The sequence below is a fragment of the Nicotiana tabacum genome, chromosome 24 (assembly GCF_000715075.1).
Source record: "Nicotiana tabacum cultivar K326 chromosome 24, ASM71507v2, whole genome shotgun sequence".
Taxonomy (NCBI): Eukaryota; Viridiplantae; Streptophyta; class Magnoliopsida; order Solanales; family Solanaceae; genus Nicotiana; species Nicotiana tabacum.
In genome coordinates, this window is record NC_134103.1 from 30,628,942 (window position 1) to 30,701,030 (window position 72,089).

Genomic DNA, 72,089 nt, shown 5'->3' on the forward strand with positions numbered 1-72,089 from the left:
CCCGCATGCTTTAACCCGACAACAACGCAGAAGTACTCGTCACCTCACATATACGTTGTACCCAACATCTAAACATATAGCAAATAGACAAACAAGTCCTAATCCCTCAAGTCAAAGTTAACCACGACACTTACCTCGCTCCAAAGGTCCACTCAAAGCTCAATCACAACTTTGCCTTTCAAACAAGCCTCCGAACCAATAAAATCTAGCAAATTACCAACCAAACGATTCAAATTAAGTCTTAGGAACTACCCACGATTGCAAAGGATTCAATTTAGGTCATTATTGAAAAAGTCAACAAAAGTCAACTCCCGGGCCCGCTTGGTCCAATCCCAAAATTCCGACCAAAACCCGATAACCCATTCACCCCCGAGCCTGGTTATGTAATTTGTTTTGGAATCCGGCCTCAATTTGAGGTCTAAATCCCAATTTATAAAAATCCCTAATTCTACCCAAACCCCTAATTTCCACCATGAAAATACTAGATTTTAGGTTGAAATCTTAGGAAAATTAGTGGAAGATTGAAAGAAAATGGATTAGAATCACTTACCAATGATTTGAGGAAGAAGAGTTCTTTGAAAAATCGCCTCTAGGGTTTCTTGTTTTGAAAATTTGAGAGAATGAACCAAAATCCCGTCTAAGTCCCATTTTGATCAGTTGCAGATGTCGCATTTATGACCTTGGGTTCGCAAATGCGAAGAAACCATCGCAAATGCGAAGTCCTTCCCATCTCTGCTTTCATTGTAAATGCGATGACTTGTTCGCAATTGTGAACATTGATCTTCCGCATTTGCGACCAAATTGATCGCAAATGGGACAAAGCCTGCTCCGGCCCCACTTCGCAAATGTGAAGTATTGTTCGCAAATGCGAACTCTGGCCTCCCTGCAATTGCGACCTCTTGATCGCAAATGCGAACTTATGCTGACTCGAGTACTCTTCGCAAATGCAAAGAATTTGCTCGAAAATGCGTGCCGTCAGGATTGGGGAATGTTCGCAAATGCGAACACTGATCTCGCAATTGCGAGATCAAACACCAGTCACCAGAAATTGCAAAACCAGTTGAGTTTTCTAAGTTCAAACCACTATGTAGCCTATCCGAAGCTCACCCGAGCCCTCGGGGCTCTATATCAATTATGCACACAAGTCTAAAAACATCATACGAACTTGCTCGCACGATCAAATTGCCAAAATAACACCTAGAACTACGAAATTAGCATCAAATCAAAGGAAATTTTCAAGAAAACTCATGAACTTCTAATTCCACAACCGGACGTCCGAATCACGTCAAACCAACTTCGTTTCTCACCAAATTTGACAGACAAGTCATAAATATAGTATTAGACCTATACTGGGTTCCGGAACCAAAATACGAAACTGATATCAATAAAGTCAAATATTGGTCAAACATTTCTTAGTCATTAAGCCTTTAACTTCTAAATTTCAATAAAGTGCGATAACTCAGGCTAGGGGCTTCCGAATTCGATTTCGGGCATACGTCCAAGTCCCAAATAACGATACGAACCCACTGGGACTATCAAAAGACAAATCTGGGTCCGTTTGCTTAAAACATTGACCGAAGTCAACTCAAATGGATTTTTAAGGCAAAACATTTCATATTTTCTCAGTTTTTCACATAAAAGCTTTTCGAAAAAATACTCGGACTACGCACGCAAATCTAGAAAGGCTAAAATGAGGTATTTAAGGATTCAAAGTGCAGAATTAGGTTCTAAAATATAAGATGACCTATTGGGTCATCACAATTTACTTTAATACCGAACATAAAACTCCTTGGGGAATTCGACCCCGACTCAAGTTGGTATTATAATTACAACGACCGTTTTCTACTTATTATTAAGATTGATCAACAAAGAGCAATTCAATATTTAGAGAAAAATAAAAACTTTTCACAACCGATAAGGGATACTTTATCTTTCACAAAAGCAAAAAAGTAAAGAAGAAAAGTAACCACAAAAGAACAGCAAAAGGGACCACAAAAGAATCTTTGACTTTGCATTACAATAATACCAATAATTCCCCACTAATGCAAAGACAAAAAATAATATAAGAATAATTTGTGGGCAAAAGAAGGAACATGTACTTAAGTGTCAATATCTTTCGATTTGAATTGACACGTAGTGAAATGAAGCAACAATTAACATCCATAAAGTGAAGTACTCTTAAACTGAATGGATATGAGTTGAGACTCCTACAACACATACTATATCCTTAATTTTATTCAAACTTCGCGTTACTAACAAAGTGCTTTTATGGTCATGCACACACCTTGGGTCTCATGAGTGCTCTAGAAATATATCCCAAGTCTTTCATAAAAGGCGACTGCACCTTTACACTCACGAAGGTGAATTCATCAAGTCTAGCTACACATAGAACACCTTAAGGTTATGGAATCATTAAGAGTAAAAATAAGCTCAACCTTATAAAGCACTACCACACGCCATAGGGATAGGAAATGTAGTGCATATTGAGGTCTCATATGGCTTCGTTTGACCACAAATGGGTATCCACCATACTTCCTCAATCCATGGACTTTAGTCTCATCCCCCTCGACGTTTCAAGGATAACTCTCCTTGCCAAACCCTTGGTTAAAGGATCCGTCAAATTTCTTTCGGATCTTACATATTCCAAAAGAAATAACACTATATTTCAATAAATATTTTACTGCACTATGTCTAATACGGATATGTATTCTTTTTCTATTTTACACACTATTTTTGGCAATTCCAATTGCCGCATGTGAGTCACAATGTAGAGAAACTAGTGAAGCTTATCTTCCCTATAAAGTCACGTCTGCCACCCTATCACACTTCCCTTGCCGATTGAAGAAAGCCTTATATGGCTTCAAACAAGCGAGAAAGGCCCTTTCTATCTTAAGTTTTTCGACCACTCGACTTCTTGCCCTGACAACTCAAGAGCAATGAATTCAGACTCCATAGTAGATCGTGCTATACAAGTCTATTTTGAAGACTTACACAAAATAGCACCTGCATGTCACACCCCGACCTTAGGGAGCGCGACCGGCGCTCAACCAAAATATCCCAGTCAAGTAAGCCTACTCGATGCCTTCTACCCGACCTTACCCATGAATAAAGTAAAGATGAATATCATGAATTAGACAATAAGAGGATGACCCGTACGACACCAATTTCGTTACTATTACTTACTTTATTACGATTTCCCAAAATACATTACATATTCGTGGTTTAGAAGTGGAAACATGTGTTACATGAATAACATTTCTAGTTTAACTTACCCAAATCAAAATACAACCCACACTATATCTACAGAACCTCTAATTGATATAAAAGAGTAATATGATGGTGCCGGCAATAAGGCCCGGCTATACCTCAAAACACCATACATAAGGAACAAAAGATACAAGATTCCGATATGAAGTGAGGCTCACCAAGTCAGCTGAGAAGAGGGTGTACCGCTATCACTGATCGATGCCACCTGTTGTGGAGCCACCTGCATCCATTAAAGATGCAGCGCCCCTGACAAAAGGGATGTTAGTACATCTGAAATAGTACTAGTATGTAAGACTAAACACCCTCTCAATGAATCGATAAACAGTACAAGGAGAAAGAAATATGGAATCAATGAGAGCCTGAAATAACATTAAAGCGTCAAGTTAAGTTTAAAGTAAATATCAATATTTTTAGGTTGGGAGCTCTTTAGTACCGATACACCACCGTGCTTTTAGCACGGAGTCTGATCTCGACCCGATCGGCTAAGCCGTCTCACCCTAAGACATCAAATCACAACAACACCATGTGCTCGGCATGGCATCCGATCTCAGCCCGATCGGCTAAGCCGTCTCACCACAATTCCTTGTGGGTCGACATCACCTTCCGCTAGCAATCATCTCATCCCAATTAAGGGGAATAATCTCAACACGTCAATCTCATCCCATTTAAGGGGAGTAATCTCAACACATCAATTGGGGGATTTACCCCTCAATCACTCCTACACTGGTACATGTAGTTTCAGGGTTAGGTTATTTTAACCTACCCTTCCTCGGTGACTAAACGATACTCTCAACACATTTATTATAAAGGATTTAAGCTCGTTTCATAATCTTTCACACATTATTTCATTTCATTGGCACTATTGGCCGCAAGTGTAATTTTCATTCTTGGCACGATGGCTGCATTTTATATCTCATACTCACTTCTTTCGCTTTCAAGAATCATCATAGATTCTCAGCAATAAGACCTTTTGAAATCAAGACTTTAAATATGTACATGAGCAATAGAAATCTTAAACACATTGAGTTTTCCTTCCAAGAATAAGGCATAATAAATCTTGCATTTGGAACATGAATTAAAGTCATAACAGTTTGATACATAAACCATACTTGAATATATTCCCGAATGAGAGCATAATATGATAGACCCTCCGAACTCAATTCTGCAGTCGCAGAGTGGACCGCAGAATAGGTATGCGGTCCGCATATGGGACTACGAATTCATCCCTCAAACATGGGTTGATCGGGTCAGGTCTGCGATGCAAAAGTCTCCCTCCATAATTTTTTCATGTTGAATCTGCGATGGATGTGCGACCCACGAAATAATTATGCGGTCGCATAGTTGACCGCAAAACGACCTCCAAAAATTGACTTTTTCTTCTACTCCACTCTGCGGCGGATCTGTGGTCCGCAGAGTAGTTCTGCGGTTGCATAATGGACTACTGAAACGTCATGTTCTGCAACAATTTTCCTTTCAACTTCCCAATGCATTGCACAACCCAAAAAGTCTGTACCGTGAACCTTCAAACACATTAGCCTACCTCGGCACCACGAACCCCGGGTTCTAGGTAAAATTTACGGGGCCTTAAACTGCACCCAAAGTAAACACATAGCCACTAGTGGAACTAACTTTATCATTATCAGTAACCCATTTTGCATCACAAAATCCTTATAAAACAGTAGGAAAGTCACTAATATGCAAATACCAACCCATATTACCTCTCAAATACCTTAGGAAATGATGAAGAGCATTTCGGTGTTCACTACTGGGGTTGTGAGTATATGTACTCAATCTACTAACAACATAAGTAATATCATATCGTGTATAATTCATGAGAAATATTATACTACCAATTATCTTAGCATATTTAGTTTGAGAAATACTAGATTCTTTATTCTTTCTCAAGTGTCTGCTAGGATCATAAGGAGTTCTTACATGAGCTACATCAAAACAATTAAACCTTCCCAATATTTACTCAATATAATGAGAGTGAGACAATGAAAAATCATTAGAAGTTCTTTTGATTTTAATCCCTAAAATCATATCTGCTTCTCCAAGATCTTTCATTTCAAATTTAGAAGACAAGAAATTATTGGTCTCATTAACAACATTCACATTGGGGCCATACAGATATATAATTACGCAATCGGATCATATCATCTTGGAATAAACACAAGTATCAGATGCAATAACAACAAAATCATTATCCACTAATGTGCTACTAAACTTGTCATGCCATCGCTTAGGTGCCTGCTTTAGACCATACAGATTTCATACAGAGACTTTCTCAGTTTGCATACTTTATTCTCTTGTCCTTGGATCACAAACCCCTCAGGTTGAGTCATATAGAACTCTTCCTCTAAATCACCATTTAGGAAAGACGTTTTAATATCCATTTGATGTATCACTAAATTATGAATACCGGCTAAAGCAACAAGAGTTTTAATAGTCGCTATCTTAGTCACAGGCGAATAAGTGTCAAAGTAATCAATGCCATTCTTTTGGTTAAAACACATAATAACAAGTCTAGGCTTATATTTCTCAATTGTGCAATCAGGTCTCAATTTCTTCTTATATAATCACTTACTACTTACGAGTTTACATCTTTTAGGCAAATTAGACAAGTCCCAAGTGTGATTAGAAACTATAGTCTAATTCACTTTTAATGGCTTCTTTCGATAAATTAGCATCTATTGACCTTATTGCTTCATCATAAGTCTTAGGGTCTTCTCCTATTAAATATATAGATACTAATTCATCATTCAAAATATCAAGAATAAGATTTTCAGTCGAGAAAGTAGTGATAAAGTCAGGACCAAAGCTAGCTTCAATTCTATATCTCTTACTCCTTCTAAGTTTATTTTCATGCTCATTAGTAGTAACACTAGAAGAATGCACAATATGAGAATTAACATACATAGATGTAGAAGCATTATTAGACATATCACTAGACACATTATTTTCAATGGAAAAATATGCTAAAAAAACTCTACATCTCTAGATTCACAAATAGAATTATCATTCAAAGACATAAATCTATACGCAACACTTTTTTAAAAAAATAACCAATAAAAATAGCATTACAAGTCTTGGGTCCAACAATTACTTGTTTAAAATCAGGTAGATTAACCTTAGCCAAACACCCCCACACTTTCAGAATTTTTAAGTTAGGGGTGACCCCTTTCCATAACTCATACGAGGTTTAATCTAACTTTTTATGAGAAATTTAATTAAGAACATAGAATGCAGATAAAACAGCTACCCCTACCACATATCATCTGATAAACTCGAACTCAAAAGCATAAAATTCATTATTTCCTTAAGGGTTCGTTTTTTCGTTCGGCTATACCATTTTGTTGTGGAGTATAAGGAGCACTAACCTCATGTATACTACCATTTTTCTCACAAAAGACTTCTAGAGTATTAGTACAATATTCACCACCCTTGTCAGACCTAAGTCTGTCTAATTGGTTTTCTACTTCTGCTTTGTATTTCAAAAACATACTTTCACCCTCATCTTTTGACTTAAGAAGATATACATTAGTGTATCTAGAAAATTCATATACAAAAGTGATGTAGTATTTCTTTTCACTATTCTTAACAGTGTTCTTGAAATCAGCTAAGCCTGAATGCACTAGTACAAGCAATTCAGTCTTTCTACTAGCTACATTCTTAAAAGGCTTTTTAGTATGTTTTACTTCCACACAAACATGAAACTTAGAAAAATTATCAATATTAACTGCATGAACTAATCCATTGTTCTGGGTCTTTTAATAGAAGCAATATTAATATGACCTAGTCTACCATGCCACAAATCAAAAGACTCAGCAATATAAGCAGAACTGGAAGTACTATCGTTATTAGTAGTCTCTTGAATGATGTTCAGTACAAATAAACCTACACTGAGGTAACACTTCCCAACAAAGTCTCCCCCACGAGAAATAATAATTTTATCAGTTTCAAAAACAAGTTTAAGACCTGCTTTGTTGAGAAGTGCACCAGAAACTAAGTTTATAGAATATTATTCAAGGCTAAGGTTTTTCCAAAAGTTAACTTAAGAAGAATTTTTCCTTTACCCATAACTCCAACAGTAGTGGAGACACTCGCCATCAGCAGATTCCTCAAAGTCGTGAACAACTCATTGTTGGCGCAAAGGTGCCTTGAAGCGCCCGTGTCTAGTATTTAGTTAGTCTTGTTAGCCACCATGTTTGCTTCAACGACCACAACAACAATGGCATCACCACCCTCAGTAAGGGTAGCTTGGACTGGAGATTTTCTTCCATACTTTGAGCTTTGTCCCTGTCTCTGATTATACTGGAAAGTCTTGTGACCAATTTTCCCGCAGACATAGAAATGTCCTTTTGATTTTTGAATTTAGCCCTCCGGCTTATTGAAGTAATTCTGCTTCACATGTGTTTTCTTCTGGCCTTTATTCGGTTTGCCTTTAAACCTGTCTTTCATAAAAGTACTAGAAGATTCCACAAGGTTAGCTTTAGAAAAATTAGTCAATATACATAATATGAAGCTGCTTAGGGCTTTATGCCGCCGGACAAGACTTAAAATTTCAAAACGACCGATCGGGTCGTTACAAATACACTAGTCCACTCCCTTGTCTCTCTAATGAAATTATACAAGCAAAAAGAAAAGAGGTTTTTACATGATAGATCTTTTTTAAAGAGTTATTAATATAAATGGTATTACTTTTCCTTTATTCCAAAAATAGCAAAATCATTTACAATTGTGGCATATTTTAAAATCTCATACCTTTTATTGCCTACATATTTTAAAAGATTTATTAATTAAAGAATCACTAATTAAGGTATGGATCATTAACTTATTCTCCTTTATCCCCTCCAAACCTAATCTCGTTTTCTTTTCCCTTCACACAGACGACTCCATTCACTCTCTCCCTTCTCATCTTCCATCTGTATGTTTTTCAACTTGACCATAATGGCTCCTTCATTATTTCATAAATATATTATGAATAATATGTTATGTATTTTTATATATTCCATAAATATACCAAGAATATGCTCTAGCTAAAATAAATCTGCGCAAACACATATAGATTATATCATTGTTGTATTATTTATATAATTAAATATTCTAATTAGATATGCTATATACCAGAAATTATTTCATAAATATATAATGAATATATTATATACTATATATATTTATAGTATAATTAATAATATTTTTTAGATCTCGTTTGTTGTATAAATCATAATTATTGCTCATATATATATACCACGTATTTTTTGTGAATTATAGAATTTGGTATTTTTAATTTATATTTATCTTGGTTCACACTTAAATACACATACCATAATCATACAATGTATAACCATCAGAATATCGCTTTTGCTTGTGATAGTATACGATTATTATAAAAATAAATTGTTACACTAAGCAAGAGGCATATTTTGGAAGGAAAAAAAGAAAAAAATGAAAGAAAAAATGGAGCTATTCTCATATGAAAGGGGGACGGAACAAATTTGAATAGCATTTGCTTATGTTTAGTAGTATAGTATCCCTAAAAATGTGCAAAATGAATGGAAAATGGTGATGATTAATGGGTAATTAATTAGTATTAATGGGTGTGGATCAGTTTTCTGCTATAGAATCTGCTATCCATATAATTATGGATTTTCTGCTATAAATTTATAATAATTTATTAAATCTTGTCTAGTAATAAAAGTTGCCCAAAAGAAAATCCTTTAGGGATACAAACTAAAATATACAAATAAAAAGTAAAAATATTTTAGTACTTTTTAATTAAACTCACATAAAAATGCGCAAATAAATTCAAATAAAAACAACTAAAAATAGCTAAAATCGCTATTATTATTATTATTATTATTATTATTATTATTATTATTATTATTATTATTATTATTATTATTATTATTTGGAAAAAGTGTGCAAAAATTAGGTATTCACGTTGGTGATGTGTAATTTATACTCCTATCAAATTTAAAAACAATATTGAATTTAAAGAAGCGAGCTCTATATATCATATAGAAAGTTGAAATTTTTACATACCTATATACTATTGGAAACTTTATTACCTTCCCTACTCAAGTTTCAATTTAATTACATCATATATACAAATTTATCAATTATATACACTTTAGAAATTAAATGAGTATCCTTTTATATTAGGAATCAATTATTTCTCATCCTTATTCTCTCTCCCTCATGCTCTCTCTCTCTCATGTGCTCTCTCTCTCTCTCTCTAGGTATTTCTCTATCTCTCAATTCCTAATTCCAGTAATGTACAGCAAAGGAAAAGAGAGCTGCAATTCCACTATTGACAGCCATTAAAAAGCTTTGAAGCTTTGAATTCGAATTTGGGTTTTCAAAAAAATATTATTTGTTTGAATTGGGTATTATTGCAAATAATTGGAAATTCTCTCTACGTCTCTCTCTATCTCACAACCTCTTGGTTGGAAGTGGAGAGTGCTCACCACTAGAGCAACCCACTCTTGTCAAAATTTTATTATCATTTTTTAATTTCTTTTTAGTAGCATCATCAACAGAAAATTAGCAATAGTATTAGAACTATCAGAAACAACAATGTTATTAGAAACAACATCAGCAGGAGGTTCGTTAAAAAAAAAAAACACAATCAACTTCTGATTGTTCAAAGAAAATTAAAAGTTTCTAGGACCAACGTTTATAATTGTTTCTATCTAAAGGCTTAAACTTTGATAGATCGGCAAGAGTTTTATTCAAAGTGGTAGCCATTAATCAATATTATATGTAAAAGTTATCTTCAAATTGTAAGAAAAATATTTGATAATATTGACCTAGAACAAGAAGAAATTAGAAAGAACTTATTGAACAACAACTGTGTCGTGGCAAGTCACTGCCTTGAAAGCGATTTCGGCCCAACTGGGTGTAAATCGCTAAGATCGGTCGCGTTCCAAGGCACCACAACACTTCCAAACATGTGCACTCGTAACTGGAAGTTTGGAGTTTGCACAAAATAATTGCCCACAAACTGACTAAAGAAGAAGAGATAGCGTTGGTATTTTCTGTGTTTGAAAACTTCACAACACAGCTCCTTATATAGATAAGATGCTAGAGTTGTTATAAGAGGGTGAATTAATTTGGGGGTTATAAAAATAAAAGAGTTGTTACAGAATTCAAGTAGTAGTTACAACAATTTAAAGCATAGTTGCTATAAAGTAGTAAATTGACATGTTTTGCCTTCAAAACCAACTTCTCATGTGCGCAAGTCCACTCCCTGTTACTAGCTCTTTACAAACCCAATAAAAAATAATTCAATATAAAGAGAAGAAAGAAACTTTCTATCAACTGATGAGAGACACTTTCTCTTTTACAAAAGACAAAAAAGTAAAGAAGGAAGGAGACCACAAATTTTTTTTGACTTTGCATTAACAAGTATAAATAATATCAACAAGTTTGAATTGTTGTTATTTTAGAACGCTAATCAATGTTGAGAAGATAGTTGAAAATATTGAGAATACCTAATTTACTCCAAAAGTCAATAATATTCGGGCAGCCCTATTTCAAAAAGAACAAAAATTGTCAATATTGATCCCTATTGGAATTAGTCCATTATGGTAAGCATAACTAGAGGAAGTGCTTGATTTCATTGGGAGCTATGGAGGTGAAGTTGTTCAAATTGTATTTGGTTATAAAATTTTAACTAGCCTCATATCTCAATTATGTGATAGGCAGATTTCGTAAAGAAGGTATTCATTTGAGTTGGTTAGCGACAACAGAAGGCGCAGCCAACCCCTCGTTTGGTGGCTCCAAAAAATTTCTAGTTCAAAGAATATAGAGCTGAATAATAATAATAATAATAAAAGATCTATTTAGTACATCATTGGGTACTATAATTAGTACTAGTTACTACTACTATCATATATATGTATGTCTGCGTGAGAAAAATCAAAGTGTTTTTATAATTGACAGAAAATTGAAGTTCAGTTATTCTAATAAATGTATTACTAGTTATTTGTATAATAGGAGTAATATTTACTTCAAACTAAATTAAGTGGATTTAAAATTTATAACCTCACCCATTTTTCAAAATATTGAATACCACAGAGAACAACTTATGAGACATTGGAAGTTTTAGTTGAAATGAAAAACGAAAAAAGAAAAAGAAAATCGCTTTAGAATTAACAGAAAACAACTTATGGGACATTCGAATAGTCAGATCCCTTTTTTTTCCACCAACAGTCAGATTCTTTTTTTTTTTTCCTATAAAAAATCCTCCTTTAAATTAAAGTATTTAAATAAATGCCACTTGCTCTCAAACAAAATTTTCATTTTCCTCCTCTCCATTTAGCACTCGCCAAACGCTCTCTCCAGATTCTCTCGTACAAAGATCGAAGATGGCGCTATCCACAGGCCGAAGAACCGTCAATCATCTCTTGAAACCTTTAACGGCGGCGGTATCCGCCACGCGCCACGTATCATCGGATTCGACCGCCACAATCACGGTAGAAACCAGCCTCCCATTCACCGGCCACAAGATCGATCCTCCATCCCGCACCGTTGAGACAAGCGCTAACGAACTCATGACTTTTTTCAAGGACATGGCGGAGATGCGGCGGATGGAGATCGCCGCGGATTCGCTCTACAAAGCAAAACTCATCCGTGGATTCTGCCATCTCTACGACGGACAAGAAGCCGTCGCTATTGGCATGGAAGCCGCAATTACCAAAAAGGATTGTATAATTACAGCTTACAGAGACCATTGCATCTTCCTTGCCCGCGGCGGAGGGTTATATGAGTCATTTGCGGAACTTATGGGAAGGAAAGATGGAAGTTCGAAAGGTAAAGGAGGATCCATGCATTTTTATAAGAAGGATAGTGGATTTTATGGAGGTCATGGTATTGTTGGTGCTCAAGTTCCTTTAGGGATTGGATTGGCATTTGCACAAAAGTATTCGAAAGAGGAGCATGTAACTTTTGCCATGTATGGTGATGGTGCCGCTAATCAAGGGCAGTTGTTTGAGGCTTTGAATATGGCTGCTTTGTGGGATCTTCCTGCTATTCTAGTTTGTGAGAATAATCACTGTAAGATACTCAACTCAATCCACCATTTTCACTAGATTTCCAACTAATGCCTTTGAAAGATTTGCTAAACTATTACACACCGTCAATCCGTAGAACTTAAACTCATACTTTGTGGACGTTTGGACTAATTAGAGATTACCATTGTAATTACCTAATAAGTGACCTAATTTGTGTAAATAATTAGACACCATCAGTCCATGGAACTTAAACTCATACTTAAAAACTTCCTTTTTAAAATTCTTCTAAGTAGCAATACACATTTGATTGATAAGTAGACTTGTCTTGATATCTTTTTGCATTCATTGTTCAATATCATGCATTTCTCTGTGTTGCAAGTGATTTTCTTTTGTAAATGTATGTGTTTTTCCGTAATATTTTGATGAGTAGTATGCTTGCAAAACTATAGACTTACAAATTATTGACTGTAATTGGCATTGATGCTGAAAAGTAAGTTTCTTTTGCCTATTATTAAGTATGTAATGCGTTGTTCACTTCAAATGCGCGTGATTGCTTTTCTGATGCAGATGGAATGGGGACAGCAGAATGGAGAGCTGCAAAGAGTCCAGCTTATTACAAAAGAGGAGATTATGTTCCTGGTCTGAAGGTACAGTGAATTACAACTTGCAACTCCTTTTTGTTAAATGATTTTGCTTTGTTTTCTCTTTTATTTTTGGGAGCTGATAGTGATGTGCTAGTAGCCTAGTAATACTCAACTAAACATTTCTCATTAAATCTTGAATAAACTAAAATCTGTTAACTTTTGAATTGATTTTACTTATCAAAAAGCAGTTGAAGATTTCTCTTCAATTTGAAGCCAGAATCTAGGCTTTCATATGAGCTCTGATCTTTTTATGTTAACTGAATTAAGTGAAACTAGCCTTACAAATATTATGACAAGAGTGGGTTGCTCTAGCGGTGAGCACCCTCCACTTCCAACCAAGAGGTTGTGAGTTCGAGTCACCCCAAGAGCAAGGTGGGAGTTCTTGGAGGGAGGGAGCCGAGGGTCTATCGGAAACAGCCTCTCTACCCCAGGGTAGGGGTAAGGTCTGCGTACAAACTACCCTACCCAGACCCCACTAGTGGGATTATACGTTGGTGTTGTTGTTGTTGTTGTAGCCTTACAAATATTGAAGAAAGTTAAAGTTTGATGTGTGTCATTTTGAGGAATGTCCCCTAAAACTAGTGTCTAGGAGTTGTCTTGACTATCAAAAAGGGGAAAAAAGAAGAAGGATCCTTTACTTTGGTAAGTTATTTGTGGGACTGTGGATGTAGTGCATGAGCATGGCTCACATGTGTGAGAACTAGGATGATTGTGCAGGTACGCTGTTGTTTGGAAGCTTGGTGTATGGTTCAAATGCTATAATTACCTATATACTCTTTCTACTGGGATCTCTGTAGTCCTAGATTATGTAGAAAGCTGTATTTGTTTTACGGGGCAGGCCTAACAATAAAAGGGGGAAAGGAAGAAAAAAGAAAAAAGAGAAAGCTTTTTCCTGCCACAACAATGGAGAAGAAGGACCAATTATTAAGTTTCAATGGGTGATGTAGGAAATATTGACGTTTTGCGACTCTTGTGTTCTTTTTTATGTTAAACAGGTAGATGGTATGGATGCCCTTGCTGTTAAACAAGCATGCAAATTTGCTAAGGAGCATGCCCTCAAGAATGGACCAATTGTAAGCACTTATCATGCCTTCTTTTTATAAGGCACATATCATGCCTTTTTCTAGTTTAATTTTCGGTTGTGATTGGCAAGAGTTCTTTCTGTTATATAATTTCCTATATGTATATACCTGTATGCTGTTGAAAACAATAATGTTTTAGATGCCTCGTGTCATGTACTCTAATAATTTTATAGGAACTGTAAAAAAGAAATAGCAAGCTTTGGGCCAAGTATTATTGACAGAAGGAAAGAAAAGGAGAAGAAATAAAAAAGAGATACTAAAATCAAATTGATACAATTGCTGTTGTAGCAGTAATATAATTTTTTCCTTTGGGTTTAATCCTTGTGTTTTCGAGGTCAGAGAGCCCCTTCTGGAAGCATAAACTTCATTGTTTATTTGTTTATTCAGGATAAAGAGAACTCATGAGCCCTTTAATACTTCCTAAAGTGTCAATGAAGCCATTCAACTGTTTTCGACCCGAGCTGCATCTAATGTCTTGATGTCACACTTGGGTAACCTCAACGTTTTTTCCTGAGAAAGAGGGTAACCTCAACATTATTCTGTTAAGAATTCGTGACGAACTGTCAATCTGAAAGGCAAAAAAGACATCTTGCATTATTTCACTGAGAGTGGCAACATTTCCGTCCAGGAATGTAACCCCTGTTTTTCGTAAGATAAACTGGGAAAGGGAAGGCGATAAGCACCAGTTTTCTAGGAAATTTAGTTCGCCTTTGAGTTTGGAGTTATTGGTCACAACAACCAGACTATTAACTGATTCAACTATTTTCTGCAGCTAACAACTGCTGCACTTCATCAAATTCCCTGGCCGACTTATTTTTCTTATGCTATCACGAGACGTCCCACTATCTTGTCCTCCAGATTAAAAAGAATAAAACGAAGTAGTCAAAAGGAAAAAAGGCAAGTAGGTTATTAATAAATTCATTGCCTCTCATATGGGGATCATGAACTTAGCCGTAGTCAACATTGATTTTATGTATGATCTCTCTAGACACTTGTGTTATATCCCTTAATAAAGACCCTGTTTGTAGTGGACTAATTATTAAGATCAGTTCAGTAAGGTAACCCGCTCAGGCAAGTATTTCTCTGCCATTGAAATTAGAAGAGGAGGATGCATGGGCTGAGAAATGCATAGCAGTTGAGATGATAACTTAAATAATTGAAATATACCATTTATTAAAGATGGTCTCTCTTCTACTTGGGTCTGTTTTATAAAATTTTACTTGACTAGAATAGATCATATGAACACCTATCGCTGGTGGTTTATGCTGATGTTTCTACTTAGAATCCTTGATGGAAGGACTTGGATTACCAAATGCAATATTAAAATGTTAGTAGAGTATTTTCTAGGTGATGGGCTTACTTTGTGAATTTTGGAAAAGTTAAATGGAGCCACATTGTCGGTGATGATTCATATAGTTGACCCCAACTTGTTTGGGCTTGAGGTGTTGTTGTTGTTCTAACCATTTTTCCTTATTTATCTTTTATTTTATTGGTCAATAGAATCCATAAGCTCATTGCTAATGAATTTTTCTACATAAGACAAATTTCAGGAATTAGTAATTGGTAGCAATTATGCTAACGCTTCTTAGTACTGTACCTTCCATTTACGGTGTCACATATGATGCACATTAATAATTTGCGCTAAATGTGCTTTAGTTGATCATTCTTTTTGGGCTGCACATGTTTTTTAGTTTTCTTTTTTCTTTTATTTGTGAAAGGAACAATAGGGTGATGGTTAAAACGAAGTTTGGAAAACGCTAAGATTAATACATGGAAACAGGCTCTTTTTCAAAAAATGGAACGGTCTAGACGTAGGACATGTCTTGCATTGAGGCTTATGCTATGTGTTTTGGGGGTTGTATTATTTAATTTCTTGCTGAATTCAATGTCAGTTATGTTCATACATTAGTATTCTTTCCTTTACTTCATTTTGAGCATATTATAGCATGTTGACGTTTCTTTCAATTTTGTTCAGATTCTTGAAATGGACACCTATAGGTACCATGGTCACTCTATGTCTGATCCTGGGAGCACTTACCGAACTCGTGATGAGATTAGTGGTGTTAGACAGGTCAATACATTCCTTTAGAGTATCTGATATATCTCAGCCCGTAAACGCCTCGTATAAAATCATAACAAGATTATCTTTAATTTTGCAGGAACGTGATCCTATTGAAAGAATCAGGAAACTCATATTAGCTCATGATATAGCCACAGAGAAGGAGCTGAAGGTAAAGACAACTTTCTAAAGCTTGTAGGAAACCACGTATTATTTCACCTCGATCTTGAAAGGACCTCTAACTGTTTTGTGGGTTTCTGTTCCTTCTCTCCAGGATATCGAGAAAGAAAAGAGAAAAATTGTAGATGAAGCCATTGCTAAAGCAAAGGTGAGGGTGGTGATTTTTATCTTCTATTCTTTAGCGATTCTAAATATGGTAGTTACCTTTTAAAAAACAATAAAAATAGTAGCTGACTATTAACTGCTTATACTGTATTCCAGGAGAGTCCCATGCCTGACCCTTCTGAGCTCTTTACCAATGTATATGTGAAAGGGTTTGGAGTTGAGGTATGCACTTGTTCTAATTCATTAGTTTATCCCTTTATTATATACTGAAGACTGTAGTATCTATAAATCAAGTGATAATTGAAGACTTTTCATTGAAGATAATCTGCAACTGATTTTACCCCCAATCTCCAAATACTAACGAAGTAGCACATTACTTTGTGAAGAATATTATGATATGGAAATCCATCCTTGAAATAAACTTCAGCAAACAAAGTCTGTGCCTAGTAATCTACTAAGAGCACTTTGACAAGAGATAAACACCTATATTCATATAACCATAGTTGCTATGGGCTTAAGTACCCTGTTCTTGTTGTTATTATTATCTCGTGCCTCTTTTATAATTGTTTTAACAAGGAGCTAGGGTGACCGGCAGTTTCACACAATTGTCCCTTTTATAAGAATGGCCTATGGAGTTAAGTTGGCGGGTTTGCTGCTGTAAGCTGACCATTGAATATAGAGAGAACCTTGGTAAAAACTTTTGAGTATTTTTCTTCTAGTTCCCGCCTCCCGGGACCAAGGAAGATTTACTTCACAAGTTTTATGGAGACTGGCTCATGCAAAGGGATCACTTTTTGTGTCAATAGTGGTTATTGGCCTTACTTTCCGTTTGACATATATTTGAGAAGGGATAAACTTTTGGTAACCAGAGTAGCATGCTGGGCTTAATATTTTTTTATCACTGGTTCTTGCCTGGTATTCTACTGAGAGTACTTTAACAAGTGATAAACACATTATTCATATAGGTATCCATAGTGGCCATCTGCTAAATTAGCCTGTTGTTGTCAATTTGCGATTGTATTGTACCTCTTTTGTAATTATATACAAAAGGAGCTACAGTGACTGGGAGTTTGACTCGATCTTCTCTTTTATAAGAGTGGCTCATGGAGTTAAGTTGATGATGGGTTTGATGCTGTAATCTGACCATTGAATGTAGAGGGGACTTTAAAAAAATGGTTCCTCAAACCAAGGATGAATTACTTCGAGCTTTATCGAAACTTGCCTGTTTAATTCAGTTTGTGTCAATAGTGGTTATTGACCTTGCTTCCACTTGACAATATATTGAGAAGGGATAAACTCTTGGCAATCGTAGTAGCATGCTTTGGGCTTGACTTTTTTAAATCACTGTTGTATGTTGTGATAGAGTCAATAGGAATGTGGTCAGATTATTCTCATTGCTTTCCATTTGTTTGGTATTTTTTTTTTTTTTTTTTGTGTGTGTGTTTCTGTGGGGAATGTTAATGGCGTGAAGGGTATGCTGGGACGAAGAAGAATCACAGATATTTGGGACTGCTATTCTAGGTCTTATGGAATGGGAGATAGGAGATGCTTCAAGCTTGAAGCTCTCTCTATGTTTATGTGGATTATCCATCTAAGTTTTACTGGGAGTCCCACAGAAAATGTGCTGTTCATAGCTCTTTATGGATCTGTTTGGTGCTTTATTTGTAATGTTATCCGTGTATAAGTTAGACAGATGCAGATAAGACAATGTTCAACTAAACAGGTGCCAAATGGATTTTTGTCTTGAACAGCAAGAGATATTTGGAATTTTGTTAAGAGATTTCTTCCACAGAGGACCTGGATCAAATCATGTGGCTGGATCCCTCCATTACACTCTTTTCACTAGATATAGATATGGTGGTTGTTGCTCTGAACTGAGTTTAATTATTACTTACAAAAGCAGATGAGTGGATGTTATATAGTATTTTATCATGAGAGAAGTGCAAAGAAAATCTGGTCCAGGGTTATCTAATAATTAAGTCATAGAAGCCTTTGCTATTATTAATCAATCTATTAACTAACAGAAGGCTTCTGAACTTTTTATTTAGAGAACTAACCTAGCCAAGCGTAAATAGCAGCAGGTTCGACTCCACTATGCTTTATTTGGTCAGTCTAAGATGTTGGCTCAGTGTTCTGTAACTCCTTAACCTTTGTTATTTGCAGTAGCATGTGTTGAATGAGCCGTTAAGTGATTTCTTCTGAGCTTTTTGCTGTATTGCCTTAAAATGAATTGGAAGTGTTTGTATGATAGCTTTAGGATATGAGCCTGGATGTTGAACTGTGGCAATGAGTAGTTAATTACTTAACCTGGGCGAGGTAACTTAGTTCTTGGCAGTTCTGATTTTATAGGGAGTTATTGATTGTTATTACTACATAATATGTAACTTGAAACAATATAATGGTAAGCACCCTCCACTTCCAACCAAGAGGTTGTGAGTTCGAGTCACCCCAAGAGCAAGGTGGGGAGTTCTTGGAGTGAAGGATGCCGAGGGTCTATTGGAAACAGTCTCTCTACCCCAGGGTAGGGGTAAGGTCTGCGTACACACTACCTTCCCCAGACCCCACTAGTGGGATTATATTGGGTTGTTGTTGTTGTTGTAAACAATATAATTATTCAAATAATGAATGGGACAACTACCTACAACATAAATGTCTCGTTAAGGAGCAATTCTTTTCTGGGCGAAGTACACTGGTATAGAATGTTTTGGGTGACGTCAACTTATCAGTGTTTGTTCTTTTCCCAGGCATGTGGAGCAGATAGGAAAGAAGTCAGAGCTACACTTCCATGAGGGCTGCGTTTGCATATTTTTTGATCGCCTTCTCATATGCACAAGGGATAAAGCTATAACTACAGCAAATAATTGTAATAGTAAAATCATTGGGCTTCATCATGCATAGTAACTGAAATGGTTTTATCTTAAATGTAGGAAATTGCTTTTCTTTGTTAATGTTTTCTTTCTCTAACTGTAATCATTGGGCTGGTGTATCTTTTCTACACGTTCCATCTTAGATGGTAATAAATTTGAGTATAGCACCATTGAACGGTGTTTTCAGCTTGAATTTTTTCCCCTAGCTTGACTTGTTTTCACTCTTAGACATTCCAACCACCATTTTACGTCATTGTTCCCTAGTTCATCTCATTGTTCAGTTGTCGTCCTATCTTGGTACTCGGTAGAGCTTCACATTGGCAGGGTATGGTACCATTGAACTACTGTATAACTGGTTCTGAACAGGCAAATTGATTGGTAAGGAGATAAAGGAAGCAAGAGGAAAAGAGTTCTATAATTCTTTTAATATAGACAGCAATGAGTTGATATGTCTCCTTCGTACACATACACAAGGATGTTTTACTTTGTAGACTGTGAACCATTAGGGAGCAGGTGCAGGTATGCTTGTTTCTGGGTTGTATGCATTTTCCCTAAACTTCATCAAGCCTATTTCTGTATTTATTTCAAAATAGAGTTCATAATTTTAAAATTGAGCTTTTAGTATAGAGTGTGGTGAGATGTTCCATGCCTACTGTTTTCGCCAATATTAAAGGCAGCAGTTGCAGGTATGCTTGTTTAGGGGGTGTATGGCATTTTCAAAAGTACGAATACGGGATTAGCAGACAAAAAGGTTAGCTGAATGCTACTATGGATAGAGTATCGAGAGCTCTTTTCCCCCTCACTGTAGTCTCTTTTTACAACTACGATAACAAACCGGGTAATGTGTACGCAGAAAGAGAGGCTAAACAAACAGTTACCTTGGCTCAAGAACAGTGAAAATGACACAATAAACAAACAGTGACCACGGTAGTCTCCTTTTCTTTTAAGTATTTCAATATTTATTCCCCTTAGTGGCAGCATACTAAAATGCTCGTAAAAGGATGCAGCCAAACAACACCGTCTGAACTCTGACAATAAATAACTATAGTATTTCCTTCAATTTAAAACATCATTGCATCAGCATTTTTGATCATTTTATTCAAAACCTGTGGCTTTTCACAATGGATATAGGAGGATTGTTTTTTCACAGCTGTGTTTTTCAGAGTTTGCAAAGGCCAATGTCCCATTTACACTTGCTCAGAGAATCCAATGTACTGCCACCTTGCCCACTCACTATACTACAACTGACCAAGTATTATACTAATACGATCTATTCAATCACAACTACTCTTCTCCAAACCCCCAACTCACCTCACCGGCCAATTCTTTTCCTTTTTTGTTTGTTTGATCTAATACAGCACGGGGTTATATATAGTTTATAAAGGCATATGATTATAGGCGGAATAAGATTTTAAGTTTATGAGTTTTTAATTTTAGAAAAAATAGTTTATTGGGTTCTGAAAAAATTATATATGCATATCAAGTAGATTTTTAATACAAATACAGAGTTTGAGCTGAAGCTGCTAAATCCATATTCAGAATGGTAGCTCCCCTCGGTTATGACCATCTTATGCATTACCTTAAATTTTTGAGTGTGAACGTATTTTTAAATTCAGTGGAAATATTTAATAAATTCAAACTCACAGTCTTGAATGTGTATTCAAGTTCATATCATCGTGTGCGCTTCAAATCATGTAACGCGAAGGGAAAGAAGAATGTACCACAATAGCTATATTACGTTACATGTATGACTTACGTTGTATAATCGGATATATGAGGGCATATAAAGAGGTCTAGAAAGACTTTGTATCTATTCATTGTTATGAATTGGATGTTATATAACCCTTTACAACAAACAAGGTCGTAGTATGAAAATTTGAATTTTATTGAGGCTGTGTTACCAGAAAAAACTCATACTTTCTAACAACAATGTATAACATTATATATCACTACTTATTTGTGGAGATATTTTGAATTATTTCATCCCAACTATTCTGAAAATCGTTCTTTCTTAGTTAGAACTTCTTTGACTTATACTCCATATATTACTTGGCTAAAGCCTTTTGTCCAAGTTCTGCCGGTTGCCACTGAAATTTAGCGTTGCTATCAGGACCATATATATCAATTCTGTATATTTAATTCATTTTTATGTAATGGATTATTGTTTTTCCACAATCTTAAAGTCTACATTCGAGTTAATTCTATTATTATAGTACGGTATTTTATTATTTGAAATGCGTTTTCCTCACTCGTTTACGTAACATACGTACGTTATGGGGGAAAGTAAGATATTGGAAGTGATTCTTAATTACATTTTCAGATGATAGTTCACAGTTTTAGCTAGATTAACAAAGGCAATAATTAGCTAGTTTATGGATGCATGCATTTACAATCAATAAACAAATAAACCATTAGGAATTAGCATAGTAAGAAAAGAAAAGGTCGAGTTATGCAAAAACAACGGGGATATAACAAGCAAGCAACAAGATTTACAACAAGTTGGCAATTTTAATAGAAACAAATCTATTCTATTTGCTTGTAATCCTATATATACCAAAATTGTCATAGAGGGAAAAAACAAAAAAAGAAAAAAAAAAAAAAGAAAAGAAAAGACTAGTAAGTGAGTGTCCCTTTTCTTTCTTTATTCCTTTTTTTTTTTTTTTTAGAGTGGGCAAGGGTAATCTAGAATTTGAAGTTTATGTGTTCCACAACAAACTCAAATTAATATAGAATAATAACCGAGTTTATAATAATTATTTATAAATATTTAACGAATTGTTAATATATATAAAAGGTCTTGACAAAATTTATTAAATTTACTAATACGTGCAGCAAATAACCACGGCAGAGTCTTGCCAAATTTCGGAAGAGTGGAGTTTCTAACTTTCATGTGCAGCATGTTGTTTACTACTATGCTTAGTTAATAAATAGTTCGTCAAACGATGTCTGGGACATAACAAATCTTGTAAAAAGTAGTGATTATTATATCTAATAACAAGTTGGTACCCAGAATCTGAAGCAACCCATTTAAATATTATTATACCTTCACTGTAATTCCAACTATTATTTAATATACATAATCGTGCAGTGAAATTTTCTGCCTGTTGAAGACAATAAAATATTCCTCTTCACTACAGCTTTTCTTCACCTTATAAGGGCCTGATGTTTTTTCTTATTTTCAATATAGAAAGAAAAAAAAAAGCTAAAAAGAAAAATATAAAGACAGAGGGAGTCAATTAGATTTAGCGGTTGGCATGTCTCTTTAAATAGAAAAAAAATGAAAAAAGGATCCACCTAACAAAACATCAGGTGTGCCTAATGTGTCATGAGGGTTTGAATAATTACCCAATATATGTTAATGTGCTACATATACAATTTTGGTCCAACTCATAATTAACACGCATTTAAATATGTTATTTTTAATTTTAACTTTTAATATACTATCATTTTATCATTAGTAATACAAATATCATGGCATATCTAAGACACAAATTTCAAAAGTCTGAACTTTTTATTAACTCCGTACACTTAATCAATTAGTTTCAGATAAATTAAATTTGAGGTAATAGTAATTGTTAATACTTAATAAGTGTTTAGACATAGATTTGTTTGAAACTTGAAAAAATGAGTTTTTAAAGATGAGAAGAAAAATAATTTTTGAAAATTGAAATTGTGTTTGGACATGCATTTCACTTGAAAACACTACCATCCAAATGCCCATTTCCTACATCATATATAATATTTTAAAGATGGTATACCACCAAATTAACATAAAATGAAAAGAAGAAAAACTTTATACTCCAGGTGAAAATTACTACAGCTTTCAAAGGCCTCGTTTGTCCATAAAAAAAAAAATTGGTTCAAAAATGTATTTGTCTATGAAATTTTACAAGTTTTTAAAAATTTTTTAAAAATGAGTTTTTCAAAAACCAAAAAGTGGTTTTGACCACTTTTCAGAAAAACTTTTTTTCCACTCAAAAAACTGTAATATTTTTTTCCAAATATAATTTCAAGTATCAGTTTTCAACTCAACTCCAAATATTATTTTTTTCAAAAATTATAATTTTTATGTTGAAACGCCTACTAATATGAAGAGAAAATATGGAAAGAATTAGAAGGGTAGGAAAGGAAAAAAAAAAAAGAGCACGTGATCTCACGTGGCATAAGTATAGCCTTTAGCTGGACTATATATATAGTGTTAGGGAAGGTGGCTAATTTCTACATCAATCACAGCTCGCTTATATTCCCACTCCCCAGCTGTCACCCACTTGGCCTCTTCAAAGTTAGGCATATTCCTTTCCGATCAAAATGTATTTTCAGCTTCTATTTTATAAAGTCAATAAATATATAATAGTAATATTTTTAATGCAAAATTATTAATTAATTATGATAAATAATTTGTATTTTTTATTTAATTCTTAATTATTATGGTTAAAATATTTAATTTTGTGTAGATCAAATATGAATAACTATTTACTCCCTCCATTTGACCCGTCAACTCCTTTAGTTCCTTACCTAAAACCCTGTGCTCCAGGATTTCAAGTTTTGCATTAATATTATATAACTTTCTTGTACAATCAGATTAAGTTGATTTATTACTACACATTTTTTAGTGTAAGTTTGATATGATGATTAAAAAATTAAATAACAACAATATAATGGGTTCAATCTTTTAGTAACAAAATAAGTTAATTTAGATTCTTAATTCAATAAAGTATTTACCATCAGTTATCAAATTAAATTATCAAATGATGCTTTGAATGATCAATTGATTACGAAATCAATTAGTCGTCTTAGAAATGTTCGGTGTGAGCTACATTCTTTTTATTTTATTTCTAGTTTTTTTCATTTGTGTTATCTGATGTAAAAGAACTTCTGACTTCTCAATGGTTATTATATAAATAAATATTAGCACATACATGAATCACATTATAGAGTCGATAAAAAATGTCTAATACGAGAATATTCTGTTAAATTTCCTTGTCAATTTGGAATAGTTCAAGGATATACATATTAGTCGTTCGCCTGTTCAGATTTAGATATTTCAATATACGTTTTAATTTTGTAAAACCTAAGAATATTATGACGCATTTAAATTACTTCTTCCGTTTCAATTTATGTGAATCTATTTTTTTTTAGTTCGTACAAAAAAAGAATGACTCATTTCTATATTTTGAAATATTTTGCCTTTATGCAATCATTTATAACTATACAAAATAGGGGTGTACATAGATCGGGTTGGTTCGGATTTTTCAATTATCACACCAAACCAATGTTGTCGGGTTTTTAAATTTATACACAAACCAACAAAATCGGATTTTTCAATCTCGATTTTCTCAAGATTTTTCGGATTTTCGGATTTTTTTCGGTAAAGTCTTCATAGCATAAAATATGTAACTTGTGCTCCAAATATTTTTTAAGTCCTAGTAAAATATAACTATATCATGTATTTTCCAAGAAACTAACACAATATTATGAGATAAGTCATAGCATTATACTAAAATATTCAATAACAAAGATAAAATAATAAAATTACATAAAACAAATATTGCTAATTAATAAGCTATAATAAAAATTAACATAATCTAAAAATACTATATAGGTCATGCTAAAATAAGTATAGCTAATAAATACTAATATTAATTACATAACTAAGTACTAAGGAAAAAGATAAACTAAGTTATGCATTTTCATTATAAAACAATGTAAAACTAAAATAATTATCCAATACTATTGTCATTCCTAGTATTAAATTGAATTTCTTTTGTTACCATTAGTATTGATTTGAACTTTGTTTGAGTTACTACATTTATGAGCTTTAAAATTTATTTACCATTCAAGAATATTAAGTCTAAACTTGAAATAATATGTTAAAAGATAAAACTGTGAATTTTTTTTAAGAAATATTTATAAATTACATTACAATAAATATTTATATGTATAAAATATTTGTAAAAATTATATAAATGTACTATCGGGTTGATGTTTCAGTTTAACTTTTTTTAATTAAAATCAAATTAAACCAATTATGGTCGGATTTTGTTATCAAATACCAAATCAAACCAAACCATATCGGAATTTTTTTTTCCGGTTTGACTCGGATTATCGGTTTGGTGCGATTTATCGGTTTTCTTTGTACACCCCTAACACAAAATATATGTACCCCATTTTACACCACAAATTCAAAGATTTTCTCTTTCTTCTTAAATTCTGTGCTCAATTAAATAGGTTTATATAAATTGAAACGGTGTGAGTATAAGATTACGCTTCTCTTTTATTTCTGCAAAATAATTACAATGACGACGAAAGTCATAAATGTAAACCAAGACGTGATGTCCACGTAATGATTTATGGCATCGAAATTACTTTGAAGACAAATTCAATTGACCTCTTAAACTTTTTCGAAACCGATGCTTAATTGATTTTTTTACATGTTATAAAGAATCTTCTCAAGCTCATATTTTCTCGTAGCTTCAAGCATTTGAAATTAGAATTTTGTTCATGTAAACTGTGCTAACGTTTATCATGGTTAGTCTTGTTATAAATAGTTATAATTAATTAATTTAAATAACAAAGCCACTAAACAAATGAAAATATGGCAATAAAAAAAAATATTTATTTTTTTAATGCAAAACTGACTAGTTAAATTAAAAGCTTACAAGTAAACATATCAAGTTACATTAAGAATTTTGAAATTCTAAGTGAAAAAGGGCCACATAAAACAAAGTGAAGTGGGTATATAAAGAAAGTTAGAGAGAAAAAATTAGGCCTAGGACTGTACTTTTTAAGTAATACTCCTTCCGTTTTAATTTATGTGAACTCATTTGACTGGACACGGAGTTTAAAAAAAGAGAGAAGACTTTTGAACTTGTGCTGTAAAATAAGGCACATATATTTTGTGTGACTATAAATCATTGCATAAAGGTAAATTGTTTCCAAATAAGGAAAAAGATCATTCTTTTTGGCACGGACTAAAAAAGAAATAGGTTCACATAAATTTGAAACGGAGGAAGTACTAGTATAATATTTTTGCACAAACACATAATTTTCGTATAATTAGCATGTGAACCAAATGATTTTAAAGAAAAGTTCAGCATTTTAACCCCCACCAGCTTATCTAATTTGGAGGTAATAAATAATAGAAATGCCAAAAAGATAAATATGTGACATTGGGTAGAATAGATACAAAAAACGTTAAAATAGTAATTGCAAAAAATACACTAGAGCTAACTACTAACTATACCCAACCGAGAATTATGTCTTTTCTCATAACAAACTTCCACGTATAATATTTCACTAAACAACTCCAATAATTAAATTCCAAAACTTACCAACTACGAAAACCCTTTACTTCTTTTGTTTCGTAATTACTAAATTAATCTCCACGTAATACGTAATTCCCCATTATAATCACCTTTAGATAATACAGTACACTCATTCAACTGAATCACACGCGCACCCTAAACCGCGCGTGTAAACAGTAGCATTGAGCTTGCAGTTTTTATATAAAACCAAGCTAACCCCATGCCTTCGAGGAATTGTAGATAGTGACAGCGAAAAAGATCAATAAAAAATCCCATATTTTTCTCTCTCTATTTATGGTAATAAAATTAAAAGTGATTTTTTGAGTAATAATCACTGAATACGGTCTTTTTGTTCGAATTTACCATTGTTGAACGAATCTGGATGTTCAATATGTATATATATGGTAATTTATTAACCTTTCTTTGGCCTTTCCTTTTCCAGAACTCTCCCTTTCCTTCTATTCTTTCCTTCACCATAATGCTGCATCAATAACGTTACATTTATATATAGGGAGAGAAAATTAACCATATTTTCTCAACAAAGAAAAAAACCCAGAAACCCAGATGAAAATGGGTCGTTTTGGGTTTTTTGATATTACTGTGGTTTGTATTCTGTTGCCTCTTTTGTTTTCGCGGTGTTATGGGATTCGCAGTTTCCCAGAGGAGAGGCGATTTGCAGAGGCGCCGGAGTACAGAAACGGCGTCGGATGTCCGGTGACGGCGGAGGGTAAAACGTTATCGTCTTGTGATCCCTCATTGGTCCACGTGGCGATGACGTTGGATTCTGAGTACCTCCGCGGATCCATGGCGGCTGTTCACTCAGTCCTCCGCCACGCGTCTTGCCCCGAACACGTCTTCTTTCACTTCATCGCCGCTGAGTTCGACGCGACGAGCCCCCGCGTGTTGACACAGCTGGTCCGATCCATTTTCCCTTCCCTCAACTTCAAAGTCTACATTTTCAGAGAAGACACAGTCCTAAATCTCATCTCATCATCGATCCGACAAGCTCTCGAAAACCCGTTAAACTACGCCCGGAACTATTTGGGCGATATGCTCGACCCGTGCGTGACACGTGTCATTTACTTGGACTCCGACGTAGTACTCGTCGACGATATTCAGAAGCTGTGGAGGGTGAACCTTACCGGGTCCCGAATCATCGGAGCACCTGAATACTGCCACGCGAATTTCACGATATACTTCACCGATACATTCTGGTCCGACCCGGTATTATCCCGGGTATTCGGGTCGAGAAAGCCGTGTTATTTCAACACGGGCGTAATGGTAATGGAGTTGAAGAAATGGAGAGAAGGAAATTACAGGCAGAGAATAGAGAGGTGGATGGAGTTACAGAGACAGAAGAGGATTTACGAATTGGGCTCATTGCCGCCGTTTTTGCTTGTATTTGGTGGGCTCGTCGAGCCCATTAATCATAGGTGGAATCAACATGGGCTCGGCGGTGATAATGTAAAGGGGTCGTGTAGGTCATTACATCCAGGCCCAGTAAGTTTGTTACATTGGAGTGGAAAAGGAAAACCATGGGTTAGACTTGATGAGAAAAGACCATGTCCTTTGGATTATCTTTGGGAGCCATATGATTTATACAAGCACAATTACAGGAGCAAAGTGAGACATAATTTGGGTTTTTTAACTAGTACTAATCCTTTTGGTTACTCTAATTATTTCATTTGATTGATCATTCTTTTACACTTTTGGTTTTTTTTTTGTTGACAAGGTGATTTAAGTGATTCTTTGATAGCCTTGTACAGATTGGTTAGATGAAAAAAAAAAAGAAGAGAGAATATTGATGGTCATAGTTTAAAATTTTAATGGGGATGTAATGTGTTTTATTTAGGAGTTAAAGTTTATTACATTAATTTTTTTTTTGCTGGTTCCACGGACTTGGAACAATTTTGGAGAATTGATTCGATTTGTATGTTGGGATATACATGAGAAGAGGAATAACTCGTTTCTTGTTTCTTTCTCTTGGTATTTCTATTTCTCGCCCATTTGAAGACTCCAAATAATTACATAAGTCAGGTTAATAATGTTGCTACATCCAATTTTTTTGAAATTAAATTATGGGATTTTTACCTTCTTATACACTATTTGAAACATTATTACCCTCTCTACTCAAGTTTCAATTTAATTACATAGGCATATCCAATTTACTAATTATATACATTTTAGGAATTTAATGAGAATCAATTAACTCCTATAATCTCTGTAGCGTACATATCCCACTCCCCCCACGTTTTACTGTCCATACCTCCCATGATTGTGTACTCTCCCTCCATTAACACTCTCTTCCATTTAGCAGCTTAAAATTTTCCTTCCCTTACTATGAAGAAGAAAATAGTTCCGAAGAATAACCCTAAAAAATCTAATGTTGGTGATATTTCTACTTTTGATTTGAGTGTTTTCTCACAGGATTCACTTAAAAAAGTAGTGAAATCGGCACATTAAAACTAGAGACAAAGTCCAAGCTTTTCCCCTCGTGAAGCTAGGGCAGAAGCTCGATCAAAACTCAAGCATGACATGGATGTTGGTGAAGTTTCGACATCTGCTAAATCAGTAAAGCGGAAGGGCAAAGAAATTGCAAGCGATGATGATTTCGTCGAAGAAGAAGTTATCCCGAAACCTGCAAAAAAAGTTTCTCCTACTGTCAATTCTTCAAAAAAGAAGAAGGTTCAAAAATCACCTAAAACTCTACCCTAACCGTCATTGAAGAAGGTAAAATTTTAGTAGTTACAATTTTGATTTTTTTTAAGTTACAAAACCTGTTCTCATTCTCATGACTATACATATTTTTTATTTTTTTGTATTTGTAGAATTCTACATTGTGTATATTTGTTGTTGGTTATCAACTTTTCTACATTTCCCTGGAAATTATTGATTTCTTGTATATTATTCGAAATTATTTTGTTAGGGAATGTACTACATAATTTAGTTGGTTTTATTGGTTATTATTTGCTCTATTTGTAGATGTTAATTTTATTTTCTGTAAACAAATTGTATATATTATGTCTAGTTGTTACTTTCTAAGTTCTTGCTCTAAATATAATTTTATCAGTGCATTTGTAGCTTCAATGTAGTCAGCTTTTATATATGTTTACTAATTTTGTAATTTACTTGTATGCAATGTATTAATGTCTTTATGATATAACTAAATTTTAGTAGAATTGTATTTATTTTGTTTTTTGGTCTTCAAACAAGTTTTATTAACTTACCGTTTCTTTTGGTGCAGAATCGAACGTTTATAACCTATTATTTGAAATCATTTTGTTAGGGGATCTACTACTTGATTGAGTTGGTTTTATTGATTATTATTTGCTCTATTTGTAGATGTTAGTTTGATTTTCCGTAAACAAATTGTATATATTATGTCTTGTTGTTACTTTCTAATTTCTTGCTCTAAACATAATTTTGTTAGTGCATTTGTGGCTTCAATGTAGTTAGTTATTATATATGTTTACTAATTTTGTAACTTACTTGTATACAATGTATTAAAGTATTGTAGCTAAATTATAGTATAATTGTATTTATTTTATTTTTTTGGTCTTCAAACAAGTTTTATTAACTTATTGTTTCTTTTGGTGCAGAATCGAACATTTTTTGCACCACGTGATGTTGATTATGACATCACTAGGTTCCAGACATTATCCGACCATGCTGTTCCTAGTCAAATCAAGGTGTTATTGTGTGAAAATGGGTTATAAAGTTGTTTAAGAAGACATATTTTGGACATTTGTTTTCCCTGCCCAAAATATGTATCCAAAATCAGGCAATTCACCTTCTCATGAAGTATGAATTGAACGCATCAGGTTCTGATTTTTTTACAACAAAGATAAAGGATGAGAGGTTGAACTTTGGGTTGAGGGAGTTTGCCCTTATCACAGGCCTTAGATGTTTTACAGAAGTAATAAACTTTGGTTACACACCTAAGTATGACAGTAAAACAATGAGGAGCTATTTTGCGAACAAGAAAAAATTGAGAAGTCATACTTGAAAAAAATTGTAACCATCCGTAGTTGGGTGAATGATGAGGATGCAGTCAAGTTGTGTATTCTCTATCTGATAGAATTCTTCCTCTGTCCTTCAGAGAAAGTTAATGGGTTGGTAGACCATTTTAGGTTCTACTTGGTGGACTCGGGGCAGTATGCAAATTTCGCATGGGGTATCAAAACTTATACACAATTGCTTCAGTCTGTTAGGCACAAGCTCAATCCTTCTGTGCATTTTTATCTCATTCGAGGTTTTTCACTCGCTATGCAAATATGGTTGTATGAGTGTTGCTCTACAGTCAACACTGATATAGCTATAAGGGTTGGTAAATAGATCTCCCGCATACTTAACTAGACATCTAGTAAGAACAAGATATGGATATATGCATTGGAAGATAGAATGATCAAACTATAATGTATCAAGGTAAATACTTTTCACTTCTGGACAAACAATTTAATATAAATTATCTACACATTTTATACATATTATGACTAGGTCCCTCAAATTTATTTTTCACTCAGTTTACCAACATGCTTGAAGCCCCAGAAGAGCTTTCAAGAATGACTTTGCGAAACAAAGTTGAATACATCCTTGAAGAAGATAAAACAAAGGCCGAGCATCCGACAGATGCTCCATCTCCATCTGGACATAAGCAGGCAATGGGAATAGATGAGAAGAAATATATTGTGAAACAATTAAAAATATTAAGAAAATATGTTGATAAGGTAACCTCTTAAGATAATCCTAGCTGGTTTCTTTAATTTATGTTATGCAAATTATTTCCTTAACTCTTTCTATTTTAATATGTAGGTTGGCTCAGACCTTGTAATGTTCAATAAAGAGGTATACCTAATTCTAGATTTTTAGTCTTCTTTATATATATATGTAAGCCTCTAATTGTCAGATACATTATAACAATTTTTTGTTCTTTAGGTTTTTCAAGAACTAGGTAGCATTCGACTTCTACTCAATGATTCAAATCAAATCTGTGTTATAGGCAATAAAAAGTCAACAGGATACGAACATTGATACTAAGGTTTCATTAGAAATATATTCATTTTGGACAACAATTTTAACCATGTTTATGTTTATATTAGCATTCATAAAGTACATAGCCTAACAAATTCTCAATGCAGTTTACTGGTTATTCTACAAAAAATAATGAGCATTACAAAGAAAAGAACAAACAACAGAATCCGGGCAGTAGTGTTAAACCAGTGTTGGGCAGCAACAGTAAAACATGTATTTTAACAATTTTAACACAATTTGATGACAAATAATCTACATTATATCTACATATAACCTAAATTACCAACAAATAAGATACATGACACATGTCTGCCATTCAAAATGAGGAGAATGTTCCTGTATGTGTTGACTTATCTTCCTAATTTCAAGCAGCATTGGATGAAGAATCTGCAGGTATGATTTAGCACATTTTATCTACATATTTCACAATACATATTATCTGAGATACAAGATAACTTTTTAACAAATTAACTACAATTTATCTACAATGTTGTTTCTGTTTATTACAAATGATCTACAAATTTATTAAGTTGTACACATTTATTATAACAGAGAAGGAAACTATGCATGTGGACTCTCCAAAACAGGATGCAAAACTTGGCAGACAAAGAGAGCATTTAAATGAGGAGAAGGAGACTATGCCTTTGCAATCTCTCATTCAACAAGCAAATGTTATACAACAAGGAGACAATTGCAATGAAGATTTTAGTGGTATTATATGTTACAATATAATTGTAAAAAAACAACAACTTTCATATAAGTTTCAGTTTCCCCAAAAGAACTAATGCAACCAACATACAATGTCGTTCTTTTGTTTTAAATTTTATAGATGAACCGGCCGATTACATCAATATAGGTGATTCAGACAATGACTCTAGGTCTGGAAAAAGGGAAGTAACACTTGATGATTTTGCGCTGCCAGAGAATTTCTCACAGATTGTTAAGTTCGACGAGGTAAATGAAGATGAAACAACCCCTGTGCATCAAGGAAGAACAAGGGTTCTTGAAAAACATGCCAAATCCCCATTTCTCCCTTATTTCAGTTTCGGGGGAAGCACTTCTGTTAGACCTCCTCCAATTTTCAACATCAAGTATCCATTTACTGGGGTTATTGATGACGATGTTGATCCTGACTTGTTGGAAGAATTCAATAAGTGGTTATATTTAGGTACCGACACAGTTTCAAAGAGGTTAGATTATACAATATTTTTATATTATCGAGTGCATACAATTTATGAATTTTCAACTGAAACTACATAATAATTGTATTTGCTATGTCTTTAAATAAGAGGAAGACGCCTTATACTTCAAAAGATAACCAGCTCAAGCTGTGGTTTGATCTTAGACTGGAGAAAGTTGATAAAAAGCACTGGTTTTATACTTTGGCACATCCTGGATAAGTACTCAACAACACGGTACACACATACTCTGACAAAATTTAATGATTAGCTGTAGTATTCTGTTATTTTAGAAGTATGTAGATTTTGTAGTTAAATTATATGAAGCATTGAGAAATAATAAAATATATTTTTTTCCAGCACATTGATGTTATTATACTATTTGAGGAAGAGAGAAAAGTATGGTCTTGAAAACAAAATACGATTTACAACCACTGATTGTATGTTCAAGACTAGAATTGAACAAATTTATGAGAGGTACATTAATGCTCCTGCCGATAAGAAACTTGCTGTTGTCAAATCCCGGGGTGTCATAGCAGAATACATATTGGGGTACCGAATATTTGCAAATATTGCATGGGACAAAGTTGATTTTTTTATTATGTCCATAAACATTGTGGAGAAGTTTCATTGGTTGTTGGTTGTGTTTGATATCACCGATAGGGTTCTATATGTTTATGATTCTATGGTCTCTTCACGGAATCACAAACTTATTGAATCTGTTGTCGACAAGTTTGCTACTATGATCTCCCTCTACTTGTCATGCACTAGCTTCTATGGCAATAGTCCAGACATCAACTACAAGAATACAAAGGCATACATTGAAAAAGGTATTACTGACCCTCTTGACATTCAGTGGTTGGTCGGTGAGATACCCCAGCAAAAAGAAGGATCACTGTATGTGTTGCTTTCCTTCTATCTATTTAACCAATTGTATTTTACATTGAATGCTAAATCTTTTCCCCTATTATTTTTTACAGTGATTGTGGTGTATACGTGACGACATTTGTAGAATATATCAGCATTGGAAAGCTATCGATTTTAAAGGAAGACCTTTCTGATATTGATCAACATTGTCGACGCTATGGATCGCTCATTTGGGATTATGCTAGAAAAAAGTAAGAGCTTGGTGCAATTAGTGAAAGTGAGGTGACTAGCAGATTAGCAAGAAGAAAAGGTGCACCGACTGTGAACGAGAGAATACAAGTCCGGAAAAAGAAGAATTAATTTCCCTTTTCAGTAGAAAAATTATAGTTAAAGTGTTTAGATGTAGCTAGATTGTAGTAAAGTTGTAGACAAATTATTTATTAAGGAGTCAGCTGTAATTTATTTGTAGCAGATTTGTGCTACAGTTGTTTTACCTTTTATTTTGTTATTTTGTTCCAGAATTCTACTACATAGAATAGAAAACATATGTGACTTTTTTTTTGTTGAAAGTTGTTAGCACTTTATCCCGATATTGGTACTATATAATTTCTTTACAGCATAACTACAATTATGTCTACAGCTACTATACAAAAATACATAATCTATTCAATTTATTAATGTTGTTAGGAAAGCCTAAAAGTAATAAATAAACCAGTATTTGAATAAATCAACTACAAACTAATTGCACTAAGAGTTGAAATATATTTAGCAAACATTCATTATAGGAGACAATCTTTATTCAAATTAGCAACACAATTATACCACAACTATAATTCTCCAGAATAGAAAAAATACAACTTCATATGTCTTAAAGGACAGATTATCGTCAACAATACTCAGTAAAAAAAACTTTAACCTGTATCAATTTTTATTTTCTTTTGGGAGCATTCCTACAAGATCTTTTGTTATGCCCTTCTAGTCCGCAGTTGCCATATGAAACCTTGTACTTTTTTGCATTTACTTCATCATATGGTTTGTATCTTTATTTTTGAGGTCTCCCTACCTGCCTTTTCCCTGTAGGTGGCTTTACAACTTCTTCAACTATATATTGTGGCACATTCCATTTTCTTTCGTCAGGCAGTGGGTCTACTGGTATTTCATAAGTCTGCTGAAGGCTCTCTCTCGTATAATAAGGAGAACAATAGTTTTCATAAGACTCGTTCATGTGCCTCAATACCGCCAAAGCATGTGCACAAGGAAGTTCATCAAGCTGGAATTGTCCACAACTACATCTCTTATTTTGAAGACAAACAATAAATCACTTCACACCATCTATCACTATTATGGATGTAATATGTTGAAGCCCTCACCTACAATTTCATTATGAACACACAACAAGTTATTAGCAACCGATACAAAACAAAATAACTACAATTATACAACAATATTTCTACAATTAACAGTATATATTTAGTTTGATGGAATCAATGATTTGATGTTATTGTCTATAGCTTACTCTCATCTTCTGCGATAATATCCCATTGTCCTCCAACTCTTTGTTGTATTTTTTTCCAAGGTATGTGAACATACCCTTTGCATTCAATAACTTTTCATTAGTCCAACGTTCAAGAAGAGTCCTCATGTACTCTAATAGTTCTACTACGTGCAGCTCACTTGCATATTTGGTTACCGCATTCAATGACTCTGCAATGTTTGATGTCATCGTCCACGTTCGGTTCATCGTAGCATGTACCCGAGACCATCTGGGATAGCCAATATCGTATAGGTATGCTTTAACACATATGTCGATCTCTTCAATCTTTGACATTCTTTCATTAAATTCATCAAGCGTGTATGATCATGCCGTGTCAAAGTACAATTCGCTTAACTTTAGATGACCTTTCTTGAACTTTGACCTTATATTTATCCAAATATACCACATGCAAGTATAATGTGGCATGCCGGTATAAACAATATATGTTACCTTCAAGATACTCTCATTTCGGTCCGAAACAATACACATATTTGATTTTTCACCATATGTATGTTTGAATTGCTCAAAAAACCACCTCCATGATGCGTCATTTTCTTGCACTAGACCTTTTCACCCTAAATTGAAACTTATTCATGATAGAATAGTGATTCATTGCACTTACAATTGTTTGCTTGTCTTAGTAAACTTGGCCTACTTCAATTACATTTGGCGTATGTTCTGTTATGATGATACTTTCATATTCCACAATTGCCGGAGATATTTGCATATCAATCAACTTCACTGTTCCTGATACTTCTCTAATTGTGTTACAATTACTTGATAATCGTACCACGTTAGTATTACGATAATCAGAAGAACTTGCACTCAATTAAAAGTATAGCAATTCAGACCTCTGTTTATTCATGTGTTCAGTATTTAACAGAATGCTTGTACAGACTACGATAATAGTTGAACTGCATTTGTTATGTAGTAAAATTGTAGATAATTTATAGTAAAATTATAGAACACTTGAAATTGAAAAAATATCAGCACTGGAAAAATAGAGCAAACCTGCAATTGTGCTCGCATTCGACATACTGCATTCCAAATTGAAATCACGCACTGTTATACACATCGGATACATTCCTAGATTTTTATTTTCTTTTTTCGTCTCCATATACACTCGAACTCCTATATCGCTCCGAATTTTCATTGGAGGACAACGCTCATTGGCAATGTATTTGATTTCGATGATTTTTGAGGAGGTATCGATCATTAGAGGCTCAACAATTGCGGAATTCAATTGACTATAATTTGAATCGTCATTGACATCAATTACGTCAACATCAAAATCTTTGTATCTCCCAACTCTATCCCACCGACCATTGAACTGAAGCATAATCGCTAATTTTGATATTATATCGCGAAATTCAATTCAATTGTAGCTAATTGTTTGTAATTGTTTTCTTCAAAACCTATATTTATGGAAAACCAGAGTAAACCAGAGAAAACCAGAGAATAGAATGATACTATAAATATGTTGCCTTGATTATGGTGCGGTGATAACGAGTGAAAATCTGCGTAATAGAAGGATTCTACAAATATGTTGCCTCAATTATGGTGCGATGATTGCATCAGTAAAATCTCTAATTGAAATATAAGCGATCCCAAAATCCCGCGTCTAAATAAGGAAGACTATCGCAGAAATGATTCTAGTTTAAACAACTGTACATATTTTGTAGCTAAAATGTGTTTAGATCGGGTAAATTCAAAAATATGAACATTTTTCGTAATAAGGTTTCAAATAGTGTATATGAACGAAAAAATCCCTTAAATTATTGCCAAAATTTTCAATTAGTCACAGGACTATACTAGAATTTATACTCTTGGGATTATTATCTCACCTCTGATGTGGATAGTTAATGTCAATATTTTGGTATAAAATTTATATCGGTACTAGTTATATTCATAATCAAATATGAAATAAATATAATTTTAAATTCTATCCCGGGATCAATATCTTAATCCCAATAACCAAACGATCCCTTAGAGACGAGTTAGTAATCTTTGTGTACATTTCAGCCAACTAGTATAATCTTAGCATACTTATGTGTTACTTTCAACCTAATTTTTATGGTAGAACTTCTTTTAATAGCATGGCATGAGGTCAATTTACATGTATATTGACTAATTTATCGGATAAGTCTTACTTTTCACCAACATAAATAGCAGATAATCATATCTACCATAACGCTGTCTACTAACACTTAAATATATTTTTGTCCTTAGTCTTTCATGCTTCATCCCAACTTCATTGCCTAACACGTTTAGATGTTTCTAAAATATAGATATCTTAGTAACGGAAGCTTAGTTAGCTTTCGTTCTCTTTATTAGGTAATGTTAATAATTGTGTTAGTAGTTGTTTATCTTTCGTTCTTTTTCTTGTTTTGTTAGTTAAAAGATTAATGTGACTAGCAACTTTATAGAAAGAATTATTGGGGGAGTTGTCAATGATTTAAAGTAAAGATGGCGAATAGAAAAGATGAAGTGTTAAAAAAGGAAATGTCCAGCTCACAAGGGGAAACTTTAAGCTTTAGTTGTTACTTAGCATCAAAGTAGTTTTCAAAATCAGTTTTTTCTATTTGGAGGTTCCTTTGCAAGAAGGATATGCTTAAAATATATACTTGACTTGTGCAACTTGTTCTTCTAAATTTTTTGTGTGTATGATTTGTGGGGCTCCAAAATTTTAATGTGAATATCAAATTGAAGCACATGGAAAATAGCTGGAAGTTTTCTTGGCCTTTGATAACCATTGACTTGATGTATTAATATTTGTTTTGGTTTCTATTATGGCCACAAAAACTCAAAAGAAATCGTGCCAAATATGATCTCTTTGTTGTGAACTTTAGCCACTATTTGCACAGGCAAGCTGACCATTCATAGTTTGATTGGTCTACAAAACATTTCCTTGCCCTATAAGTATCTAATTGGTTTTCTGGCCTTTTTTTTTATTTTTTATTATTATGTGTATTTAAGTTTCATGTTTCATTAATTCATGATAAATACTATGTGCAAATAAATTTTTTTCTTTTTGATTTGGACCAATTTTTCTACTTTGGGTACGAAGAACTCATTGTCATTGTGAGAGTTAATTAGATGAGACGTTTCAAATCTGGAGCTGACATTTAAATAAAAAATTAACATCGGGCTGCAGCTATCCAAAAAAATGTAAAATAAAATGGAAGAGCACAAAATGTAATACAACAACGGAATGCAATTTTTTCTGCCTCTTTCCTTATGTTGTTTAAAGATATTAATATTGTTCACATCAAGTTAAAATAATGCCACCTTTTGATTGCAGAAGAGAGCTATAATAATGAGCTCAAACGACTAGCGCGGGAATAAACGAAGCTAACTTATAGCCTGTTTGGCCGAGCTTCTGCAAAGGTCAAAAGTATTTTTGTTTCCTCAAAAATACTTTTTGTTCTTAATTTAATGTGTTTGACCAAGATTTTTTGGGGAAAAAAAGTGCTTTTGGGAAGAAGTAGAAGCAGTTTCTGAGAAGCAAAAAAAAAATAATTTCTTCCCAAAAGCAGAAGCAGAAACAGTTTTGACTTTTCTTCTTACCAAAAATACCCTTAACAAAATATAGTATATACCAAAATAACCGTTAAATCTAATACTTAAGATATTAATGTATAAGTATTTCTTCTTATTTTTAGGATAATTTTTTAATATATAGTGACTTTAGGGGTAAATGCTTTTATATTTGTTGAATGATTTTTAATATATTTGAATAATATTGAAAGAATTAAATTACTTTTTAATTTTGTTTTCATATTTTACTTAAATAAAATGAAAAGAATTAATTATTGTCTGTAATAACAAAATTTTGAGATTATTTATTTACTTACAATATTAACTATTAAGTAAATCTATTCATGTTCTTGTTCGTAATTTGATACTTAAAAGCACTTTTTGAAAAGTTTGGCCAAACACAAATTATTGTTCAAAAGTATTTTTCAGAGTGATGAGCCAAACACAAACTGCTTCTTTCCAAAAGTAATTTTTTCAAAAGCATTTTTTCAAAAATACTTATCAAAATAAATTGATTTTTCCAGCTTGGTCAAACGGTCTAATAATAAGGTTTAGGGTGAATTTTGTATGACCAAATTTTTTTTAGAATATAAGTCAGTTTCTGATGTTTGAATGCCAAGAAAATATATTTTAAGAAAAATATTTTTCATTAAAAGGAAAAAAATAACTTCTCTCATATATGGGTGGAAGTCATTTCCTTTATAACTATCTCAATTCTTAATTTCATATCACTAATCCAACCAATGCTCATACATTATTATCAATATTTAATACTAATATTTTAGCAAAACACTATCCAATTTGCTAACAATGCTATCAATCTTTATTTTGGCAGAAGATATATTTTCACTCACTAACCAAAAAATCTAAAAATATTTTTTAAGAAAATCACTTATTTCAAATTTACAATTCCAACCTCTCTTGGATAATAGATAAGTAAATTCTTAATATATATTATTAATGTATATGAATTCAACAGTCCATTATCTTAGCTACAAGATTTTGTAATTTCAAAAAAACATAGATTTACGAGAGCCATGTTCATATGGTTTAAGTCTCTGACAAGAGGTTTGAAACAGTGAAAGCATTGAATTCCGTAATGTGGCAACTTAGAGGCTTTGGTAATTGCGTACTTTATTTATTTGCCTTTTTAAATTGTTATAATTGTCAATAAATAGAATAATATGCATTTAAAATCCCCCATTTGGCGTCCCCTCACATGCTTTCGTATAATTCAACAAAAACAAAATTAGAAGAGGGAATAAATTATTGGCCATATATTTGCAGGTATCAGATTCGAAATATAATAATTGGCATTTATCATGCAATTTGCACTTTGAAAATTATACTCTGTCATTGTTGGAATATGAAGTGCGGTGACCATTATTAGTGTGGATTTGTCTCAAAGGAAGGAAATAAAATTTAGTCCTCTGACTCTGTTCTGTTTTAATGTTCTTTTTATGGATGATATTCTTCAATGAAATATATCATAATATAATATATGTTAATAATCCGATCAATGTACTATAAGAGTTATTTGTCTCGAATATATTCAAACAAAATAAACTATTATTTTCATACGCTTCAGTTTTGATCGACAAAGAGTGTTTGATACTTGCTGTTAGGAGGAGATAGTATGCAAACAAAAAAAAGCATTTCTTGTATTATAATTTTGTTGTACCTCTATGTTTTCAAACTGAATAAATCAATTTAATAGCAACTACTAAGCAAGTTACTGTAACGATCCGACTTATCGTTTTGAACATTTACGCTCCATTTGAAGTCTTGAATAGCTTCATATGATGTATTATGACGTGTGTGAATCGTCGATTTTGATGTTTCAGGTGTTTCGGGATTAGTTCGGAAGAATAAATTTCATGTTGGAAGCTTAAATGAAAAAGGTTGATCGGAGTTTGACTTTTATGCAAACGACTCCGGAATAGAATTTTGATGGTTCCAATAGCTCTGTATGGTAATGTTGAACTTAGGAGTGTGTCTGGATATTTATTTGGAAGTCCGTAGTTAATTTTGGCTTGAAATGGCGAAAGTTGGAAATGGAAGGTTTAGAAGTTTGACTAAGAGTTGACTTTATTGATATCATGGTCAGAATCCAATTCTGAAAATTTTGATAGGTCTATTATGTCATTTATGATTTATGTGCAAAATTTGAGGTCAATCAGACTTGATTTGATAGGTTTCGGTATCAAATGTAGAATTTGGAATTTGGAAGTTCATAAGTTTCTTTGGCTTGAATCAATGCGTGATTTGTGATTTTGAGGTTTGGTACCTCGAGAAAATTCTTGAATAAATCTTGTATGAAAGTGGTGGTTGCCGAAATAACCTTCACCCGGGCAAAATAGAAAAGATTTCCCATCACCAGCGCCCAGGGTAGCATGGGGCGCTAGCCCTGGCGCTGGAAATTTTGAGGTTATGGAAACATGGCCACAGGTAGCGCCTCACGCTACCTGTGGCGCTCGAAATATTATATACTTATTTCGGGGTTTATTTTTTTCCATTCCTCTTGGCCAAATTATGGGTGTTTTCTCTACTCTCTCAAGACCTCCAACATTTCCCATCTTCAAGGTGAGTAATCCCTATTAATTTGGTGTTTCATTCCATCAATTCCACCCTAAAACTAACTCAATCCTCCATGAAATCCTTAGATCTTCAAGAAATTTCTTCAAGAACTCAAAAGAGGGTTTTGGCAAGATTTCTTCCAAAAGGTAATCCTACACCCTTAGACTTACATGCATGGATTTATTATGAGAATATGAGTATGAATTAAGTATTGGAACTCATGGGATGGTGATTGGAAGCCTTAAGTTCCCAATTTAAATGCATAACCATTGTAGAGGTTGTAAAGTGATTATTTGATGGAATTTTGTTGGTTGAGTGTGAATGGTTGATTACGCATGTGATGTTGGGAGTATAAATTGTTAAAGAATGATGGTGAGATAAATTAGTGGTAAATGGTGGTAGTTGGATGAACTAATTTTATGGTTAAGAGATGTAGAGATTTATGCCTACTAGGTGTTTGATAAAGTGTCTAAATGACCTAAATTATGGAATTGGTTACTAATGTTGGTTCCATTGGATGTTGATATTGTATATTGAAATTTCTTAGTATCGTGGATCGTTGTAGTGTCATTAAGGGGTGAATTTCAGTTTCGAATCGTTGGCTTTGAATTGAGGAGATATGGAGGCGTTCAGAGGTGGATACATGCAGAATGAAATCTTCGGAGCAATTGTTTAGCTTGCTCGGTATTGGATTAGCTTGTTTGAGGTAAGTATTTTGCCTAACTTTGTTGAAAATTTTTTTCCTACTAATTGCCATTGTTTGTTACATGCAGGGGTGATACATATATGAGGTGACGAGCATATATGCATATGCCAGGGTTAATCATGCTCGGGGGTAAATTATACGATTTATTGTACTTTGTAGAATTATGTGACACTCTTATTTCATGTCTTCTTACTTCTAGATTTCTATGAATATGACATTAAATGCTAGAAACCCTGATTTGGCTTATTATAATTTGGTTAAAAATCTGACGGACTTTTGTGAAAATCCGTCATTATACTTTTTACTGATGTGCTAAATTTCGGTCGTTATTATACTTATTACTGACAAAAATAAATAGTGTTATTACTGTTGTGCTAAATCCGGTCGTTATTATACTTACTCACAAATACGACTCTACGACTATTATTCTTGAGATTTTGAATTCTATACATAAGTTGAAGATCATTTTTGAGACTTGTTGAAATACTGAAATAATAAAGTACTTGAAGTTTATTGAATTGTTATTGGCTTGAAAGCCGTGATTGATGTTCAATTTGGAACATTCGTTTAAACACTCTCCTTGATATTATTTATGCTTCCTACCTTACTTGTTAATGATATACATGTGCTTGGTAAGGAAGAGTGTAAAGCACGAAGGGTGATGCCGTGCCATTTCATATACATTATCATGTGAGGGAGAGTGTAAAGCACGAAGGGTGATGCCGTGCCATTTAATATACATTATCATGTGAGGGAGAGTGTAAAACACGAAGGGTGATGCCATGCCATTTCGTATATATTATCATGTGACGAAAAGTATAAAGCACGAAGGGTTGATGTCGTGCCTGTCATATACATTATTATGCACGAAGGATAATACCATGCCATTTTATTTATATTATCATGTGAGGATGAGAGTAAAAGCACGAAAGGTTATGCCGTGCCATTATTTTTATTATCATGGCACGAAGGGTGTTTCCGTGCAGGCGAGGACAAGAGACATACATTATATTGTGATATCATTTCGTTGTGTATACTTTCATGCCTTTATCTTGAGCTGTTATTGTGCACCTATGTTTTCTTTGTGACTTGTAGTCGTTGTTCTTTCTGTATCCTCTATTCCAAGTATTGATGTGTATCCATGCCTTCTATCTGTTTAACTTGCAAATATTATGATTTTCTTCTTGTTTGTTATATTTGCATCTAAGCCTTCTACCATGCTAATTAGTGAAATTCATATTCTTCCTTCCTAATTGCTGTCATAATTTCTATGTTTTTTTCTCAGTTTATTTCCATGGTCCATATGTACTGCTTTGTTCGTTGTTGCTTCCTGTGTGCCTCCCACTTTATTTCTTTTATTGTTATTGGCATATCTCCCACCTAGTTGATATTATTATATGTATTCTCGGTGAGAAAGAGATAAATGCACGAAGGGTGTTGCCGTACCGATTAATTTGATCTATATATATATATATATATATATATATATATATATATATATATATATATATATATATATATATATATATATATGTGTGTGTGTGTGTGTGTGTGTGTGTGTGTGTGTGTGTGTCATTCGATGTGATATCTTGAATATATTTCTCACACCAGGAAAGTTATAAATTTGCTATTGTGACTTCTCCTAATAATCTTTTTCAACCTCGCATAGTTGTTTCATTGTACCCTTATCAGTTATGTTCTATAATTATTTCTTTTGTTAGTATACTGGACAGATTATAATAGTGAGTATCTTTTTATTAAAATTCCTTTTCACTACTTCGACGAGGTTAGACAAAATACTTACTGAGTACATGGGGTCGGTTGTACTCATACTACACTTCTGCACCTTGTGTGCAGATTTTGGATGTTGATGTTGCGGTGTATGGCGGGAGCTGGCATTGAAGATGTTTCCGCAATCCGGTCATAACTGCCTCTTGTTCTTGGTAGCTTTAGAATCATTAATCTGTTCATGTATATTTCAAACAGATGATGTATTTTATTTCATATCACCTTTGCAAATTCTAAATTTTAGAAGCTCATGAGTTGTACTACCATTCCTTGGGAAAGTAGAAAGATTCAGTTATTTTATCATTTAGTTTCCTCGATAAACCTAATTAAATTGGATTGTAGTTAATTGGCTAAGCTAACGGGTTAAGTTAGGTGCCATCACGATAGGTTGAATTTTGGATCGTGACAGTTACTATCCCTTAATAAGAATGGTTTTTCACTACTAAAAATTTACTACTGCTATTCAAAAGAAGTATTTTCATGGGCTAAACACAAATATTTTTTGTTCTTATCTTAGGGAGTGGTGACTGATTCATGAAATTGTATAACTATCTCATCTAAAAGTCTAAGGTGTTGGAGAGATCATTCTTGTATTTACTAAACTAGTAAATCAATCCGAGCTTTGCGCGCAGTCGAAAAAGAAAATGTTAAAGGGGACGATAGTTTTAATTTACTATATTTTTAGTTTTGATTTACTAAAAAAACCAACAACTGATAAATATAAGTGCCAATGATTTAAAGAAAAACTAATACGTCCCGTTGCTATCCTACCAGATATTTTATACGTTTTACATATCAACTTGCATATTTCTCTTGTTAGAAATGAAATAAAAAAGAAATTAAATAAATTGCACTCGTACAAGGGAAAACGTAGATAAGAAAAAGCCCAAACTCAAAATAAAAAATTGTACTCTACATGAAAGTAATTAAACATATTTAGAGACCTGATCCATCGTTGCATCTCAAGTATATGAACCATACTACTGAAATTGGTTAAAAAAGAATGTGCATAAATTAAACTATAATTACAAGTAGATGCTCCGAAATAAAAGCTAAACCTCTTACCTACATTTTCAAATTAAGAGTACCTTTTTACATAGTTTTCCCAAGAAGAATCAAAAAGTGCATATAAAAACAACCACACCTAATTCTCCATTGAATGCAAAGAAAGAAAATAACCATATATTCATATTCTGGAAATCTTCAGCAAGCTAGCATTGAAAACGAAAGAATGGTTTCATGTTTCACAATGAAGAAGATATTTATAATATAACACTAAAATGGCCTTCACCTATCAATGACATTAATTTAGTCCGTTGTTGTAGTTAATTCAATAGATAGGGGAGGTGGACTGAACCGCTTGCACAAAATTCTGGGTCCGCTACTGATTTAAGATGTGTCTTTTGGGTTATTTAATATAAAGGAAAAAATAGTAAGAAATGCAAAAAATTTGAGAAAAAAGATAAATGAGATCCCTAACTAAAGAGAGGCGACACCTCACTTTTCTATTACTCTCTTTTATATATAGAGAGAGAGATTCATTGGTAGTTGTATACCATGTCCTTTTAAATGCCGGCCTAATTTTTTTTCATAGCCAAGTACGCAAAGCTTTTTTTATAATGGGTGGTGGTAAGACTCGAATTTAAAAACTTTTCTAAGATCAATTTGAATTGTGCGAGTGAGCCATCTCATTTAAAAGGTTAGACACTAACAAATGAAATCAAAGGACGCAATACTTTTAAAATAAGAATTGTGACAGTCTGTTCAAGCATTAACCTGTTGGTTTCAATTGGATTTAGTTCTGTTCCATAAGTTTGAGTTATTTAGTCGAAGATCACTTGTTTCGTCTTTTCAAAACAATATAAAGACAAGCATCTTGACAAAGAGATTATTGTCCCTATTTTCATAGGCCATGAAAATGAATATACATCCAAATGAATAAAGAGGGAGCTAGAAGGGGCAACATCCTTTAGATAAAAAGGATAGTCAATTTGATCGTATAATTAAATCAATCATAGCTTATAAATTCAAACTAATTCAACATTTCTAATTGGATTCTTTCATTTGATCATAAAGGATGAATTAGGGATATCATCTATGTTTTTCCAATTTGAAAAAACACTTTTGTGGTTTCTTAAATAAACCCACCGATCAGCACTAACTGGGCACCATTTGAACCAAAAAAATGTTATAAATAAAAGTTACATACAATTTTCCCACCAATTAGTCACCAGCAGGAACCATTTGACAGAAGCTAGCATGGCTAATTTGTTCAATAAAATTAGTATAACACACATGTATGATGTAACCATTGGCAAGGCATTTTACAACCAAACCTAAACTCTTATATATATTTTTTCCAATTAATTAAACAACCCTTTTAGTCCAAAAATAAATAAAATTCTTTGTAACAAAAATACCATATACAAGCAACAATAGAAATATGAAAAGGCATAATCATCCTCCAAGGTTCGTTCTAATTCTTGTGACATCTTGATCATTGACCTGCAAATACCTTCTTAAGTACTTCTTCGTCTGGCATATTTTGTTTCGTTGCAAACGCAGCAGGAGACGCCATTTGGAGACCAGGGTTCTGGCTACTCAACCCAGACACAGCCAATGCTTGCTCATTAGAATCCGTATTATAAAGAAAATGAATCAAACCCTTAGGAAAAACAAAACAATCTCCAGGTTGCAAATTCTGAGTAAACAAGTGATTTGAAGTGTCGATAAATCCTACTAAAAGTGAACCCTTTAGTAAAATGGCCACTTCTGAGGCTCGAGGGTGAGAATGAGGGGGCACGAGACTATTTGCACCGATGTCTATTCGTGCCATAGTTAGTCCTTGAGTGTTCAAACCTGGCAAATTTAAAATTGTAGTAAGTGTCACATTAAAACCAAACATTATGCTAATTTTACCAGGTTTGGATAAAGCTGATGTTGCAAAATGTGAAGTTTCTACATGGTCTGGATTGATACATGGCACACCATTGCAATAGAAATTTTCTTTTGTGGCTTTTTTGGTATCAGCCACACAGTAATCTTGGAGCGGATCTGGGTCGGATCCGACCAAGCCCAATACAACAAGTAGACTCATACTGAATAGGATAGTGTTAGTTTCCATTTTGATCTACACTTAAAGATAATTTTGCACATTACTAAGTAAGTAGTGATACATATATATAAGTTGGTGGTAAGAAACTGTTCTAAGTATTAAGTATATAGGATTTTGTCCAGTTGGACTAGAGATTGAGTAGCTTAAGAGCATTAGAGGAGGAAATAACAAGGCAAAGCTGGGAATGATTGACAGTGACCAGAAATAGAAAGTGAAGGGACCACAAAGGTAAAATGCAAAGGTTTATAGGGTAGGGTATATTTCGAATTTTGATTGGCCTTTTAGCAGACATTATATATCTTTGAGGGCCATGATGTTTACCATACAGCTAATTCACCTCTTTAACTTTTCTTGGCCCCTTCTCTATTTTGAGAACTTTAATATCTTTTGCTTCCAAGTCAATCTTAACCCATCTTTAGATAATAGCCCACTAAACAGATTATGAACTTTTAAGAAGAAGTTGCACCTGACTTGATCTAGTACAATTCTATGGTAGAAATGACATCAGATAGCCATTCTAAAGGGTTGCTATTTAGAATTTAGCCAAATATGTCATAAATTTCAGTTTTCAATTTTATTTTTCAGGATCATTTCAAATTTTCAGGACCCAAAAAAAAACTACTATCCCTAAAATAACAGCCCATTGTGTACTTCCCCCCTGACCGTTTGTAGTCACTGTCGGTATATACTCAATTATAACAAGTGTATAATAAATGTGTCTCTCTCTCTATATATGCACTTGATTATACACCGCATATTGGCTAAAGTTTGGTAAAAATAAAGACTAGGGTTATCTTTTGGCTAAAATAGGATATATTGGCGAAGGAGTGTCAAATGATTCTCCTCTGACAAAGAGTAGATCTATCCCTGCTCCTAACCCGAATCACAATCCATACTTTCTGGAACTCTCATGTTATTATGCTTCTTACTTTCCTTTAGGTAATTGCGTAGTCTCCTCGTACTTTCACTTAATTTCACTGTGTTGTGTAATCATTAAAGCATGGCAAACTAATACCATCTACCGTATCTTTAGTAATGTTAATTGTTTTCTATGAATATACAATTCTCAGCTGTCTTTATTAGCTTGTTCGCAGTTGTTCAGCTAGGAATAAATCTGATTATATTTTCTGTATTTTCGGACAAATGATAGTTAGAGCTTGTACGGATTTCGAGAAGTTATTAGCTTGTTTTCAATACGCAGTTGCTTATTAATGCAAGAACTTATAATAAGAATCCACAAGGAACTATATTCATTTCTTAAAAATCGAATATATCATTTGTAGGTTTTGAGTGCACCTGTTTCTTCTAACGTATCTTTCGAGGTTAATTAGACGAAGAAGGCTTGTACCAAACACCGGACTATAGTAGGTTTTCAGTCGCAGGTTATCAAATTTGTCATTTATAAAAATACTAAATATTTCACTAAATTAATATGCATATTATCTAGACGCCTGGTCGTACAAATTACATAGTATCAATAAATAAACAAAAAATTAATAATAAGTCTCGATATGATCAACCTCTTGACCTAAAATTGTAATATTTCTTGATTAACTCAGTTAATCAGGGAAAATTTGTATTCCCATGAGCGGCCATGGAAAGTCCAAGGCCTGTGATATTTTTAATATCAAATTGGCCTCATTAGATGAAGAAGCTCCAAGAAAAAATGCAGGAGTATTTGATGATTCAATAAATATTTTCTGCATTTGCTTTGTAACACTTTTTTTGAGTTCCTCCATTCCTAATTTTAACTGTTCCATTTCAGCATGTCCAAGTTCATTAACTGGCCTTTTCCACCAATTCTTCCCTATTTTTGCCTTGTTATTTTCACAAGTTCAACTTCACATTTTTTCTCAAACTCCAATTGATTGATAATCTCCATGAACTGCTTATTCAATTCGCGAACATTTGCATTTTTAATTTGTGAGCCTCAACAAGTTGATAAGTTGTAGAAGAATTTGCCGTAGTGCTACTAGGAATATTACGAGAAAGGAAACGATCCATAATAGACTCAACATTAGGATGGCCAAAAGAGAAAACTTTATGGCCAGGGCAGAAAACAATAATGGCTATCTCAACACCACAAAGTATACAAAGTTCACTAGCGTTTTTGAAAAGTCCAGAACGACGTTTTGTGAAAGTTACAAGAAAGTTGCTTTCTTTTGATATTTTGGTCATTTCAATCTTTTGTTTACCTTTGCTCATCTTTTCTTGCCATAGCTAAATTAAGATTTAATCTCTTCTTCCTTGTGTAGAAGAGATTCTTATATAGTTTTTGTTGGTTTGGTCCAATTCAAGGAAAATTATTGAAGAATTTATATTCATGGATTTTGTTAGATATGTGATTTTTGTTTCCATTTGATTCTATGATTTGAGTTCACAAATTGGGAAACAAAAACATGTCTCTTCAACGATGTGCTTAGCCAGCCATGTACACGTACGAAAATTCACTGAATATCTACAAATTTAGTCGGTGCGATTTCTCGAGAATTTAATTTTTCCAACTGGGTTATATAACTGAAACTCGAGAATCTTTTGATTTGTTGATTTATATGAACAAAATGCAGCGTTCCGGTTATAAAAGAATGAAGCAAATACCTTACTATGTTTGTGGCCTGAATTTCGACTAGCAATTGTTTCACATTTTGTACATGTGCGTATTTTATGAAAAGAAAAGAAAAAGGAAAAAAGTATTACATTAACTATATAACTTGCTAATATAAAAAGTGAATAAGGTTTCGAATATTAACTACTATAGGAGAACGTTGCTCCCCTCAATTCTCTTTTAAATCTTTTTAGTTCCTCTTACGAGGCCGAAAACTTGGTTTATTTCTTCCTATAATTTGTTTTGCTTATTATCGTATGGTAGGATTTGGTTGCTCCTCTTACAATAACTTTCTTCCTTTCTTCTAACTTTGTTTTGCTTTTGTAAAGTATGTTTTAATATTTCCTGTGTATTTCTTTCCCTAAACATTGTCTTTTTAACTTTTATTACGACTTCTTTGTACTCGAGAAAACGTTAATTTGGTTTTTTTTATAACTTTTTTATTATCAATAATTTTTTGAAGATATAACTAATGAAATTTGAGTAACTGAGCATAACGATCAAACGAGATAGCAATCAGATCAAATAAAGAATTTCTTTTTTCTGATAAATTTATTTTTTTGCACGTCAATGATTTAAGCGGGTAGTACTGTAGATTACATCGAAAAATTGATCGCTTAAATAATCATGATGGGAATCTCAATCAAAGTAATATCTTTAGGTTTCGTTTGTTATCTTAGTCCTTCATCTTGAATGTAAAATTTATCAGTCATTTGAAATCATAATCACATATCATTATTTCTTATTTCTTTCTTTCTTTTCTTTTCTTCTCTATTAATTGTTTTTGTTGCTAAGGATGTGAATAGTAAGAGAATTAAATATAGAAGAGGAAATTATTCTTTAAAAATTAAAAACCTCCCTTGGGTGATGCAAAACGTAATTAAAATCATTAGATTACAAGTCGAACCTCATAATCACGTATCATTGGACTGATGAATCTTGAAGTGAATTCCAACCAGATTAGTATCTTAGACTTCAATAATAATTGGGTCTTTTTTCTTGAATGTGGATTATCAGGCAAACAACAACAACAATCCAGTAGAATCCCATTAATGGGGTCTGGGGAGGGTAGTGTGTACGCAAACCTTACCCCTACCCCGAAGGAGTAGAGAGGCTGTTTCCGAAAGACCCTCGGCTCAAAAAAAAAAAAAAGACAAAAGGACAAAAAGGGAGACAATATTAGTATCACAACAACACTCATAGGATAAATAGCAACACCATGAAATCCAGAAGAAAGATGCAAAGCAAAGGGAGACAATATTAGTATCGCCACAACAATCATAAGAAAAATAGGAACACCGTGAAATCTAGAGGAAAGATGCAAAGTAAAAGCGATAGCTAGTAAATCGGACATACACTAAAAAGCGAAATAGTAAGCCACAACATTGCCACTAGCTATCTTAGACAAAACCCCTAAATGACTAGTCCCACAATGGTACGAAGTAAGGCACGACTCAACTACCTCCTAACCTACAACCCTAATACTCGACCTCCACATCTTCCTATCAAGTGTCATGTCCTCAGAAATCTGGAGCTTCGCCATATCCTGCCTGATCACCTCTCCCCAATACTTCTTAGGCCGCCCTCTACCTCTTCTCGTGCCCTCCACAACCAGCTGCTCACACCTCCATACCGGAGCATCTAGGCTTCTCCTCTGAATATGTCCGAACCATCTAAGCCTCGCTTCCCGCATCTTGTCATCAATGGGAGCCACATGCACCTTCTCCCAAATATCATCATTTCTAATCTTATCTATCCTAGTATGCCCACACATCTACCGTAACATCCTCATTTCTGCTACTTTTATCTTCTGGATATGTGAGTTCTTAACGGGCCAACACTCAACCCCATACATCATGGCCGGTCTAACTACCGCTTTATAAAACTTACCTTTGATTATCGGCGGCACTCTCTTGTCACACAAGACTCCAGATGCTAACCTCCACTTCATCCATCCTACCCCAATACGGTGTGTGACATCCTCGTCGATCTCCCCTCCCCCCTGGATAACCGAACCAAGGTACTTGAAGCTGCCTCTACTCGGGATGACCTGCGAATCAAGCCTCACATCCACGCCCACTTCCTCTGACTCAGCGCTAAACTTACACTCCAGATACTCCGTCTTCGTCCTGCTCAACTTGAAACCCTTAGACTCAAGTGCTTGTCTCCAAACCTCCAGCCTCTCGTTAACAACGACTCGCGACTCATCAATCAGAACTATGTCATCGGCGAATAGCATGCACCATGGCACATCCCCTTGAATATGGTTTGTTAACGCGTCCATCACCAGGGCGAATAAGAACGGACTGAGCGCAGAACCTTGGTGTAACCCCATTACAACCGGAAAATGCTCAGAGTCGCCTCCTACTGTCTTAACCCGGGTCTTAGCCCCATCATACATGTCCTTAATCGCCATAATGTAGGGAACCGACACACCTTTTGCCTCCAGGCATCTCCAGAGAATTTCTCTAGGAATCTTGTCATACGCTTTCTCTAGGTCAATAAACACCATGTGCAGATCCTTCTTCCTCTCTCTGTATAGTTCCACCAACCTTCTAATAAGGTGTATAGCTTCTGTAGTTGAACGACCCGGTATGAACCCGAACTGGTTGTCGGATACAGACACTGTCATCCTCACCCTCGCTTCAACCACCCTCTCCCACACTTTCATGGTATGACTCAGTAATTTGTTACCCCTATAATTGTTACAACTCTGGATATCACCTTTGTTCTTATACAATGGAACCACCGTACTCCACCTCCACTCATCCGGCATCCTCTTCCCCTCAAAAATACTATTAAACAACCTAGTCAATCACTCCAAACCTGCTCTCCCCATACACTTCCAAAATTCCACCGGAATCTCGTCTGGACCGGTCGCTCTACCCCTACTCATCTTACGCATAGCTCCCACGACCTCCTCAACCTCGATACGCCTGCAGTACCCAAAGTCACGGTGACTCTCGGAATGCTCCAATTCGCCTAGCACAATATCCCGATCCCCTTCTTCATTCAGAAGTTTATGAAAGTAAGTCTGCCATCTCCTTTTAATCTGGGCATCTTCCATCAATACTCTACCATCTTCGTCCTTGATACATCTCACTTGGTCCAAATCCCGAGCCTTCCTCTCCCTCAACTTGGCCAGCCGGAATAACTTCTTCTCCCCACCTTTTTTCCCCAATTCCTCGTACATACGACCATAACTCGCAGCCTTAGCCTCTGTGACCGCCAGCTTAGCCTCCTTCCTAGCTGCCTTATACCTCTCCATGCACACTCGCCTCTCCTCTTCACTTATGCTCCCCACTAACTTCAGGTACGCCGCCTTCTTTGTTTCAACTTTACCTTGGACCACTTCATTCCACCACCAGTCTCCTTTGTGCCCACCAGAGACGCCCGTCGAGACCCCTAACACCTCTCTCGCAGCCTCCCTAATACAGTCTGCTGTCGTTGACTACATAGTGCTCGCATCACCACTGCTCCTCCAAGTTCCCAGAGCCAACAACCGCCCCTCCAACGCTTGGGCTTTATCCTTAGTTAAGGCTCCCCACCTGATTCTCGGTCTTCCTCGAGTAGACCTTTTCCTCCTCTTCAACATAATACCAACGTCCATCACCAAGAGCCTATGCTGCGTCGCGAGTATCTCACCCGGAATCACCTTACAATCCTTGCATAACCCTCTGTCACACCTCCTGAGGAGGAGATAGTCAATCTGGGTCTTCGCCACCGCATTTTGAAAAGTACCAAATGCCCTTCCCTCTTCCGAAAGCTAGAGTTTGCAATCACCAACCCAAAAGCCTTAGCGAAGTCCAACAACGATGTACCTCCTCCGTTCCTCTCCCCAAAACCGAATCCTCCATGCACCTCACCATAACCACCTGCGGTCGACCCAATATGCCCATTGAAATCCCCTCCTATGAACAGCTTCTCAGCAGGCGGAACCTGGCGCACAATCTCATCTAACCCTTCCCAGAAATGTCGTTTAACCTCCTCATCTAGGCCCGCATGCGGCGCATAGGCGCTAACGATGTTAAGGGTGCACTCTCCAACCACCAACTTAATAATCATCAATCTATCATTCACTCGTCTAACCTCAACTACAGACTCCCTAAGTTCCCTATCCACCAGGATGCCCACTCCATTCTTACCTTTCTGGACTCCTGAGTACCAAAGTTTATACCCGTCCACGTCCCTCGCCTTCGACCCTACCCACCTTGTTTCCTGGACACACGCTATATTGACCCTCCTCTTCTGCAGGATCTTCACCAACTCTATAGATTTACCCGTCAATGTACCTACGTTCCACGACCCAATTCTCAATCTATAGACACCCTTGTTCCCTTTACCTCCATTGCCTCCCTCCCCACCTCCTAAATCTCGCCCCACCCCCCGAGGACATGACCTCACTCGACCATCCTAGACCACAGCCACTATACGTATGGCAGAGTAAGGGGAATCACTATCACACAAGGCAACAGACCAAACGAGAAGAATACAAGTTGCAATAACAGACATATTAATACGGTAAATAAAGTAGTACGAGGTAAGATGCCAGCAATTTAACTCACACAACAAAGAGAAACTGAATAACGGGAGGTACCAACTCCCGCGAGCAAAATAATAAATTCAAAGCAAGAACAATAGAACCTGAAGTCACCACGAGTGCCGAGAAAGGTGTTGTCCACAACAGCTATGTTGGAAGTTCCCGCCCGCTTTGCCCAAGGCTTGCCGGAACCCCAATAACTCAAAGAGAGACTCGAAACAGCACAGGAGAAGAAATTAAGACCAAATGAAGGTTGAAAACCCAACGATGAGCTCAGCTAGTTGCTATAGCAGAAAAAGGCAGATGGATTCCAGTTTGAAGAACCCAGAAAATGACATAGGAAATCCTTTGGAATCAACTGAAAATAGCTACAGCTTTGAAAGAAAAAAAAAACTCTGCTGCTTTCAGAGGAGATGGCTGACTCTGCTGCTTTCAGAGGAGATGGCTGACTTACTTTGAAATCGTATGTAATCACGTAACATTTTTCTTTCTTTTCCTTCGGGAAGGAAGTGAATAGTATAAGATCACAAAAGAAGAAAGAAGGGAAAAATTCTTTAAAATTAAAATATACTGGATAAATACTGCACCTCGAATCTCATATGTCATAATCGTGTAATATTGGATTGCTGAAACACACACATCTCTCATAAAAATTATCAAGATTTTTATTTTTTCGAAGATTTAAGCTCAATCGAATAAATGTTTAATTATTTCATTTTATAATTAGATCGGAATGTCCTCTTAAAAGATAGAAAGATTACACTTATAAAATATAAGCTTGACATTGGTTGAGCATACATAGTAGATATCGTCAAAATATCACCTCAATTTATTACTAGAACAACTCATATACTAAACTTTCGCTATGTGCATGATACGGCTGGGGAAGAGATAAACCATGTTGGTCTGTTGTAGACAGCCTTACTTTATATTTCTGTAAAATATTATTTCTATGGTTTAAACATGTGACATCCTACTCACACGGTGAAAATATTTATGGTTATGGCAAGGTTAACCTTTAAAAATAAATAATAAGACCGATTAATTAAAAAAAAAATGGTAGTAGCTTTTATTCATCCTTCCACCTTCCATTTTCGTAACTATACTCGCGTTGAGTACCAAAATTCTTCACCTTCAAGAGAAGATCTTCTAATCTCTCCTTCAACATTGAAGCCTCGGTGTAGTTCATCTTCTCTATAGGACCCTTGAACCACTCTTGTTGGCTTTCCACGCATTCTTATTAATTTTTTTGAGTTTGTTTTTCAAGTTTAACGCAAAATCCAGTTGGTCTTGCAGAGAATCGAGTTGTGTGTTAAGTTTTCTAGAATTGGCTTTTCGAAACATCTGGACATACTTATCATCAATGCCTGATGATGATGGTGATTGTAGCCTTTCTTTGCCAACATATTTGTCGATGGTCTCATTCACATTTGGATGACCAAAAGAGTAAGGCTTGTTAGCTATAGGGCAAGAGGAGAGAAATCAGTAAGATACAATAGGACAAGAGGAAAGAAATCAGTAATCTAAAATAAGACAAAAGGAGACAAATTAGTTTATCAAATATTATATAGGTCAAGAGGAGAGAAATTTGTTTATCGATCTAATGCTATAATGTCTCTCGCGTCATGTAATTTTTTATGATGCTTTAATTTTACGTGAGATTAATTATCATATTCAGGATCTTGGATTTGCATGTTTAATATGACGATGAATGTATATTTAGTTATATTTGTTGGTGGTATATATCATGCATATCTAGATGACCAAAAAAACGCAAGGCTTGTAATTACCTGGTGAAAAAACGATAAGGCCAACTTCAGCACCAGTCATAATAGCAAGTTCGTTTGCTTTTTGAAGACACCATTTCGACGTTTTGAGAAGGTGACTTGTCGATTGATCTGATTTTCTATCTTCACGAGCCTAGTACTCATTCTCAAGGATATATGGTGATATAACTAGTAAGTATTACTTAGATTTATGTGATATGAATTTTGTAATGCAGGAGCCTAGCATTTATAGAGTTTTTCCAACATCATGAAGACTTTTGGTTTTTAAGTTTTGGTAGTTCATAGAGACTAATTTAGTTTATTTTTCTAGTGTTCACATGTTATAAGGCAAGTAAATTTAGATACTTAATCATAGTGGTGGATGTACTCTCCATTTTTCAAAAGATTTCAAAATTAACCTCTACAATTTTGTAATCATCAAGTCAATTTCTAGGGCCAAGCCCAGGCCAGTGGTGATTTGTTGTTCTAAGATTATTAGTATTTGATACGCTATTAATAATATCCCTTAATTTGCAAATGGTTGAATAAGTATCCCAATTTAGTTTACCATTATTTTTATTCTCTTGCTTACTATTTCTATTTTTTGGTATTTTTCGAGTTGTCGCTGAAGATTATGACATGTTTTTATTTATATTCTCTTTTTTTATTTCAATTTTGGTAATGTTCGAGCTGTCGCTGAAGATTAGGACATGTTTCAATATTCCCGTTTCAGTTTATCATTGCTTTCATTTATATTTTCTTTTTTGTTATTTTCCTATTTTTTGTAATATATCTGAGTTGTCACGGAAGATTATGATATGTTTTAATATTTACATCAAATCAGTGAAGCTTACATGGCAACTATCATTTACATATATTTTAATCACGTAAACATAGTTAATTAATATATATAATCACCTCAATTTATTACTTAACCATATAAATGGATGCGATTTGATACAAGCACCAATATATAGATGTATAATTAAGTTTTTTCCTCTTACAAATAAGCATAATTAGAAATATAGTTTTAGTGAAGCAAGTATTATAATTTTTTTTTTTTTTCTGTTTTTGATAATGGAGAAATCCCCGGAAAGTCAATGACGACGTTCAGTTTGAAACTCGGTGGATAAATTCTCTTAATTATCTACTGATGCAAATAGAGCTAGAATTACCGCAATCTTTTATCAATTTATTAAAATTCCCACCATCAGAAAAAGATTATTAGGCTTTATAATGTTTGGATAATTCAAACATGTACAAATAAGAAACAGTTTACTCATACAATCCAAAAATTGAAATAGTCATGTGTGTGTAAGGTGATCCACACACCACCATTAGCAAATAAAATTGAGATGATTCGAACTGTAACGAAACTAAAACTTTTGTTATCTAAACTTGCGAATAATACGGAAATAACTAATATATTTTCATATATTCCCTTTTTACCAAAAGCAAGTGTTCGGTGTGCATGGGCGACTGCAATTAATAAGCAACTTTCTTATCAATGGGCAAGTACTACTTTAAAAAAATATTAACAACCTTTGAAATCATATTATTTGTAATTTTTTTATATATCCATGTCACAATAATAAGTCCTATAAACTACTTTCATATCAGTCGGGTTACTAGGCCTTACAAAATATATATTTAAATTATTTTTACCTGATGCTGGAATACTTTGTTTGGTAGAGAAGAATTGACCTAAATAGTAACCTGCCCGCAATCACTTCAATTATAAATAGTCGATAAAATAATAATATATATATAATCTATGAATAATATATGTTGAATTATATATAATTTATATATACCAACTAGAAAAAATAAAATACAATAAATTTGACGGCTATTTGTTTAAAGATACCAATCAATATAGCAAAAGCCGACTTGTAGGAAAAAAAATGGAAAGAAGATGTAGGTTATGCTAATCTAAATATCTTATTAGTTTCTTTTGATTTATTCATCTCCTTTTACCTAAATTAGAATCATTCTAAGTTATATGTCATTTTAATAAGATGGATGTCACACCCCTTTTGAACCCCCAAAAGATATATGTTATGAATTGTTGTGGGTTAAAGAGTTTTTTCAATTAAAGTGACAAACTTGAGTAAGGATTATTTTATTTACAGAGTCACTTGAAAATGATTTTTGGGTGTTCCAAGTCACATTTTATTTGAATCCCTAGTCAAAGGAAGGTTTGACTTTATTATTATTGGTCTGCGAAAATAAAGTACGAGTAAGGAATTCTGTTGACTGGGGAGAAGGTGTAAGGCATTCTCCGAGTCCCGTGGTTCTAGCACGGTCGCTTTTATTGACTAAAATTGGCTTGAATTAATTTTTGGATAACTTGTGCTTTATTCGATTTTTCATACTTTTCCTATGCCCGCTACTATTTATTAAAAAAATTGAAGAAAAGATTTGAATAATATTAAATTGTCCTAACTACACCACGCAAGCGAATGCGCGACCAAGGCAAATTTTATTAATTTTGTCATAACAGCACTACGCAAGCGAATCCGCAGTCATGATAAGAATTATTACTATGTTATTATTTTTTGAAAAAATTAATAGTGTATGGCTAAATGAAATGGCTTTGTGGTTATTACGGTTACTAATTTAAAAGATGAGACTAGTGCGGGGAAATTATTAACTTATGTTGCTTAAAACTAGTAAGATGTGAGCTTGTGATGATATTGAAATGAGGCCTGAAGGAGCCAATGGGCTCATGCCCAAGACAAAATCCAAGAGGCCCATATGCTCTTGGACTTCAAATTTGCAGATGTGACCTTTTAGAGCCACATTACAGATCTGGCCCTTTCTTGCTATTTGCAATCCATAGCCAACTATTTACAAAAATAAGTTTACAGAGAATATCTTTCTATTCACAGCTTAACTACCTTACTAAAATAAACTTTTTTAAAAAATAAGCAAGATTATTAGGACTCTAAAAATAAAAATAAAAAAATTTAAAAAGTTTAGCTTGGCAACAACAAAGGGACAAACATAGCTACATGGGTTAAAAATTTAATATATACTCCTTTCATACAACCAAGCAACTAAGGGCCCAATGGAATTATATCTAACGCTTTAGAAAAAAAATAAAGATGCTTGACACAGTTTAATTATCTAACATATAGTCATAAAATTATCCAACATTCAAGAGCATATAAAAATGAATTACAATAGAATGATGAAGCTACTAATATTTTCCAACATCATTATCTTTAATTCCAACTCGATTCTAGGAGTTTACATGGTCCGAAAATTACCTGGACAACAGAAAGAAGAACAAATATAGCAAAGTCAGCTCTTTCCAAAATCAAGAAACAGACGACAAAATAATTAAACGGGCAGCAACACAGCAAAAGACAGCGGCAACCAGCAGATTTCAAACCCAAGAAAATGAACCAGAAATACCCAGCAAAACAGTTGAAACTAGCAATTATGTAACTCCAGAATAAGCTTTCAAAACTACTATATTTTCTTTAAAAAATGTTTTGTACTTAAGAATCAACTCACAAAAACTCTCAATTTTTAGATGCTAAAGGATGCTTTAGCTGCTCTCTCCCTTTTTTTTTTTTTTTTTTTCTGTGTGTCCAGATCTCTCCTACTGTTATAAAGATGTATGTTTTATATATGAGAAACAACCAACTATTTCATGATTAAAAATCAGTCTTTTTGAAAGATATTTCCACAAAATCTGCACTTAAATTCAAAAGGCAAGACTTTTTTGTTCAATCTTGTCCAAAAGAGAGTATTTCAACCAAAATATACCCTTCACTATTCAAAGACAGACTTTTGTTCAAAAACTGTCCAAATGTCTATATTTTCTTACCAAACAAATGACTTTTGAGTTTTGTACTCAAAAAATCTATGAAGCAGTAAATAAGCAATCAAGTAAGTACCCTATACTTTCAAGTATTCCTTCACTACCTCACTTTCATCAATACAAAACTATTCTACTACTTCAACAAGTGCAAAAACAGAAAATTTAGCATTTCAAACTTTAAAAACTAATGCTAAAATAATTAATAAGAGACAAAATAAAATCTGAAAAAATAAAAAATAAAATAAAAAAATAAGCCATGAAAAAAAAAGAATAAGTATTTTTACCATCTCACAATTCAAGTGGCCGAAATAATGGTGGTATGCCAAACGAGGACATTCAGGGAGGTCGCCGGAATTTGGCCGGATTTTTGGGGCAGAATTGACATCAATAGGTAGGTCTTGAGGAGCTCTATCCGTTGATGTAGGTATTGTGGGGTGGTAGTGGCCGAAACTTCAAGAATTTGGGCAAAAACGTGGCGGTTAAAATTTTCTAGATCTAAAATTCAAGGAGTTCGAGGGGTTTTTGAAGGATTTGGTTTGGAGATATGAAAAGAGGAGGTTGTGGAGATTACATGGTGTAAATTTGGAGATGTTTGGAGGTGGTACTCCGCTGATGGGTGATTTCCAGCGGCGGCGGATAGAGAGAGTGAAGTTAGAGAGAAGAGAGGAGGAAGAAAAGAATTATGGGGAAAATGATGGCAAATTTTCAGCATTTTTAGGTCTTAAATACCTAGTTAGGAGATTGATTATGGACCATTGGATAAGGGAGAGATGAATGGATGAGATTTAATATTAATTCACTTTATCTACGTCGTTTTGGACCAAGTGTTGGCCATTCATTTTGGACTGGGTATGGCCGAATTGGGCTCAGAAGTTCGGCCAATTTTGGCTCAATTTTAATTAAAATACACTAGCCTAATCCATTGTCTCTCTAATAAAATTATACAAGCAAAAAGAAAATCCTTTAGAGATGCAAACTAAAATATACAAATAAAAAGTAAAAATATTTTAGTACTTTTTAATTAAACTCACATAAAAATGCGCAAATAAATTCAAAGAAGAACAACTAAAAATAGCTAAAATCATCCAAAATTTATTATTATTATTATTACTATATTTTAGAAAAAGCAAGCAAAAATTATTATTATTATTATTATTATTATTATTATTATTATTATTATTAATTTTTGTTTTGGAAAAAGCGGGCAAAAATTAGGTATTCACAACTTTCCCTCTTTGCTCGAGAACATGAAAAGTTTTCGTGCAAAGATACTGAATGCTATGATTAACTCTTGCTTGCCTATGACTCTAATGAGAGCATTTTGAAAAAGGTGACTGAACCTTGCCTCCGAGGTTGCCTACATATCCTTGGCTATAAAGGAATCATATCTGTATAGTTTTGGAAAAATTTGGTAGTTGGGACTACCAGACACTAGAGTTAAAACTGCTGTTGTTTGCTGTTATTGCTGTTACTGTTACTGTTGCTTACATCAAAAGGAAAAAAGAAGAGAACTACATATGCCTGCAAGCTAAGAGTTACAAAATTCATATATATATATATATATATATATATATATATATATATATATATATATATATATATATATATATATGTGTGTGTGTGTGTGTGTGTGTGTGTGTGTGTGTGTGTGTGTGTGTGTGTGTGTTGATTCTTGACCTGCTCGCTTGTGTTGACCTTAGACTGGATCTTGATGTTATTTGAAGAAAAGATTATGGCTCATTCTAATTTGCTTGCTTTCCGGATCAGAATTTGAGAAAATAAATCTTAAGACGCCGAGTTGCTGACACATTATCAAAGCTAAACCTAACTATCTTGTGATCGAAAGACTTCTTTCTTCTGATGAGAAACTGAAACTACAAGCTTTAATTATCACTTGTGCTATACGACAGAGCCTGCAAAGCCATCAAAGACGAACAAACGAACAAAATTTTTCTGCCCCAGTTTGCACTAAGATATATTTGAGAGTTATTAGAGAAAGCTATAAACTATCTAACTTATTGAAAGGAAGAAAAAGACAATAGTATAACCTAGCTATGTGAGGATATGCAACCACGGGCTAGTACCCTGGGTTACCAAAAGAAAATGTAACCAGGGGTTGGTACCTTGTATTACTGAAAAGGAAATGTAACCAAGGGTCGATGCCCTGTATTACTGAAAAGGAAATGTAACTAGAGATTGGTGCCCTGTATTACTAGGATGGAATGCAACTAGGGGTTGGTACCCTGTATTACTCAGAAGGAATGTAACCAGCGGTTGATACCCTATATTACTAAAAGGAAATATAACCAGGGGTTGGTGCCCTGTATTATTGAAAGAAAATATAACCAGGGGTTAGTACCCTGTATTACTAAAAGAAAATATAACCAGGGGTTGGTACTCTGTATTACTGAAAGAAAAAATATAATCAGGGGCTGGTACCTTGTATTACTGATAAGGAAATACAACCGGGGGTTGGAACCCTGTATTACTGATAAGGAAATGTAACCAGGGGTTGGAACCCTGTATTACTGAAGAAAAAATATAACTAGGGGTTGGTACCCTATATTATTGAAAGAAAACGTAACCAGGGGTTGGTACCCTGTATTACTGAAAGGAAGCGTAACCAGGGGTTGGTACCCTGTATTACTGGAAGGAAATATAACTAGGGGTTGGTACCTTGTATCACTGAAAGAAAATATAACAGGGGATTGACGCCCTATATTATTGAGAAGGAATGTAACCAGGGGTTGGTACCCTATATTACAGAAAGGAAGTGTAACCAGGGGTTGACGCCCTGTATTACTGAGAAGGAATGCAACCAGGGGTTGGTACCTTGTATTAGAAAAAAGAATATAATCAGGGGTTGGTACCATGTATTACCGAAAGGAATATAACCAGGGGTTGGTACCCTGTATCACTGAAGAGGAATATAACTAGGGGTTGGTACCCTGTATTACCAAAATGAGTGTAACCAGGGTTGACACCCTGTATTACTGAAAGGAATGTAACCAGGGGTTGGTACCCTGTATTACCGAAAGAAATGTGATCAGGGATTGGTACCCTATATTACTAAAAGGAGTGTAACCATGGGTTGGTACCCTGTATTACTAAAAGAAAGTAACCAAGGGTTGGTACCCTGTATTATTGAGGAAAAATGTAAACAGGGGTTAGTATCCTGTATTATTGGAAATAAATGTAACCAGGGGTTAGTACCCTGTATTACTAAAAAGGAAATGCAACTAGGGGTTGGCGCCCTGTATTATTAATGAAGTGCTGAGTATCTCTAGGTAAAAAAGGTTCTACCCGAGTAAATCTACGTAAAATAGCCTGAGCGAAGAGTACTTCTACCCAGACATATGAACTGGATCCCCCTAGGCAATAAGGTTCTACCTGGGTTAAGCTACGTAAAACAGCCTAAGTGAAGAGTACCTCTACCCGAAAATATGAGCTGGATCCCCCTAGGCGAAAAGGTTTTACCTGGGCTAAGCTACGTAAAAGAGCCTGAGCGAAGAGTACTTCTACTCAGAAATATGAGCTGGATCCCCCTAGGCGAAAAAGTTCTACCTGGGTTAAGCTACGTAAAACAACCTGAACGAAGAGTATTTCTATCCGAAAATATGAGCTGGATTCCCCTAGGCGAAAGGTTCAACCTGGGTTAAGCTACGTAAAAGAGCCTGAGCGAAGAGTACTTCGACCCGGAAATATGAGCTGGATCCCCCTAGGCGAAAAAGTTCTACCTGGGTTAAGCTACGTAAAACAGCTACATGTGTTAAGCTACGTAAAACAGCCCGAGCGAAGAGTACTTCTACCAGAAACTATGAGCTGGATCCCCCTAGGCGAAAAGGTTCTATCTGGGTTAAGCTACGAAAAACAAGCCTGAGCGAAGAGTACTTCTACCCGGAATATGAGATGGATCCCCTTAGGCGAAAAGGTTCTACCCGGGTTAAGCTACGTAAAACAGCTACCTGTGTTAAGCTACGTAAAACAGCTTGAGCGAAGAGTACTTCTACCAGAAACTATGAGTTGGATCCCCCTGGCGAAAATGTTTTACCTGGGTTAAGCTACGAAAAATAAGCCTGAGCGAAGAGTACTTTTACCCGAAATACGAGATGGATCCTCTTAGGCGAAAAGGCTCTACCTGGGTTAAGCTACGAAAGACAAGCCTGGGCGAAGAGTGCCTCTATCCCGAAATATGAGCTGGATCCCCCTAGGCGAAAAAGGTTCTACCTGGGTTAAGCTACGAAAAACAAACCTGGGTAAAGAGTACTTCTACCCGAAAATATGAGTTGGATCCTTCTAGGCGAAAAGGTTCTACCTGGGTTAAGCTACAATAATAATCTGTAATAGTGATGCATGCTAAAAATAAAAGAAAATGGAGATTTTGCGAAACTTACCTTGGTGACATTCGTCCTTTAAGAATCGTCATTCTGCACTGCTTTGTTCCTGCTTCAAAACAAAGAAAAATTGTGAATTTTAAAAGTGGTGGTCGGTTTGTGGTCTTGATGTCTTTGGCAGCTTGGCTTTGTGCCCATCTTCTTTTGATGATGATTTCAACCCGCCACTAGATGTTTCTTGAATACCACTTGCATTTCTGACCCAAGAGAGCCTTTGACTTTTCAAACTTTTACATGACAGTTGGTCGCGTGGGACTTAACCTTTTCAACTTTATTTTGCCTTTGTGGCATTTCACTTTCTACTTCTTTCCTCCAAAACTTTCAATTTCAGAGCATTGGGGAACCTTTGGCTTTTCAAACTTTGCCAAAACGGTTAGCCACTTGGGACTTTATCTTTTTAACTTCATTTTGCCCTTGTAGGCACTTTCAATTTGATTTCCTCCTTTCGAGAGTTTTTGATTTCAAAGTATCAGCCACAATGGCCAGTCGGGGTTGACTTGATGCCTATACCGAGGCTGTGTGCCTCTTGAATATTAGCTTGTATCAAACAAAAGCCCTGTAAATCAGTCTTGCCTTCCCTTCTTCGCCTTAGTTTTGGAACAGAGTTAGACCGAAAGGGATTCAAAGAACAACAAACAATAGAATGAACAATGAATTTAGACAAGAGGTATCCCTTTCGGGGAAAGGAAAGAAGGATTTATCTGGAGTACATGCGGACTTCAATGAACATGACATGCCTGTTGGACTGGATGTCTGATCTGTGTAAATTATCCGACTCTCAGAAATTCATCACAACTTTTGCCTCGAAACCGAGAAACCTTGCCCAGGATTGTGTCGATGCCAATGGCTGTGAAGATCCCTTTTTCGATTAGTAGTGCCCTTTGCAGGTTTTCAACAACTGACCTCTCTCATTTCTCTTTTTCTCTGCTCGCCATCGCCCTATGGTGCCTGTGAAGGTTTTCACCAATAAGACTCTCTCATTTTATTTCTCTCATTTTGGTTGCATCAGATCCAAGTGACTGTATCTTTTAATTTTGAACATTCTCGTTGATTGATCGGAAGGACTTGAAAAGGATTTGGGTAAAAATAATTTGGATTGAATTACAACTTTAGAACCTTTCAGGAGAAACCGTCGTCGAATCATTATAATTTCTACCCAGTTTTAACTTTTGGGGGAATGTGGATTTTTTGTTCTGGTGTGACTGAACCCTAGAGAGAAGCTGCCTACGTATCCTTTCAGAATCAAGTCGAACGCAGTTCGATGAGCTTTGCTTTTTATTTTCTTTTGTCTTTCTTTTCTTTCTTTTTTTGTTTTTTTCATTTTTTCATTTTTTTTGGAAAACCTTCTAACTTCCAAAGAGGTAATCAAAGAAAGGGAATCAGTTCAACGGGTTTGAAAATGGTTGATAGTGTTTGGGTAGCGAGAAAGAAAGCCTTTGTCATCCCAATCAGAGCATGTTAAAGTTATGAGAAAGGGGTCAAACATAATTCCTTTTGACCGCGTCTGCATTGACAGCTGTCTTGGGTCATTTCCGTCGATGTCTCCCAAATACAGCGCTCCCTTCGGCAATGCGCTTCTTATAATGTATGGACCTTTCCAATTTGGAGCAAATTTTCCTTTGGCTTCTTCATGATGCGGGAGAATAAGTTTCAGAACGAGTTGGCCCACTTCGAATATTTTGGGCCGCACTTTCTTATTGTAGGAACAGACCATTCTTTGTTGGTAAAACTGCCCATGGAAAACTGTGACCATTTGCTTTTCATCAATCATAGCCAAATGTTCTAACCGGGTCTTGACCCATTCATCATCCTCGATCTCGGCTTCAATAATGATCCGAAGAGTGGGAATCTCAACTTCGTTCTAATTTTTTATTTATTTTCTTATAAGCCTTGTCTTCAAAATATTATGCTTCTTGATTCATTATTTCAAGGTCTGACATCGTCTTAGGATATGGGCATAAAGTCCGCAAGCATGTCATGTTATTAAAATATGCATTAACAGAACTGAAAAAAGAATAAGAAAGATGACAATATTAAAAAAAGAGACATTCCTGGACAATGAAATATTAATTTTATTTGATTTTTTTTAAATTTTTTTAAAGATAGTAGGGTTTACATCAGAAAGTAAGACAATAAAGTAAAATATCCGGATTACACCCTGAAATAATCCGAAAGCAGAAAAGACAGCAAGATCGGCTACCGAGACTCCCATCTGACAGAGAACTTTTCAGGTTTGGTGCCCGCTTTAGGTTTCTCTTCTATCGCGACAAAGGCTGCAATGGCCTTTAGTGCCGGATCAAATTCCCCATCATCACAGATTATTCCAACTACTGCCCATCAGTGTGAGTAGGTAGAGGATTATTCATCATATTAGAGGCCTCTTCATCCCTAAGAACTATTTCCTTGACCTCGATGAGGTCTTCCACTGCTCTTTTGAGAGTCCAACAGTCCTAAGTATCACGTCCCACTACTCCATAGTGGTATTCACATCTAGAATAAGCTCGGTGTGAGGGGGGACTCGGTGTTTGGCCGGTTCGGGGCCACCGGCTGTAACAGATCTAGCCTGACTAGCTTTTGAAACAAGTTCGAGTATGATTCACCAATAGGGGTGAACTGATTCCTTCGTGGAGACTCTCTTCGGCGAGGATTGTATTGGGAATATTTGGTTGGGGATTATATGGAGCATGGTAGGGACGTGCATTTCTGGGAGGTGGAGCTCGATTTTGTATATAATATTGTGACCGCGTGTAAGGTTGCGCTTTCATCACCGCATAGGGAGGCGGTTCCACGGCATAAGCAGCATCTTGATGGGGATATTAGTGTTGTGAGACCTTAGGACGCATATATGATTGGTTGAATGAACTGCGGGCCCCCCTCAAGCTCGAAGCCATCATGGCTCCCTCTTCTCTCATGTTTCTGTTCATCAAATCCCCCGAACCATTCTGAACGGCCTGCGATGTGGCCTTAAAGGCAGCTTGACTCAAGATTCGATCGTTTTCAAACCAATTTCGACCATCTCTCCAATTTTGATAGCCTCAGCGAACGACTTACCCATAACGGACATCATGTTCTGAAAGTAGTCCGCTTCTTGGGCCTGTAGGAAGACCGTAACCATTTCTGCTTCGTCTATTTGAGGATTTACTCTGGAAGCTTGCTCAAGCCATTTGACGGCATATTCACGGAAACTTTCTGCGGTTTTCTTTTTCAAATTGGACAAAGAGTTCTCTTTTTGGATTTTTTCACTCTTGCTTTTTTTTTTTGGTTGTTTTTCGCTCTTTGTTATTTTTTGTCACTCCTTTCTTTCTTCTCTTTTTTTTTTCACTCGGTTTATTTAATGGCTAAGATCGAATATGATGGGGATTGCCTATGTATCATGACGCCGCATGAATCAGATCATTAAGTAGTTCAGGAAGATCATGAATAAAATGACTCATTTTGTTTTCTTTTTATAAAGACTTTTAAATTTATTTATCTATTTTCAGTTTTTTTTTATGAAAATTTTTGAATTTTCTTTTTAAAGAAGGAAGAAATTATTTTTGATTTTGATTTGAATTTTTTTTTTCTCTTTTTTTTTTCGAATGAAAGACTTCGGAAAAGGAAAAATATTTTTGGATTTAGTAATTTGTTTTAGATTTTCTAAAGGAGAGAATTCTAAGAAGGAATTTAAGGAAAGGGAAAATATTTTTGAATTTATTTTTTGAAAATTGAGGGCCGGAACCGATGAGGTTTGCCTATGTATCTCACATCCGGTGAGAATCAGACTCGCGTAGTTCGGTCCAAGACTTGATAGATTTTGACCATTTATTTATTTATAGTAAAACGGATTATTTGTACAAAACTAGGGGAATAATTATTTTTTCAATTCCGCTCAACTAAGTTTCTAAAGTCAGTTCACAATGCAAGCAAGCCTTCCAAATGATGCAATAAGTAGCACATAAGTGAACATGATGGTCTCAAAAAGGATACCTATCTTATACGGACCCGGCCCCTGTGCCGAGTTGCACTAAGTCAAATGCACGTGATGCAAATAAAGCGAACCTACTAGGATATCTGGCATGATGTTTGTTCTTTTAGGTTTAAATCCTAGTGGAGAAGGTATCTAGACTGGCTTACTCAGGCGGACAACTCGAGTCGAGGAGGGTCAGTGTACCGGTAGCATTTCTTTCCGTCTTAGCTGGTGGTGCTCCCCGCCTAAAACATGTGTGACAAAAATCTTTCATCGTGTGACAAACACCTCGGCTATCTCAAAAAAGCGAGCTATGACAAGCAAATGCACAATTTTAATTTCAAAAAGACTTAGAGAGGGTGCGTGAGAAGACAATTTATAATGTACAGTTCAACAATATTAAAGCGGTAAAAAGCAGACAAGTAGCACATTAGGCCCAAATAAATCACAGTATATACAAAATTAATTAAGCCAAATAAAAGTCAACATGTACAAGCTCTAATTATGGTTAGTTCCCTAGTAGAGTCGCCAGAGCTGTCACATCCCCTTTTTTATCCCCCAAAAGATATATGTTATGAATTGTTTTGGGTTAAAGAGATTTTCTAATTAAAGTGACAAACTTAAGTAGGAATTATTTTATTTTCAGAGTCGCCACTTGGAATTGATTTTTGGGTGTTCCAAGTCACCTTTTATTTGAATCTCCAGTCAAAGAAAGGTTTGACTCTATTATTATTGGTCTGCGAAAATAAAGTGCGGGTAAGGAATTCTGTTGACCGGGAAGAAGGTTTAAGGCAATCCCCGAGTCCCGTGGTTCTAGTACGGTCACTTTTATTGATTAAAATTGGCTTGAATTAATTTTTGGATAACTTTTGCTTTATTCGATTTTTCATGCTTTTCCTATGCCCGCTACTATTTATTAAAAATATTGAAGAAAATATTTGAATAATATTAAATTGTCCTAACCGCACCATGCAAGCGAATGCGCGACCAAGACAAATTTTATTAATTTTGTTATAACAGCGCTACGCAAGCGAAACCGCAGCCATGACAAGAATTATTACTACGTTATTATTATTTGAAAAAATTAATAGTGTATGGCTAAATAAAATGGCTTTGTGGTTATCACAATTACTAATTTAAAATATGAGACTAGTGCGGGAAAATTATTAACTTATGTTACTTAAAACTAGTAAGATGTGTGCTTGTGATTGCATTGAAAGGAGGCAGCCCACTGTTGGCTGATGGAGCCAATGGGCTCATGCCCAAGAAACAAATGGAAGAGGCCCATTGTGATGACCCAAAATGTCATCTTTAAAGTTAATAATTAATTCTGTGTTCTAAGACCTTTAAAAGTACTATTTATTATTACTCGACTTGCGTGCGTAGTTCGTAAAAGTTTTCGGAATATTTTTATGTGAAAAATAGATTAAAATGTGAGTTAGAGCTTTAAAACTCAACCGAGTTGACTTTGGTCAACATTTTGAGCAAATGGACTCGGATCAGTATTTTGATAGTTTCGGTAGGTCCGTATTGTGATTTGGGACTTGGGCGTATGCCCGGAATCAAATTCCTAGGTCCTTAGCCCGAGATATGGAATTTTAATGAAAAATTAAAAGTTTAAGTTCAAATAGTGGCCGGATATCGAATTGTGTGCAAACGACCCTGCAATAGAATTTTGATGATTCCAACAGTTCCGTATGGTGATTTTGGACTTAGGAGAGTAATCGGAATTTTAATTGGAAGTCCGTAGTGAAATTATGCTTGAAATGGCTGAAATAGGAATTTAAGTTTGGAAGTTTGACCGGGGAGTTGACTTTTTGATATCGGGGTCAGAATCCATTTCTGAAAATTTTTACAGTTCATTTATGTCATTTATGACTTTCATGCAAAATTTGAGGTCAATCGGACTTGATTTGATAGGTTCCGGTATTATTTGTAGAAATTGAAAGTTTCAAAGTTCATTAGGCTTGAATCTATGTGTGATTCGTATTTTTATTGTTGTTGGATGTGATTTGAAGACTCGGCTAAGTCCATATGATGTTTTAGGACTTACTGGTATATTTGGTTGAGGTCCCGAGGGGCTCGGGCGTGTTTCGGATGGTATTCAGAGTATTTTCCTTCATTTTGGCACTGCTGGTAGCTGCTTATTTCTGGTATTTTAAACCTTCTTCGCGATCGCGGAGATTAGGACGCGATCGCGTAGGCTTAGTTGAGGCAGTATTAATTTTGTTCTTCGCGATCGCATGGGGTCAACCGCAATTGCGTAGGTTGGGCAAGCTGTGCATCGCGATCGCGTGGCATTGTTTGCGATCGCGTAAGGTTAATTGAGGGCTGCTAAGTTTTGTGCTTCGCGATCGCGTGAAGCGGGATGCGATCGCGTAGCTTTGAGACCTTGTGAATCGCAAATGCGTGAAGAGGACTACGATCGTGTAGAGCTGGGAATTCTACGCGATCAGGTAGAGTTAATTTGGGCAGTGGTAATTTGTGCTTCGCGATCGCGTGTGGATGTTCGCGATCGCGATAAGTAAAAGCCTGGGCAGAATGTTTAAGTTCTAAAAATGGGACTTCGTCCTATTTTCTATTTTTAACGAATTTGAGCTCGGATTGAGGTGATGTTTGAGAGATTTTCAGAGAAAACGTTGGGGTAAGTGTTCTTAACTCAATCTTTGTTAGATTACCCGAATCTATCACTGTTTTTAACATTTAATTGGTGATTTAAGTTGGAAAAATTTGAAAACCCTCTTGGATAGTTTTGAGGAATTGAGGGTCGGACTATTATTGGAATTTAGTCATTTTGGTATGGTTAGACTCGTGATTGAATGGACGTTCATATTTCGTAACTTCCGCCGGATTCCGAGGAGTGGGCCATTTTTGAGTTAATTTCAGATTTTTATTGAAAAAAGTAGTATTTTCTTACAGAATTAATTCTATAATTTTTGTTGACTGTATCGAATTAATTATGATTAGATACGAGTCGACCGGAATCGGAAAATCGAGGAAAAAGCATACTACTTGGTTAAATTGGAACAAATCGAGGTAAGTGACTTGTCTAACCTTGTGTGGGAAAAGTTTTTCCTAGGATTGTTATTAATTGTAATGTGATGAAAGTCGTGTACACGAGGTGACGGGTGTGTACATGGACTAAATGTGAAGAATTATATTTTTAAATTGTGAAGATCACTGTTGCATATTAATTAATTTATTAAATCTTGTTATATTCTCCATCATTAATTTGATTTGTATACTTTAAATTTGCTTGACCTTTTCCTGCTAATTATTTTACCTGTTTAGTTGAAACTTGGTTTCTTTTATTCTGTGCATTATTGAAATTGATTTTCTTTAATTTAAATATTATTAATATGAAGTATTTGACATTTTAAATTTGGTATTGAAGCAACGTATTAAAGATTTTAAAATATTATTTTGCTGAATTATTTATTCCTGAATATTTGTGTAAGATTTTCGTATTCATTGTGATGGAGCCGTGAGCTCTTTATTGTGAAAAATATTGTTATTGATTTATTTTTGGCAAATTGAAATATTTGGGCACTTGAGGTGCACATTGTGATATATTGTGATATTGATACGCATGCGGTGGTATAAGGTCTGGGTATTGAAACGCATGCGGTGAGATAAGGGTGGCTTGATACGCATGACTAGTAGGGGGAACTACTAGAAGTTATGCGGTGTGATAAGGATGGATAAAACGCGGGATGCTATTTCAGAAAAAATATTTTCTTTAAAATAAATTGTGAAGGCTCCCGCAGTGAGATAAGGAAATGAGATATTATGGATTTATTTATGATTTGGGACTACGAGTCGGTACCTCGTGAGTTCCCTTGTTGATATTGACTTATGGCCATAGTTGCCTTTGATTATTTATTGTGATTTTCATAAAGTTGAAAGGAATTCTGTTTTGTTTTCACGAGATATTATTTGCCATTATTTTGTGTAATTAAATTGTGACATGCTACTTGATTTATTTCCATAGACATTTTATTTTATTATATTGTTAAACAATTTACCATGAAATTATTATTTTCCAGTAGGGCCTGACCTGACCTCGTCACTACTCTACCGAGGTTAGGCTCGACACTTACCGGGTACCGCTGTGGTGTACTCATACTACGCTTCTGCACATCTTTTTG

The 72,089-nt window shown here is 34.8% G+C and overlaps 3 protein-coding genes and 2 pseudogenes across 3 annotated transcripts; 2 read left to right on the forward strand and 3 right to left on the reverse strand.

Annotated features, from left to right (window-relative positions):
* Positions 1 to 11,550: 11,550 nt before the first annotated feature.
* On the forward strand, positions 11,551 to 19,414 carry LOC107814677 (pyruvate dehydrogenase E1 component subunit alpha, mitochondrial). The gene is made up of 8 exons (XM_016640126.2): positions 11,551 to 12,327; positions 12,852 to 12,931; positions 13,924 to 14,001; positions 15,986 to 16,081; positions 16,170 to 16,241; positions 16,344 to 16,397; positions 16,511 to 16,576; positions 19,099 to 19,414. The coding sequence occupies exons 1-8, from the start codon at positions 11,640 to 11,642 to the stop codon at positions 19,141 to 19,143; spliced, it is 1,179 nt and encodes a 392-aa protein (XP_016495612.1). The 5' UTR covers positions 11,551 to 11,639; the 3' UTR covers positions 19,144 to 19,414.
* Positions 19,415 to 26,746: 7,332 nt separating this feature from the next.
* LOC107814676 (putative galacturonosyltransferase-like 9) lies at positions 26,747 to 28,506 on the forward strand. Its single transcript, XM_016640125.2, has one exon. The coding sequence runs from the start codon at positions 27,090 to 27,092 to the stop codon at positions 28,212 to 28,214; it is 1,125 nt and encodes a 374-aa protein (XP_016495611.1). The 5' UTR covers positions 26,747 to 27,089; the 3' UTR covers positions 28,215 to 28,506.
* Positions 28,507 to 33,957: 5,451 nt separating this feature from the next.
* On the reverse strand, positions 33,958 to 35,324 carry LOC142178087 (uncharacterized). Its single transcript, XM_075247415.1, has 3 exons — positions 35,118 to 35,324; positions 34,665 to 34,871; positions 33,958 to 33,966 (listed from the first exon to the last, which is right to left on the reverse strand). Exons 1-3 carry the CDS (start codon positions 35,322 to 35,324, stop codon positions 33,958 to 33,960), a joined length of 423 nt encoding a protein of 140 aa, XP_075103516.1.
* Positions 35,325 to 45,914: 10,590 nt separating this feature from the next.
* LOC107814675 (germin-like protein subfamily 1 member 1) lies at positions 45,915 to 46,925 on the reverse strand (annotated as a pseudogene).
* A 1,496-nt stretch (positions 46,926 to 48,421) lies between these two features.
* On the reverse strand, positions 48,422 to 55,833 carry LOC142178088 (agamous-like MADS-box protein AGL62; annotated as a pseudogene).
* Positions 55,834 to 72,089: the final 16,256 nt, after the last annotated feature.

Coding starts and splice junctions, on each gene's coding strand:
- LOC107814677 (XM_016640126.2), top strand. CDS start 11,640: ATGGCGCTATCCACAGGCCGAAGAACCGTCAATCATCTCTTGAAACCT. Junction 12,328..12,851: donor AGTTTGTGAGAATAATCACT/GTAAGATACTCA, acceptor TTTCTGATGCAG/ATGGAATGGGGACAGCAGAA. Junction 16,082..16,169: donor AGATTAGTGGTGTTAGACAG/GTCAATACATTC, acceptor TTAATTTTGCAG/GAACGTGATCCTATTGAAAG.
- LOC107814676 (XM_016640125.2), top strand. CDS start 27,090: ATGAAAATGGGTCGTTTTGGGTTTTTTGATATTACTGTGGTTTGTATT.
- LOC142178087 (XM_075247415.1), bottom strand. CDS start 35,324: ATGACATCAAACATTGCAGAGTCATTGAATGCGGTAACCAAATATGCA. Junction 34,872..35,117: donor TATTATCGCAGAAGATGAGA/GTAAGCTATAGA, acceptor GGACAATTCCAG/CTTGATGAACTTCCTTGTGC.